Below are 60,948 nucleotides of genomic sequence, written 5' to 3'. Positions count from 1 at the left end.
AAGATTAGTGAGAGAGTGGGGATGATAGAAGGAAAAATCTGTTGAAGAAGAAAGGATGGAATGGGGTCACTTTTACGTGTTAGAGGTGTTTTCTTTGGAAAGAAGGGCCTTCATGTGAGAAAGGGGTGAATGAGGAGATAGTGAATGATGTGAAATGAAGAGGAGAGGAAAAGAGGGAGCTTTGGCAAATGGTATCAAATTTTCAGTGAAATATGAATCTAAGTTCTCAGCCAAGAGGGTGGAGGTGATGATGGTCATAGGAGGCTTAAAGAGAGATGAAAATGTTTGGAATGGCCCCAGTGATGAATGAGATAATGAATAGATTGCCTTGTTGCAGTGAGGACCCAGTTGAGATTATGTAACATAAATTGGTTGCAGGCCCAGTCAGCAAAGTTTTGTGATTTTCCTCTAGGTCCATTTTGCAGCACATGAAACAGAGTGAAAGCAGTGGATGGTGAAAATAATCCAAGGTTAGGTCTTAGCAAGGCACGACCACAATAGGATGAAGGGGTAAGGAACTCAAGAGTAAATGATAAATGGATAAAGCACCGGCCCTGGATTCAAGAGGACCTGAGTTCAAATCCGACCTCAGACACTTATACTTACTAGCTGTGTGACTCTGGACAAATCACTTAACCCTCACTGCCCCACAAAAAAGAGTATAGAGTTGAACTGGTTCTCCAAGGGATTGAGACAGAGGAAGAGTGGAGAAGAAAGGAAGGAAGGGAGAGAGAGAGGGAAGAAAAGAGGGAAGGAGGGAGGGAAGGAGGGAAGGAAGGATTTATTAAGTGCTTACCATGTGCAAGGTACTGTACTAAGCACCAGAAATACAAATACAAGCCAAGAGAAAAACTGTTCCTGCCCTTGAGAAGCTTATATTCTAATGGGGGAAGATATCATACAAGAGAACTCAAAAGCAAGTCGTGTGTGTGTGTGTGTGTGTGTGTGTGTGTGTGTGTGTGTGTGTGTGTGTGTGTGTGTGTGAAGATATCAGGAAGTCAACAACAGGACCAGGAGGGAAATTAAGTCTGGCCCGGCTCCAAGAGGAACTCACCAATGGGAGAAGAGGGGAGGCCTTACAGTGGGATTTTCCATGTTGAAAAGGCAGGTGATGAGCCTGTCCAAGGACCTCCCTCAAGGCCCATCCTCATCACATTTGAGGGCCATAAGGCCAACTTTGCTATAGCAGGTGGAGGTATGACTGGAAATGTCTGCTCAGGATGCAGAAGGTATCAATCCAAGGTGGGGGCCTCTTGAAGAAGTCCTGGGCAGGTTGGCCTCTGGAAATTGGAGAAGGTCCAAAGTGAAAATGGAGGCCAGGAGGAGGGTGAAGGTGTGAATAAAAGAAAAGGAAGGAAAGGGAAGGGTGAGCAGGAGGATGCAGTGAAAGACAGGAAGGGGAGAGGAGGAAAAGAGGGTGAATGAGGACATGACTTTGTGTGTGTGTGTGTGTGTGTGTGTGTGTGTCTGTGTCTGTGTCTGTGTTTGTGTGTATGAGTGTGAGTGAGAGAGAGTCAGAGACAGAGACAGACATAGAGGGCAGGGAAGAGGAGAGGAGACAGAGAAAAGAGAGTGCATGAATAGGACCATGGATTTAGGGCTGGAGGGGGTGGGCAGAACCACAGGGGAAAAGGTCTCCCATCCCCCCCCTAGACTTCCCTTTTCCTACCTGCTGCAAATGTTTGCTTATTGACTACCCTGCCATTCCCCCTGGCCGGTCCCTCCTTTCCCTCCCCTTTATTTTCCCTCTCCAGGCCTGGATTTAGGCACCTAGATCTTCTCTCCACTTCTGTCTCCTCTTAGTTGCCTAAGAGTCCCCTCCCTCCCTGTGCCCTCCCATGCAGATGGGGCCTCTACCTCACTGGCCCTCCTCCCTTCTCTGCTCTCCTAGCTCATCTTCCTAGCTCTCAGCTCCAGAACTGCTTCCCCCACCCCACTGGACTCTCTAGGAGCCCATCCTAGAGAGCCCTCCCCCTGCCCCCAGGCCTGGCCTGCCCACCACAAGAGGCCCCAGGAGGCTTGTGCTTCCACGCCTGCTTGGCGGCCTGGGCTTCCCCTCCCTCACAGGCCCCAGGCCCCAGTCTAGGCGCCCCCCTTCTGGGCCTCTCCTCCTGCAGCTGTTGTGCTCGGAATAAGCAGAGCAAGAAAATTACCAGATGGATTAAAGGAAAGCTGGAGTTGGATGAGCGCAGCTTTCCCTGGGCAGGATTTCAGTTTCGTTTTCTCCTCTAGGGCTGGAGTCCTTGCCCAGAGCTGCTGTTGCCCACCCCCAAGGGTCAAATGCCCTTTCCTTCCCAGCCTGGCCTTGAGCTTTCCACTGGGCGTCCCTGTCTGTGGCACTGCCTTTCTGGCCAGTAGAAGGAACCCAGGAAAGTCAGAGGGCACAGAAGAAGCAGCCAAATGGGGCAAGGAGCCCGTGGCTTGGCTTGACTTGGCTTGGCCTGGCAAGAGTGAGCCATTCAGGCAAGGCAGCCCAAGCCCATAGCTGGGAGCTGGGAGTCGGGAGTTGGGATTTGGGATCTGGCATCTAAGAGCCTTGAGCCAAGCCCAGCTTCCAGCCTCCCCCTGCTGTAGCCTCCAGCCTCCCCCTGGCTGTAGCAGTCTTTCAAACAAACATATAAAGTTTCCTAGTTGCTTGGGAAGGGCCTCAGCTGCAATGCCCCTTCCCTAGAGCTCTGCTTAGGGCTTGGGTCCTACCTTGCCTGGGGAGGGGGAGGGCATCCTCAAGGCCCAGCTTCAGTCTGCTTCCAAGAGGAGTCTTCATCCTTTGCCTTCTTCCTTCCCTCACTGCTGCCCTTCTCCTGGGCCTCTTGGCTCCCAGATCTCCAGCTGCTTCTCTTATCCCATGTTCCCTGAGAATATGGGTTTGTCTGCTCCATCCGCTGCTTTCCAGCCTTTGCCCTTTTCTAAGATCCTTCCCCAGCTTGCATCTCTTCTGTTCACAGGCCCCCTATTTCCTCCCCTCCCTCAAAGAAAAGCCATGTTTTGCACTGCATTGGACAGGCCCAGCCTGGGTCCCAATTGCCCTGGCTCAGACTCTTGAAGCTTAGAGGATTGGGCCTGGCTAACAAGAAAGGTCCTTTGAGGTCACCTCTCCTCATTTTCCCCTGAAGCCTGGAGAGGGGAGCTGACTTGCCCAAGGTCACGTAAGGAGGAACTGGAAGAGCCAGAGGTAGACCTGGGGCCTCTGTTTCTATCCACTATACCAGGGGCTCTTGGCCTCCAAGGGATCCCGGGACAGATTTCAGAAGATCCAGGAACATAGATGTACAAAAATGCCACCTTTATTTTCACTAACCTCTTGGCAAAATTGAATGCTTCCTTCAATTATGAATTTTTAAAAGCATAAATCTTGTTCAGAGGAAGGATCCACACTTGCCTTGGGCAGGGATCCAGGACATCCAAAAGGCCAAGACCCTGGGCAAAAAAAGAGTGTCCTCTTCAAAAATGGCAGAAATCCCCTGGAGACAGCACCAGTTGCCGGGGGCAGAGGGATCTAGGTAGGTGCTAGTAGGAGGAAGCTAAGGGCTCTGCTAAGGCTTTGCTCACCACCAGGCTGACTGGGCCAGGTAAGGGCATAGGGCCAGGGCCAGGGGGGCCAGGGGTACTGGGCTTGGAACGTGCCTCCACCACTTCGGGCTGTTACTGGGGGAGTTAGTTACCTAACCCTTTGAGTCTGGCTTGGTTCCTCTGGAGAAACAGGGATGTTAATACCTGTTGTGTGGAGAGCCCTTTGGAACTCTGAAAACACTAAAGACACACAAGCTTGGATACTTTGGGGAATGAGGAGCTGCAAGGAGCATTAAAGTGCTCTGATATCTCTCAGCCTGGCTGGAGAATGTGAAGAATACTCACACTTGGGACGGCCCAGTCCAGTGAGTCCCAAAAGTCTGAATCCAACGAAAAAGGGCAAAAGCAAGAGGAAAACAGAGAAGGAGCCTGGGCAAGAGAGAATGGGAAAGGAGGTGGTGGGCTAAGCCTCAATCCTGACGGAGCCTGTCTGTCTCTGCACTCCCCTTGCTGCCACACATCCAGGCAGAGCCACACAGCATCAGGCCCTGAGGCACCATGGCACTCCTGGCTGGAGCTGGGGTAGAGGTGGGGGTGGGAGGGTTAGGAGAAGCAGAATAAAAGGAAGATAAAGCCCTCAGCACCAGCTCCAACAACCGAGCCAGGAATGGGTGGATCCTTCCATCAATGGGGGATTGCCAACAGCCCTTTCACAGCACACAAGCTCAAGCAGCCAGCAGAGTATGCTCGATTGGGAGACAATTCAAGACTTCAGATCAAAAGACAAAAGCAAGAGAGGGGCTGCTTCAGTCCCTCGAGCTGATGCCCTTCCTTACAGAAGGCGTTCAGGTCAATGCCACAAACATTTAGCATGTGTTCACCATGAAGAGAGTTGTGCTCCATACTGGGAAGAGACAGACTGAGAGAAGACACTGCCCATACTCTCATGGGACTTACACAAACACAAACCTCAATTAAGCCTTCAAGCTCCAAGTGTCACATCCTATGAATAGCAATACTCTGGAATGTGTCTCCCAAGCCCTGCTCCCTCCCTCCACCCCCTTCAGTTCTCTAGAATTGTGCTGGATACTTCTCCCCCTCTGGGTTCTAGGAGCCCCTCTGAGGGGGGGGGGGATGTCTTTCTTTAGGCTATTGACTCAAGACTCAATTCCAATGTGTTCTCCACCCTCTGGTAGCCACTAGTGCTTAAGGACCCAGTTCTATTTAACTACTGAACATCAATTAGCTTTAACAAGGGGACATTTACTGAAAAGGTCCAGTGAGCCCAGAAGTGCACGCATTCCTCCCCACACCTGCTGATCCGCTAGCCCTCCCCCAAGCTGTCTCTTGGTTGCCTTTGATCTCTGCTGAGTCAAAGAGGCTGCTAGGGACTTTGCTTCTCACCATCTGGCTTCTGCCAAATCTCTGGCTCCCAGACCTTTGAGGGTTTGCCATTTTGACCTTTCGAGGCTCACAAGGGTGTAGCCATCTCCAAGACTCCTTCACCTAAAAGCAGAGACAGCAGCAAGAGCAGGGCCAGGTGTTACTGGGCCACAGGGCCCTGAGGGGGTGGGGGAGGAGATAAAGGCCTCTCTCTCTCTCTCTCTCTCTCTCTCTCTCTCTCTCTCTCTCTCTCTCTCTCTCTCTCTCTCTCTCTCTCTCTCTCTCTCCCTCCCTCTCTCCCTCTCTCTCCCTCCCTCTCTCCCTCTCCCGTTCCCCCCTCTTCCCTCCTCCCCCTTTTCCCTCTCTCCCTCTCCCTCTCCCTCTCCACCCCCACTCTCCTCCTCTCCCTCCCTCTCTCCCTCCCCCTCTCTCTCCCTTTCCCTCTCTCCCTCCCTCTCCCTCTCTCTCCCTTTCCCTCTCTCCCTCCCTCTCTCCCCCACCCTCTCTCCCTCTCCTTCTCTCTCTCTTCCAAGGGCTTAGTTCTTGCCTCCCCCTTGAACATTGCCAGTTAAGAATGAAGACTGAACTTTCTTTGGCCACTTAGTGCTTTTGGAATGGCCCGGATCTACTTTGGCCTCTGTTTCCAATGGCCAGGCCATCTCTCCATCTCGGAACTAGTTAAAGAGTAGCTGCTTGGGGGCAGCTAGATGGCGCAGTGGATAAAGCACCGGCCCTGGATTCAGGAGTACCTGAGTTCAAATCCGGCCTCAGACACTTGACACTAGCTGTGTGACCTTGGGCAAGTCACTTAACCCCCATTGCCCCACAAAATTAAAAAAAAATTAAAAAAAAAAAAGAGTAGCTGCTCATGTTCCTTCCATTATCCATCATCATACCCTCCATGTGGAAGCCTGCTCATCAGACAATTGGGGCCAGAAGGGACCTTTGAGCTTATCTAGTCCAACAGCTTCATTTGACAGAAGAGGAAACTGAGGCCTCAAGTCCTTGGTCTCCCCGCCTTGAATCATGCTCCTGCTGCTCCCAGGTTGTGGAGGACCTTGAATCCCAACGAGGATTTTGGAGCAGGGGTGTGACTGGAAGATGGTCCAGCTCCACAGATTGCTCCACTGACCTCTGAGCCCCTCCCCTCCCCCTGAAAGAGAAGGAAGGGCTGCAAGTGGGCATCCTGTCACAAGGCAAAGAGTAAACAGGGAAGAGAAGTGGAACAGGGAGGAGGGAGGGAGAGAACAGGGCAGTTGACATCCAACAGACCTGACTGACATCAGAAATTTGGTCCTTAAGAGCCCCCAGTAGGGCCGATGAAGAGCCAGAAGGAGAAGGAGAGGAAGTGCTGAGGCCCCTCGGTGGGGAGTCCACCGGAATGGTTGGGGAGAGAATGCCTGCCCTTGTGGACCCCACAGCTTCAGGCTTCCTGGGGAATTTTCAACCTCCCCAATTGGCTCCCAGAGCCTGGCAGTCCAGGAATACTGGGAGAATGGGAGCTGGATGGGGAATTGGGAGACAAGTAGCAAAATGGAAGTACACATGTTTCACTGGAGAGGAATGTCAGAAATGGTCCCTCTGGGAGACTGACAGAGGAGAAGTAATGCAGAATGGCAACCTCAGGGACTGGGGTTAGTAGTAATTGCTGGGCTTCTTAGAGCACTTCATTGGTGACAAAAGGCTTTATCCTGTGGGGGAGGGGAGGGGAGGGAGAGAAGGAGGGAGGGAGAGAAGGAGGGAGGGAGAGATGATCACCCCCATTTTCCAAAGGATGAATTGATTTGCCCCAAATTCTACGAGTAGTGAGGCTCTTTTGACCTCACGCCTGCAGGATTCTGTGCCCCTTTGACATTCATTTTCTGACTGGTACAGCATGAAGTCCATTTTACAGATAAGAATACCGACAGATGAGGAGGTAACATGAGCAAGGAAGAGACAAGAACTGTAGGCAGGAAGAAGTCAGGGTTATGTGGGATGGGGTCATGTCCAGGCCCCCTTGACTTGGGTACAAAACTATATTCATAAACCCCTCCCTCCATCTTCCTCCAGCCCCAGTCCTAGCTGCTACTTAGGCCAATGCCTCCCATGGACCTTTGTCTTCTGGGAGCAGGATGAAGCCCAGTGTTGTGTGGAGTTCCTCTGTTCACTCAGGAGGTAGAGACAGCTGCCTAGGAGCTCTAGGGAAGTGGGCACCTCAGAGATGTGGGGCAACACGAGGTACCCTGGGGAGACATCAGTCAGTGAGATGGAGTGGGCCCATTGTAGACTGAAGCATGAGTAACTAAGTCAACAAGTCAGCAAGGAGAGGGGCCCAAAGAGGGTGGGACTCTGGATTCTTGCCTCCTGACTCCCCTGAACGGCTGCCTCCCACATCCCTTGGCCCCCAGGCCTGGCCCCTTCCCTTGCTCTGTCTTGTCTTCCCTCCACTTTCCCTGACCTGTCCTGTCTCCCCCTTCCCCTCCCTTGTCCTCCCCCACAGACCTGGCTGCAGTCATTCACTCAGGGCTATACCAGACCTAGAAATTATTGCCCCAGGGACTCCCTAACTTGATCAAGACAGGCCAATTATCTACAATTTATGGGGCTCAATTGGAGCAAGTTCAGAAAAGAGAAATGTGCACAATTAAGGGACGGGAGGGCTCGGCTTCTGGGGAAAGATGAAAGACAGGTAGGTCTTCAGTGGCAGTGAGGGGCAGATCCAGGGCCAGGGCCAAGGAAGGCTGGAACCAGCTCAGAATTGGGAGAGCCAAGCACTCCCTTGTCAGCATACTCAGAACCCCCTCAGAAACCAGGGCTGCAGTGATTATGTTCTTGATTGCTTAGACTTCATAAAGTGACAGAAAATGAGAAGAGGGTAGGCTACTGTGTGTATGTTTTCCTACCACCACCACCCTTCCCTTTCTAAGCTGATTGTTAAACATTTACCAGCACACAGCTGGAGAGAGGGAGAAAGTCTTCCGCCTAGGGAGCAGTGTGAGGGTGGGGAACGATGGATGGACAGAAAGGAGGGAAGGAGGGAGGAGGGAAAGAAGGAAGGAAGGAAAGAAGGAAGGAAGGAAGGAAGGAAGGAAGGAAGGAAGGAAGGAAGGAAGGAAGGAAGGAAGGAAGGAAGGAAGGAAGGAAGGAAGGAAGGGAGGGAGGGAGGGAGAGAGGAAGGAAGGGAGGAAGGGAGGAAGGAAGGAAGGGAAGGAGGGAGGAAGGAAGGGAGGGAGGGAGGGAGGGAGGGAGGGAGGAAGGAAGGAAGGGAGGGAGGGAGAGAGGAAGGGAGGGAGGGAGGAAGGAAGGAAGGGAGGGAGGAATGGAAGGAGAGGAAAAGGAAGGAATTAGCTAGCTTATAACAAGGGTCTGAACCCAAGGAGGGCAGGCAGGACTCTTCAAATGCAGGCCCAACCAACCCCCCAGCCCCACCCCTTAGCTAGCCTCAGCAATCCCTACCCTGGGATCTACTCAGCCCTTGGAGGCAGGGCTGGAAATGTCTGGAAGAACTGGGAAATACAGAATGGCTCCAAAGTTCTTTTATCTGGAAAGAGAACTCAAAAACTTGGCACTCCAGAAAGCTGGGCCCTTGCAGGGTTGGCTGCATGGCTAGAGAGAAGTGAGTTAGAGATGGAGGCGACTGGGTGGGGGATGGGACGAGGGCACTGTGGTCTGGCCCTGCAGCCCTCCTGGGTGGAAGACACCCCGGAGAAGCAGGGGCACTGGGAAAGCTGAGGACCCTGCCTTGGACAGAGCGACCTCCTCCAAGATGGCGAGCACATGATTGTTATGGTTAGAGGGGAAGAGACCTTGGACCACACCCTGTCTGAGTGGGGAGGGGGCCCTCAGAACATAGATGCCAGATTAGCAGAGGCAGAAAGAGCCTTTTGCATTAGGTAGTAATAGGAAAATAGATCTTGAAGGGGAAGGGAAATCAGAAGTCACTTGCGTCTAGGGGACGAAACTGAGGCCCAGAGAGGGTAAAGAAGGAACACAAGTGCGCCACCTCGCCCCAGGGAATTCATCAGGCTGGCCTAGCCGTCTAGATTGAATGATTCAGTCAATCAAACTCAGCCAGGTGGGAATAAGTCCTTAGTCAATCGGAAAGGTTCTCTGAGGCTTTATAGGAGTGCAGATGATGCTATTCACTACTTGAGAACTGTCTTGTGACTGGGTGAAGAAAAATCAGTCATAGCCTGTGGAGGTTCGGGATAAATAGAGCAGAGGAGAAGCACACTCTCCCTTGGCACACTCAGGGTTTGTGGTGAGAGTGGGCAACAGACTAGACAGTGCATGTGGTCAAAGAGCAAACTCCCAGGTCCTGGATCCTGGACAACTGCTTCTCCCTTTGGGGGGAAGCCCCCCTTAGGAGCAGCTGGAGGGGGCAGTGCCTTCCTGAAGCTCCTTTCCCATGGGGTGCCCAGTTTGTCCTCAGCATACATGGGGTCTCTCGGCATGTCCCTGATGCAGATGCTTCTACCATCAGCCACCATTGCTGGAGGGGACACTGCTATCTAGCACTTCGCATGTTCCTAAGTGTTCGAGATGGCTGCCTGATTAAAATGTAGGTAGGAGCTTTGGCGGGGAGGGGGCTTCCTCTTCTTCCCCCACCCCAGTTCCCTTTCTGAAGCACTTTACCCCTGGATTCACTACTTCACCACATAATTCATGGGTGTTGGAATGATCCAAATCCCAGACTGGCTTGCTATTTCTCAAAAAAAAATCACAAGATATTTCTTGGGTAGTGTCATTTGTTTTTATCCAATGACCCAAAGCCCTTATCATCCTTTCAAATTAATTAAGGTCATTCAAACATAGTTGACTTTTGGTGTACTGACTGATTCAATGAGCTCTCTGGCCCTTCTGTGGTCACTGGAATAGGGGTAGCCCATCACCCTAACACAGAGAAGAGCAGGTTACAGTTAACGGCAGAGAGCTAAGACTAGAACCCAGCTCTACCCCATCTTCTGATAATACTGGGCACTTCTCTGTCACTTGACGCACAGGGTGACAAAACCACCAGTCCACGGGGACTGCTTTATAGTTGTATACAGAGGAGGGAACCAGTGTGCTGCTGTGGAAAGAGTTTTGGATACGGAGTCAATTCAATTCAATGGAATGCGCATCTATTCCGTGCGTGTAAAGCCATACAGTGAGAGATTTGATGTAGGCTGCCCTAGCTCTCAAGGAGTTTGCAATCAAACTGGTAGAAAATGGGTATGCAGAGAACAGTGACAGCAAAGAGAATGACATGAGAGATAATGGTGTTGGTGGGGGGGCTCTGTTCTCTCTAATCCCCTTCCAGAGATGACAAGGTATGCGCTTGCTCCAGGGATCTGAAGGGCAATGTCCACGGAGGACACGCTGGTCATTGGGTTTCAGACATGGGGGCTGCCTCCTTTGGATGGACTGGCTGAGGCTGAGGAGGGTGGGCTCTTATGTGAGGATCATCTGTGAAAGGGCTTACCCTCTCCCTGTTGTCTTTTCCCACACTCTCTCCCCCTTGGACTTCCAGACTGGAGTAGCTTAGAGAATAACTGGAGGGAAGGGTAACTTTCTCCTTTCCCCTCCCCCAACAAGGGGCAGGAAATGACAAGATGTAGGAGAAGCTGCCGGCTTCCTTCTCCCGCCTTCCTGTCTCTTTTTGTGAGCACAGACCAGAAATGAGCAACGCCCCAAGTGGATATTTCTAACTCTGGCTCTGGGGATTCGGTTGTGGGCAATCCTAGCGTGAGATTTTCCACATGCAAGAATTCTTACGTGTGGAAGTCAAGCACTGGCATCCGGGAGGGAAAGGCTGTCCTTACCAACTCACTTCCCAGAAGATTCAAGCCAAGCTCTGGGCCAACCAGGAGATCTGAGTCTTGCTAACTCTCCTCCACGATACTGCTGGGAGATGCTTTGACAATGCAGGCCTCGGGGGAATACAATGAACACCTCATGTTTTCATGTTTGTTCTCAGAGCAGGTAAAAGAAAGTCTATCCAATCCCTGATACCCACACGGTTCAATGGCTGTGTGCACAAGGACACTATTACCTGTCTGGGCAAACCTAGATCTTAAAGGAATTTGGCTCTGGGAAGATATGGGCAAGGAGTCCAAAAGAGAAGCTGAGCCATTGGGTGCCAGTGAGCCCAGAGTCCTTGGGTGGGAGATGGACAAGGGTGCAGATGAAAGACGGGCCAAAGTTCTATGATCCATAGGGGGTGGGGGGTAGAGATGCTGCTTTCACCCATCTCACTTCTGAGTTCCAGTCCTGAATCACTTCTCAGGTCTGTTTGCATAGCCCTAAGTTCTTTCCTGACCTTCAGCCTGGCATCTCCAACTGCTTAGCAGCCATCTTGAATTGCATGTCTCATCAACATCTTAAGCTCAAAGCATTCAAAATTGAACTCGGGCTCTTTGCCTCCAAACATTCCCTTCTTCCTAATTTCCTTATTAGTGCCAAGGGCCCTACCAGTGGCTTGCAACCTCGGGTCATCCTGGATTCCTCATTCTCTCTCACCTCCCATTCCCATAGTCAATCATTGGTCAAGAGTTGTCATTTCAACCTTGGTAACATCTCAGTATATGGCTCTTCTCTCCTGTGAGCCTGCCCCAGCCTGGTGCAGGGCCTCATCACCTCGAGCCTGGACTAGTGCCATAGCTGCTGCAAGCCACATCCACAGTCATCCTCCAGCTAGCAATCCACTCCAGAGGCTCTATTGCCCCCAGCATCCAAGAGAAAACCTCTGGCTTTTCAAGCTGGCTTGCTTTCATTTTTGTATTCTCAGTACCTAGCAGAAAGCCCAGATCATAGCAAGAGAAATCTTCCTTGACTATATGGGAGAATGGATGCCTGAGTTGGTGAGTAGTGGTGAGAGAGGAAAGAAGAAACTTCAAGACACATCCTAGATATAGCCGACATTAAGAGCAAAGGCATAGCAATGGGAAGGGAAGAGGGGATAACAAGAGGGGTGGAAAACAGTTCAGTTTTGCAGCAATGTAGCAGCCACCCAAAGGACTGGAACAAGATGCATTGGAGCCAGATCACAAAGGCCCACACATCTGCACCTGAACATCCATTTCACAGGAATGTTGGAACCTGGAACCTCCCTGGGCTTCAGCAGGCCAGCTCTCACCTTCTCTTGCTTGTTTTCCCACAGAACTTTCTGGAAATCTCTCCAGTCACACCGGTAACTTTCCCCCTAGAATGTAAGCTCCCTGAGAGTAAGGACTATCTCTCATGCTTTTGGGGGATAATCTCAGTGCTTAGCACAGTGCCCGGTGAGGCTCATGGGGTCACAGACTCAGAGCTGAAAGGGACTCAAACGTTTGAGGATCCTAGAGATCTTCAGGAGACCTTAAATATCACCCAGTCCAGTCTCCTCAGTTCACAGATGAGGAAAATGAAGCTCAGAAAGAATTGGTGATTTGTGAAATAAAGATCACGCAGAAAGTAACTAGGAGTTTCAAGTGAGCAGAGTAACATGATCATAGTAATGCAATAATCAATCAAGAAACATTATCATGTGAGCTAGGCACTATGCTAAGTCCTAGAAGCACTGTGCAGTGGAGAGAAGAGGACACTGGTGGTAGAGACAGCAGCTAGGGCCCTTTTCCAGTAATCGAGGCAGAAAGAACTAGGGGAGTAGCAGTGAGGATGGAGAGAAGGGACTTGAACCAAGGGCTCTCAGATCAAGCAGAATTGGCAGGATCGATAAGGGGCTGCCTGTAGGGGGCGAGGGAGAGAGAAGAGCCCCAGACGCTACTGAGGTTATGAGCCCTGGTGTCTGGAAGTTAGGGGGATGAGCAGGCTTGGGAGGAGAGGATGAGTTTACTTTGGGAGCTGTTGAGTTTGAGGTATCCAAGGGATACCCAGGTAGAGCTATCTAGAAGAGGATATTTGGGAATTCAGGCCAGGGACTCTGGGGGGAAAGTTGGGAAGTGGGGATTGGAAATATACATATTTGTGATCATTGAAGCCCCAGTGACAGTGTAGCCCAAGAAGAGAGCATAAAAAATGGGCGTTAGGGATCATTCACATTGAGAAAGTGGGAGAAAGATGGGGATCTAGTCAAAGGGACAGAGAAGGAGTAGTCAGATAGTTAAGAGAAAAGCCAGGGGTAAAAGGAAGAAAGGGAAAGTTAGCATAGAGTTTGTCATGTTCAAAGTCACCTGACAAAGACACCTAATAAACCTGGCTTTGCATATACTTGGGGCAGCTAGGTGGCGCTGCAGCAGATAGGCTCATCTCCCTGAATTCAAATCCAACCTCAGAAACTTACTAGCTGTGTGACCCTGGGCAAATCACTTCACCTTGTCTGCCTCAGTTTCCTCACCTGTAAAATGAGCTGGTGAAGGAAATGGCAAACCACTCCAGTATCTCTGCCAAGAAAACCCCAAATGGGATCGCAAAGAGTTGTACGTGACTGAAAATGACTGGCATATTTCATTAGTTGGCATATTTCTTATATGCCCACCTATAGGCATTGGTACATGGAGCCCAAGAAAGCAAATTCAAAAAGCAGGCAGGCAACTGGCCTGGCAACCTTTTCTTGAGGGGGGTTTCCTTTGGATTTTCTTCAAGTCTTATGAGTGAGGGCTAAGTCAACTGTTTAGTGAGAGCTTCCCTGAGTGCTTGTCATCATTCAGAGAGAAGGGGGAGCTCTAATCTGCCCCTGCAGTGCTTCCCACTCCCTCCTTCTTGGGTAGCTCACCCCGATCCAGCAGCTGAACTCCAGAGGGGCTATCTCCAGAACCTCACTGGGTCCCCAGGCAGGAAATGTAGCTTCTCTGCCCCTTCTGTCCCTGGCCCCAGCCAACCTGCCAGCCTTTCAGCCTAGGACAATTGGATCTCCAGTTGTAATGTGAGAAGCATCAGTACCAGCTGGAGGTCCTAGGCTCAGGCGGGGTGGTAGCCCAGAGAAGCCCCAAGACTGGGGTTCTTTGAGATCCATCAAGGAACAGGGAAGAGAGAAGGGAGAAATTGGGGTCCAGAGGATATCAGAGCTGCCCCCTCAAGTTACAGAGAAAGGGATGGGGTCTGCAGGTCAGCTGATACCCCATAGACCATTGAGTTTGATCCCCATTTTCCATATTGGGAATCTGAGGCTCAGAGTAGAGAAGCATCTCACGAGGACAGGTCTTCTTAGTCCAAATGCAATGCCCTGTTCAGCATTCAGCTCAAGCTCTGGTCTCCTTCCCTCCCACCCCACCCTGTGCCAGACCTACCTCCCCAGACCAGTCTTTCCTGGGGGCCCCTCCCTGAAGACTCTGTGGGCAGGAGGGAGCTCCCTCAGACATCTCAGGGGAGCTCTTCCAGAACCACCCCCCCATTGCCCAAGAAGCCCGGGCCAGCAGGGCACAGAGGAGAGCCAAAGTCAGGAGGTTATCATCAAGTCTTACCATTTTATTTTTTATGGGGTTAACAGGGAGCTGAGGAGCCTCTGTTCCCACCCCCCACCCCACCCCACCCCCCATCCCCAGCACAACAGAAACTGAAAGCAGTACACAGGTACGTACACACACACACACACATACACACACACACACGCACAGACTGAACACAGAGTCGAAATATAAGAGTGAGGAGACAAGTGAATTGGAGCGGGGCGGGCAGCGGGTGGGCAGCAGGTGGGCAGCGGGGGCTGGGAGCTCTTAGGAACTGGCTCAGAAAATGAATATCATAGGAACTAGTGCAAAAAAGTTCTCCTCATGAAGCACAGTGTAGAAAATGGCATTAGGGTGTGGCCAGCTTAGGTTAGCAGGGAAGCAGCTGGGGAAGGGACAGACAGACGGAGCTCACAAAGGAGGGGGCAGTAGAAAGAATGACATCAAGGTTGACTTTGGTGCCTCCTGGCCACCCCCAGCCCAAAATGGCCAAGGACCTAGGCTAGGCCCAGCTGGGCATCTCCTGGGCACTTGGGGTGGGGGAGGAGGTGCTATTGGTTTCCACAAGCCTGCTGCCCTGGGCCCTGCCTGCAGAGGGGAGTTTGGAGGGCCTCTCCTCTCCATCTAAATATCTTTAGAAAAGCATCTCTGAGAACTGGGCTACAGAGAGTTTGTGCCCTGGCTGGCTAGAACCCAGGGCTGAACTCTGGGATTTTGGAGCCTATTGGGCTGGGGCTGAACACCTGATAGCAGGGACAGAGTTGGGCCTTCACTCCGAGCCTGTTGCGGCCCGACTGTGCTCTATAGGCTTCCCTGACATCCCCAAGCCTCCCTGAGCCCATTAGCTGAAGCCACTTCCTGACCTGCATCACTCCCATCAGCCCCCCCCCCCACCAGTGGCTCCTAGTATCAGCTCTCAGGGGTCCTGGGCGAGAGGCCTTAACTAGCCCAGAAGCTGCTGAAATCGAACTGGCCCCTAGTCCCTCCCAGGTCATTCACTAGCCAGCCAGAGTCAGCCTCCAGGCTCCAGGGCCTTCCTGTTTCACTCACCATCCTCTGCAGTCCCCTTGAGTGCCTCTTAAATTGGCAGTTAGCACAAAGCCCTCCTGAATCTGGTCTTTGGTAGGTCAGGTGGGAGGCTCACCCAGGCCCTCCCCTCACTGAAGAAAAGCTTGTGGGGCCCCAAGTCCGACCCATTTTCTCCATGGCCCCCCAATGGAGAGGTGAGTCTGAAAGGCCTCGCTTTCTATATGTGCCCAAGTAGGAGAGAGATAGCCTGGAGGGTGGTGCCTCCCAGCCACTGGGCTTCTTCTCCCTCTGTCTCTGCTGGAAGCCAGTGCTGCTGGGTGGGGGGCAGACACTGGCCGCTGTGCAGGCAGGCCCTTGGACGGTCCAGCCTGCCAGCTACCATAGCCTGTTTGCCTTCTGTTCTCTCTTTCTCTGAGAACCACGACTCTCCTGAGCTTTGCTCAGAGGCCCCAAATCTCAGCTGTTCTTAGCGTCCCCCCAAAGCAAACAGCCACCTCCCCCAAACCCCGAGGGTGTCCAATTTCCTGTGTCTGGCCCGGCCCCCACCCGGAGCCCCATGTCTGCTACTCCTCTCCTATCTCCTCAAGCCAAGGGGCTCCCTTTCTAACCTCCCCCCACCTGCCCCAGCTAGGGCAGGCGGATGAAGCTAAGCTGGAGAAGCAGCTCCATCCCTCCTTTGGCTCCAGGCTATGGGATAAAGGTGGGCACTGCCAGCTAACTCCTAGAAGTGGGGGGGAGGGGCGCCAGGGTTTGCACAAGAAATATGGCAGGGGGAACAATTTCTCCCCTCGCCCCCCCCCAGGCCTGCAGATAATGGGGGGGGCGAGGGGAGCAGCTTGCTTGCTGGGGCCAGGTGTGCCGCCCCAGCCCCCTCTTCCCCTCTTTTTGGCTTGGATGTTGGGGAGGGCGCTGGCTGCTGCCCCCTGCTTCCTCCTCCTGGCCTGGCGGAGGCTGGCAGTGCCCGACGCCTCCATTGGCACTGCTCTTGGGATTGGGTGGGTCAAGGGGACAGTGTTTCCCCTCCCTCCCTCGGCAGGGGCGGTGGTGGCGGCTGGAGGTGTGTTGGCCCCCCCCCTCCGGTCATTCTTCTCGGGACACGCCCTCTTCTAGGGCAGGCAGCACCTCTAGGCTCAGGCCCCCCGCACTCTGGCTGTTGGAGAAAGTTGCCACGGTGTGCAGGAGTATGAGCACAAGGACGTACAGGCGGATCCTGCTGGGGCTGAGACAGGAACCCCCGGACACAGGCAGCAGCAGCGAGGAGGGTCTGTGTGCCGAGGGGGCCAGCAGGTGGTGGTGGGAGGGGGGCAGCTGCTGGTGCTGGGAGGGGTCGGGGAATGTTTGCCCCCCCCAGGAAGAGCCCTTGCTGCCCCCCAGGGAGGCACAGGGCTTCAAGTCCACCTCACAGCACTCGGCCTCCTCTGGGCCCCGCGGGCTCTCCATCACCCCTGCCAACAGACAAGCAGGCGGCTTGGGCTTGGCAGCTGAGGGGCGCTGGCCAGGCCTCGCCTGGGCAACTGCTTCCCAAAGCCTTGCCCTTCCCCCAGAAACTGAGCCCTGTCCTCTGCCCTTAGCTCTCCCTTCCTCCCCTAATCTAATGTGGGGATTGGGGCGGGGGCAGGGAAGAGGGGATGGCCACCCAGTGAGGCCCTGGGCCGAGACCCTGGTCCTACTCCCAATCCAAGGATTTCCCTGCCCTGGCCTGACTTCTTTCTTCCCCAGCCCCACCCCTTCGTCCCCTCCTCCGCCTGGCACTTGCCATGCCCTCTGCCCTCCCCTCCCCCCTCTACCTGGTGCCCTCTACCCCCCTCCCCCCTGACCTGCACAGATGAAGCCGGGGAGCCCTCCATAGATGAGCTCATCATTGTCGGGGAGCACAAAGGGGCACCTGGTCTGCACCTCCAGGCAGTATTGCTTGCATGGCACCCGGGGATGGCAGTTGTGTTGGGTCACGTTGAAGTACTCAGAGCACAGCCAGGCCTTGTAGACAGCCTGGGGAGAGAGGAGACAGGGTCACCCTCAGGGGCTGTCCCTCCCCCAGCCTGAGCCTGCCCTGCCCTGCCCGAGACACCCTGAAGCTCCCTGGAGCTGCCCATTGCCAACAGCTTAAGTAAGGGATCCAGGAAGTGTATTTCAGAACAGGGAGAGGGGAGGGACAGGGACAACTGTGCTGCGCCCTGGGTCCTTTTGTCTCTCATTCAGAAGAGAATACGCTGTGGAAGTCTAACATATTAAGGCTGAGAAGGACCCATAGAGCGAAGAACATTGGAGCTGGAAGGATAGGCTTGGTGACCTTGGGCAAGCTACTTCACCTCTCAGCCTCAGTTTCCTTATCTGTAAAATGTAGGTTGAATTAAGTGGTACCAAAGGTCCCTTCCAGCTCCAGATTCCTCAGCTGTAAGGTAAATCGCCCAAGGTCACCCAGCTAGCTAGTGGCAGAGTCGGCACCTGACAATCCTAGATGCACCATGCAACCATACCCCAGAAATGCCTCTGGGACCATTTTCCAGGAGAGCAGAAGTTCCTTGGGAGCAGCCCTTCTTTTTTGACTTGTTGTCTATGTAAACCTGGTGTCTAGCCCAGTACCTGGTACATAGTAGGCACTTTAGTACATCTTTGTTGGGTAGCGTTGAGCTGACATATGCCAAGAGTCTGGGGAGAATGCATCAGGGGAAATGTATTGGCAGGGCCACAAATGGAGAGCTTGGTATGTCACCCCAAGAACCAAGAACAACTAATATCCCAAGTCGGGTCATTGCAAACACTCTCCCAGCCAGAAGAAGCATAGCCAGGGACCCCTGGAGAGCAAAGAAGAAAAGAGGTGAGCAACAGGAAGTCAGAGAAGGGCTGGAGAGGAAGGTTCTCAGCCTTCTAGGAACCAAGGCCTCAGATCCCATGGATCCCACCTGGAGGAGCTCAATGCCACCTGAAGTCACTGAAACAGAGAAAAGGGAGAATCTTCAGGGTTCACTAAGACTAGGAAGCTCTTCTTAGCCATGCTGACTTGGCTATCACCCTCCCCACCCCATCTCCACCCCTGTCCACACTCCTGACACCCAATCAGAGAAGAGGGCCCAGGATAGAGATTTGAGATATGTCCATGTTAGCAGTTGGGATGTGCGCGCGCGCACGCGCGTGTGTGTGTGTGTGTGTGTGTGTGTGTGTGTGTGTGTGTGTGTGTGTGTGTGTGTGAGAGAGAGAGAGAGAGAGAGAGAGAGAGAAAGACAGAGACAGAGAGACAGAGAGACAGAGGCAGAGAGAGAGAGAGAGAGAGAGAGAGAGACAGAAAGAGACAGAGAGACAGAGACTTTTTTTGCTGGAAACAAAAGATGGAATAGTCAGAGAGGTAGGAGGAAAACCAGGAAAAAGAGAACGTTTCCATGCAAAGGCAGAGAGGAGAGAGCATCAGCATCTAAGGCAGCAGAGAGGTCAAGGGTGAGCACTGAGGAAAGCCCATTGGATCAGCAGTGATGAACTCACTGGGGCCTTTAGGGTTGAATGATGAGGTTGGAAGCTGAAGAATAACTGAACGGGAAGGGCAGCTAGGTGGCGCAGTGGATAAAGCACCAGCCCTAGTTTCAGGAGGACCTGAGTTCAAATGTGGCCTCAGACACTTGACACTTAACTAGCTGTGTGACCCTGGGCAAGTCACTTAACCCTCATTGCCCTGAAAAAAAAAGTGAAAGGGGAGAAAATGGGGGCCAAAAGTGGGACTGTTTTTTTTTTCCCTAGGATTCTCTGACCTACCAGGATGCTATGAACATCTACAGATTCTGAGCCAGTCAACCTGAGGCCCATGTAGGAAAATACTCCAGAAAGGACTGATAATGATGGCTGCAAATCTGAGAGATCTGCAGGCCTAGTGTTGTGTTCAGGCCTGGGCTAATAGAGCAAAGGCAGCACTCTCCACTGGTCAGCCCACTGGACCTGGAGAGACCTGCCTCTGAGCTTAGCTGTGCTGGGAGGAATAAATCACAGAGCCTTATCAGTCAGATATGTAAGGGAAACTTTTAAGAGGGTCAGACCTCCACGGGGCTCTGTGAGGATCATATGGAAAGTGCCTTGTGGTGTAGGGGATAAATAGAGAGAAGTACCTCGAATCCAGAAAGGAAGGAAATGTGCTTAATTAGCACCTACTATGTTCCAGGCCCTGTGCTAAGCAATTTTTACAAATATTATCTCACTTGATTCTCACAATAACACTGCGTGCTCTTATATCCCCAAACTGAGACAAAACAAGGTTAAATGAGTTGCCCCCCAGAGTCACACAGCTAGTAAAGTATCTGAGGTCAAATCTGAACTCAGGTCTTCCTGACTCCAGGGACAGCACTCTGTCTACTGCACCATCTAGCTGCCTTCAGGTGGAAGTACAAGATAAGTGGGGCAGGGTTAGACTGAGGAAGATCCAGGGGTCTTAGTGGCCCACAAGATGAGCCACCTTTATGATCTGGCAGCCAAGAAATCAGAAGGAATCTTAGTTTGCATGAAGAGAAGCCTGGTTTCCAGACCTAGTGTGGTTATAAACTGTGGTCAGGACACATCTGGTGTAGCGTGTTCAGTTCTAGGCAGGTGCTGCAGCTGAGAAGGGACATTGGTAAGCCAAGAGAATCAAGAGGAAAGTGACCAGGAGGCTGAAGGACCTTAAGACAATGCCATATGAGGACTCTTAGAAGCAGATGGATGAGCTTAGCTTGGAGAAGGGGAGGCAGTGCCAGGGAATGGCTGGGATCATTGGCTTCAGGTATTTCAAGGGCTGTCATGTGGAAGAGGCCTTAGATGTGCAGAACTGGGAGAAAGTGGCAGCTTCAGGCTTGGGGTCAGGCCTGACTTCCTCATAAGAGTGGCAGCTTCCTCCTCTTGTGCCCACTCATCAGTACATTATAGTGTTGGGGCTGGCTTTGATAGCCTAAGAACCTTGAAGGCCTCCACAGACATGGGCCATTATTCAAAGAGGAAGAATTCAATGGGGCGGCAGTCCTGGGAAGGCACCAACCATCTCATCCACTGTTTGTGACCTGCCCCCCCCATCAGCTATACCTTCCTACCACTTCTCTCAGGAAGGGGAGGAAACTGAAAGCAGCCCCATTCCTGGGGGGCAGGGATAGAAGGGGAAAGAGCGCCCTCCTGTGGAGTTTTGCTAAGGCGAGTGATAATCATTTTTCAGAAACCCAGGAATCTAGGCGGGGAATGATGTGATGCCCCAGGTTGGGAGCCCCCATTTCATCTCCAGCACACACAAACACCCCGCCCCCTTCAGCTGCCTAGTACCAAGGATAATACAAAGAAGTATGTGCCAGGTCCTGGACTAAGTGCTTTACAGATATCATTTCATTTGATCCTCACAACAGCCCTGGGAGGGAGGTGATATTATTAGCCTCGTATTACAGTTGGAAAAATGGATGCAGACAGAGGTTAACTGACTTGCCCAAGGTCACACAGCTAGTCAGTGTCTGAGGCTGGATTTGAACTCAAGTTCAGGCCCAGCGCTCTATCCACTGCACCACCTAGCTGCTCCAAATGATCATAATCATCGTTCAATTTCTCCCCCGAGTATCTCTGGTGATGGAGAATTCACCCTCTCCCAAAGCAGTCCATTCCACTTTGGAATAGCTCAGCTAGTTAGAATCAGAATCAGCCTCTTTGCCACTTTGTTCTGCCCTCTGGGAGCGAGCAGAGGAAATGCCAGTCCTGAAAACACTTGCAATGCTCTAAATGGTGAGGAGACTTGCACTCCCTGCCCATTCGCAGGGCTTCTGTGAGGAAAGAACCCAGCACAAAAACCTAAGTTCTTCTTCTTTTGGAATCGAAGAAAGACATCATGTCTTCTCCCCCTCCCCCAAGTTAAACATTCCCGAGTCCCTTGGGCAGAGTCGTGTGGCTTGGCCACCAGCACTAGCCTGCTCTACTCAGCTCTTCTGAGAGACCAGCGCTTTGCTGGGCATCTCTCTACACCTGACCTTCCAAGTCAGCTGTTTTTGTCTCGGACTTTTCTCCCCACTTAGTCCTCTTTTGCTTTGGTTCTAACATTCCTTGTTCTACTATTTCTTCTCCATTCTTCTTTTCAGGGCATCCGTTGCTTTACTCAAGTTTTCCAGCCACTGTTCACTCCAAGCCACCTATTTCCATTCCAGTTTTTTCTTAAGAATTTGAATTGCACTCCCCTCTCTTCCTTCAGCTCTTTCATCAAGTCTTCTAATCAACCATTTATTGAGCACCTACTATGTGCCAGGTACTTGAGATACAGTGACAAAAACACAACCATCCCTGTCTCCTTGGGAAACTACCGTTCTATCAGAAAGATCCAGGCACAAGCTGATCAGGGCAGAGGACAACTGGCATATCATTTTCCTCATTCCACTAGGCCAGAGTATGCTGGTACTTAACTACAATGCAGGATCCAGCCCACCTTACCTCTTGCCCAATGCCAAGGGTGCCTGCAGGGATACAGACCAGGGTATCCACCTCAGTGAGAAGGCAGAGGAAAGAAGAGAATTGTCCCCACTTAGGTCCCTGCATCTAGAGGGAGCTGACTACCCACTGGAGGCTGGCAGTAGAAGGAGTGGGAGCCATAGCATCTCATCTAGGTCTACGAGCAGCTCAGCTGCTAAGAGGAGCTTGTGCTCAACTGAATTGTGAATTTTCACTCTACCCATTTTCCTCTTTCCTTGGAGGTCCCTGGAGAAGTCAGGTACCATGATAGTCTGAGCTTCTGGTCCATCCTGCAGTGGCAGCTTTGTGATTGGCCAGCAGGTAGCCCAAGACTTGGGAAGAAGGAGGATCCAGTGGGGATTGGGCTTTGGTATATCCTAATGCAGTAATCTCCAGACTTTGGGGACCACACCCTGATCCATTAAAATCAGGTCGAACGCCTGTCTATATGGATATTTGTTCTTGATCAATCATATCAACATGAGCCTATCACATGAGGATTTTTGTACATCATCAAACCTAAGGGAAATCAGACATTTAAAAGGTTCAGATAAAGAGGAAATAACAATATTTTAAAGTTCATTTTTATTTTAACGGTATACAAGCTTCACTAAAAAGGGTCATTATTTTTAGTGAGGTCAGTGTGAATGAATATGTCACATTCTTTTTGAAACTCTTGTTTGGAATTAGCTTTGTGGTTAGGGTCCGTCTCTATCCCTAGCCTTGTGATTCATTGATTAGAAGGGTTGATTGGAAGCTTCATTTTCCCACGTCTTGCTAACCAGGATGGCTACGTGCTAATACCCGCAGGCATGGAACACCCAGCACGAGGTTCATCCCTCCCATTAGCGGATGGAAATCACTCCATCCACATCGACTTTGTGGTGATCGGGATACTCTGGGCTGACTTCTGGTCATATAGTGGGCCACAGTCTTGTTTTTGGCCCTTAAGTGGCTGATCACGAGCTAATAGCAGGAGCCAAAGTACCAGCCCGGACGCTGCCATGTTCCTTGAATGATCTTCCATCCATAGTTTGTTTATTGGCAGGCGTTGGCCCATTTGAGGAAAGTGTTGAGATCAAACCAGATAAAGGCCACAGTGGCTCCTCGGTCCAAGGTTAAATGAACCGGGATTGTCTAGCCTGGAAAAGAGATGACTTCGGGGCTGGAGAGGTGCCTTCCAGTCTTTCTTGCAGAGCAGAATGAGGGTTAGCCGGGTTCTGCTTGGCCCCCCCTCCCCGAGGCAGAATTGTCTCTCTGTGGCCAATGCTTCCGTAGCTTAGCGATGCTGGTGCCAGCACGGAGCTGCTGGCTCATCCTTGTGCCCATGTCCCCAAGAAGTTCTCCAGAGGGGAACCCCACAAGCTCCAGATGTACCCGCCCCTCCTCACATTGGGAGGATCCAGCATCTCTTACCCTCACCATGAGCAGCCTCCCTTGTTTTGCTGAATTCTTTCACCCTGGGGCTCCTTCCGTCCTCTTTCTTTAGACTGTGCTTGCACCCACCAGGCCCCGTCATCCCCTTCCCTCAGCCAAGAGGGAGTTGCTGGGAGACAGACGTGGATGTGAATCGGGAATGACATCCTCCCAAAGTGGTCACTGGACATCTCCAAGCAAAGGCTGCGCGGCCACTTGTGGAGCACGCGCTCAGGTCGGGCCCCTCTGAGCCCTCACCCCATCCCATAAGGGGTCATGTGGAGCCCCAATCTAGCTCCTGGGGGTTCTGGGCTCCCCCAGCCAGTCTCCTGGAGCTCAGGCCCGTCCTTGCCAGATCTCCAGCCGAGGTGCCTCTGCAGAGGGACTCAGCTCCCCCTCCCTCCTGTGGCAGCTGCAATTAAGGCTAATAAGCTTGTTGGGCTGCTAGTGGGTGAGGGGAGGGGGTGGGGTGGGAGAGGGGGTAGTGGTGGCCTGCAGAAGAGGACATAGCCTTTCCCCTTAATTAGGCGACCCTCCCTCCTCTCTCCTCCAATCTCCCCCCACCCCATCCTTGGTCTCCATGGCAACTGGCTGGGTGAGCAGATTGCCTGGGGAGGACACCAGGCCTGTGGGTGGAGAAGCAGGAACAGGCAAGGAGCTAATGAGGGGATTGGAAAAAGCAGGCTGCCTTGGGGCTGGGAGCTGCTCCCATTCCCCAGCTTGCCACTGCCACAGCTGCCCTTCTTTCCTGCTGTGGGCACTGCTGAGAACGTGGGACCAGGGCCAAGTCCTTACTAGAACAGACAGCCGGTTGGGAGAACAGAAAACGCTCCAGTGTACACAGTGCTAGCTAGACTGGGCCATCCCAATCTGAGTGAACATGGGCTAGTCCCTTCCTCGTTACCTGTAAAATGAGTGGGATGGGGGGCAGCTAGGTGGCACAGTGGATAGAGCACCAGCCATGGAGTCAGGAGGACCTGAGTTCAAATTCGGCCTCAGACACTTGACACCTACTAGCTGTGTGACCCTGGGCAAGTCACTTAACCCCAATTGCCCTGCAAAAAAAAAATGAGTGGGCTGGACAAGGTGACCTCTGAGGGTCCTTTTGGCCTTAAGTCTGGGATCCTATGAGAACACTCAGCAAGCACAAGGAAAGTCCCCAGTTGCAGAGGTGGAGGTGTCCTCAACCTTTGTTCCCCTGTTGGCCTTTTTCTCCCTAACACAGGGTGCTGGGCGCTCTAGGCCAAAGCTTCTTAAACTGTGGCTTGAGACCCATAAAGGGTCACATAACTGAATATGAGGGTCACAAAAAATGTGGCAACAGTAAAAGGTTTCTGAATGCGCAATGACCAAAATGTGTGTGTGTGTGTGTGTGTATACCTACATACCTGGGGTTGTGTAAACGTTTCTTGGGTGAAAAGGGGTCACAAGTGGAAAAAAGTTTAAGAAGCCCTGGGCTAGGCAACTACAGGGGATCTTCCATTGTGAGCTGGGACTAGGCCGGGTAAAGTGAGGCCAGGTTGTGGGAGATGCTGGAAGGCAGGCCCAGTGCAGGAAGAACACGCTCAGCCAGCCTGCTCTCCTGAAATTCTATGATAACATATGTCATCATTGGACTTTGATATTATCCCATCCAGCCCTCTCATTTTACAGATGGAGAAACTGAGGCCCGAAGAGAAGGGACTTGGCCAAGGTCATGCAGCTGTGATAGACCTGGGATTCAAACCCAGCTCCCTTAGGCTTTCCAATCACACACAGTTTATGATTTCTGACCCTTCAGAGCAAGAGTCTGGGTGATGGTGAGTGCTGACGGCCAAGGGCAGGCGGTAGGGGAGCCAACTCTCTCTGGGGACTCCCAGAACTTGCCATTGTCCTAGTGGGTGGAGGGAGAACGCTAGGAAGAGGCAGTCTAGGTGAGCCCTGGTCCTGCTGTGGGGCCAGTGCTGGTGTCTCCTGATGTTAACTGTCCCTTCTCTGCAGAGCTCCTTCCCAGTCCATCCCAGGCCCTGGCTCCTACAGCCCTGTTGCTATGGGAACCAGGAAGTGGGAAAGCAGGGAGTAACTGGAAGAAACATCAATTAGCCCCAAAAGAAAGCTGAGAAGGCGGCCGGGGGGGGGGGCTCCCCCCCACTCCTCCCCGCTGTGCTGCTCGACCTCAGTCCCCATGTTCTTCTGAGACAGCCAGGGATGGAGTGAGAATGCCTTCTTTCTGCCCCCCGAACTTCTTCCCCAAAGCTTAGAGCAGAAAGGGACCTCAGGCAGCATGGGATACAACCTGCCCCTCCTATCACATACCTGCCAAGTGCTCATCCAGCTTCTTCCTGAAGACCTCCAGTGCTGGGGAACTCAGAGGTGGCCCCCATGCCTAGAAGGCGCTCCCTCCTCATCGCCGACCCTCCTGGTTCCCAAAGTTCTTGACATTTTACTCGGCCTCTATTTTATATTTACTTATTCAGGTGGTGGTCCCACCCTCAGAGAGAATGGAAGCTTTTTGAGGACAGGGACTGCCCAGAGTCTAGAATGATGCCTGGCACATAATGAGTGCTTAAGAAATGCTCCCATTATTAGAGACAGATTTTTCCCAAGAACAAGGAAAACTCTGCCCTCCTTTGGCGTTTCTTCAACGCTCCAGGCTCTGTCCTCTGGGGCAACACAAAAGAAATCAAATGCCTCTTCCATATGCCTGTCCTACTATGTCAGGCACTGTGCTAAGTGGTGGGGCTACACAAAGAGGCAAAAGACGGAGGCTTTTGCCAGAGGCTCATAGCCTAAAATAAATAGATTGTGAGCAAATAAATATGTACAAACAAGCTTTATACAGGATCGATGGGAAGGAAATGAAGGAGAGAAGGCAAAAAAATTTAGAGGGGCTGGGAAAGGCTTCCTTTTAGAGGATGAGATTTCAATTGGGACTTAAAGGAAGCCAGAGAAACCAAGAAGTGGAGATGAGGAAGGAGCACACGCCAGGCATGGGGGACAGCCAGAGAATATGCCTGGGGTCAGGAGATGGAGTGTCCTGTTTGTGAAACAGACAGGAGGCCAGTGTCACTGGATCTAAGAGGATGTTATGGGGAATAAGGTGGAAAAAGACTGCCAAGGGAGGACGGGCTGGACCTCTCGATGCCAAACGGAGGATTCAGTAGTATTTCACATTAGGTCTTATTTGTTCAAGCCGAACCTCCCCAATTTCTTCCTGTGACCCCCTAAGCCGGGATTTCCTGTCTCCTTCCCATGCCTGTATACCTCCTGTGGACACATCCTGCCTACGCTACAGAAGGATGCATGGAGCGCTCTGGCTGACAGGCCCTGCCACTACTCCCAACATGAACAGCGTGTTTCTTGGGCTGTGGGCACCAAGGCCGGCCTGCAACCCACTACAAGTTTGAACGTGACCTTGTTAGCCTTGAGACCCAGAGGTAGAACTTCTGGAAAGAGCTATTCACGGCGGTGGCAGGAGGAGTTGAAGTCCTGGCCAGTCAAGGAGCCCATGGTTTCCTTGCTGATTTTCCTGACTCCTTTCTCACTGCAAGGCCTCTGTTTCTTTATCTGAAGAATGGGCACAAACACTCTCCTGACAATCTGCAGACCTAAGACTGCTGATTAGCAAGTGAGTGATATGACCACATAACCCTTCTTCGGTTCACCCTCCTCACAGCTCCGACAAGTGACCACGGAAAGGCTCTCCTGGTCTGCCTGGCCAGGCTGGTCACACCCCCTCGCTCCTCCAGCCACACGGGCCTGCTAACTGTGCCCTGCCCATGGCCTCCCACATCCCTCCTCCATGCCCCCGTGTCTTCCTCACCTCTTGAGCTCCATCAGAGGCAATTCCCGGCTCTCCTCTCCCTCCCCACCCCCTGCCAGTCCCCTCCAAGGTCACCTTGACTTCAGTAATTCATGTCTCCTTCCCCGTTGCCTGCTGCACTCAAACAACCAGCCCAGCCCAGCCTCCAAAGCCTCAAAGCCACAGCAGAACCACAAGAGCTCCTTCCGGGTACTGGGCCCCTCTGAGGAGCCCCTTCTTTATCTGCCTCTGTAGAAGCCCCTGCACCTGCCCTCACCTGCCGCTCCCCCATCTCTCAGCATTTTTTACTTTTCCTTCTTTCCTTTAAAAAGCAAGGCAAGCCCTTTGGAGGAAAAACCCACCCCCCGTCCTGGAGTAAGAAAAGGGGCAGGGTGTCTGGGCTGGGGCCCATGATAGCAGAAGATCCAAGCACTGGGGGACAGAAGATAGTGGGCTCAGCTGAGATGGGACTCTCAGGTAGGGGGTTATCTCTGGAAGTGCCAGATCCTGGCATGTGAATGGATGGAAGGATGGATGGGTCTTCAAATAGCCCAGCAAGAATGCAGGTGCAGCCCGCTGTGGCCAACAGCCCTAGGGCCCAGGTCCCCATTGGCAGTGCTCTGGGGTTCTCCATGTGTGCCCTCCCAATTGTGCTTGTGGGGAGCCCTAACTTCCTGCCAGATGTGAGCCAGAGGCAGCAAATGGGGGCCCGAGGGGGGAGACTGTGGAAGGAAAAGGTTAAATAAAAAGGGAGTCAGACCTCAGGTGGGAAAACAGCTGAGCTCCTCCTGCTCACAGTCAGGTTTCCCCACCAAGCTGCTATCTGTCCTCCCTTCTCCGGGCCCTTCCTCCCAGGCAGCAGAGAGCAGTGTGACTGGAAAGCCCAGGGCCCGCTACAGCCCAGCCTGGGTGGGGAGGCCCCAAAGGCCAGGGATGGGAGATGAGGGTGTGGACATATCCTTGCTGTAGAGGGCTGGCCATCTGGCTGATGGGAAATACTGTGGTGGCTGCTCCATGAAAGCCACATTCCCCAGAGCAGGCCACATGGGGCAGGGAGGGATGACAGGGACATAGATTATATGTCACCCGAATGCTGAGACATCTTCAGCCCTTCCCCATTGCTTGCCCAGGAAAGTTCAGAATCCAAGGCCCCTCCCCATCTCCCTGCCCTGCCCTGTCCTGTACTCTTTGCTCCTCCAATCCAAAGGCACCTCCCCTCCTCTGGGGGCTACTGATAATGGCCTCCCCCTTTGGACCTCATAGAATCGTTTGCTCTGTATCTCTTCGATGTCTATCTAACTATGATATGAGTATGGCCTAGCTCCCTACCAAATTGTAAGCTCCCTGAGGGCAGAGACAATGGCTCGTTTGAACTTAAATTCTACCACATCCCCCAGAAATGAATCAATGTTTGCTGAATGAATGAATGAATGAATGAATGAATGAATGAATGAATGAACTTCCAGGAAGGTGATGTTGAATTCAACTTCAAACCCTGATCCTTGCCTTCCTCCTGTGTCATTGGGTGGGTCAGAGAGGGGGCAACAGCCTAATCACATCTGGGTTCTAGTCAAATATCTTATGAGCCAGGATTAAGATGAACCCAACATCCAGGGGCTCATAGCACCCTGCAGTGGATGGGCCTCCTGAACTTCCAAGAGAGCCTCAACCCTAGGGGCCAAAGTCAGCATTTGAAACAGCTGCTCACAGACAGTGCATGCACACATTCACACCCCTACATGCTCTCACACACATATACTCACACACACACTCACACCCCTATGTGCTCTCACACATACACACACACACACCCACACCTCATGTGCTCACACACACACTCACACCCCTGTGTGCTCTCACACACATATACTCACACACACACACTCACACACCCCTACATGCTCACATACACATATACTCACACACACACACTCACACACCCCAACGTGCTCACATACACATATACTCACACACACACACTCACACCCCTATGTGCTCTCACACACACACACACTCACACACCCCTACGTGCTCACATACACATATACTCACACACACACACTCACCCCTATGTGCTCTCACACACACACACTCACACCCCATGTGCTCACACACACACTCACACCCCTAGGTGCTCTCACACACATATACTCACACATACACTCACACCCCTAGGTGCTCACTCTCACATACACAGACACAGACACACACACACATACACACCCTATCCCCATTTGATCTCCATTCTTATGTTGCCAGAGTTAGCCATGGCGCCTTCCGAGGGCTAGGTGAGACTAGGATTATAGATACAATCCAGCAAAACCAAACAGATGATGGCTAGTTACTGAAATGGCGAGAAAATCAAGAGTAGCTGTTAGGCTTTTCAGCTAAGAAGTAAGAGACTCAAGCCCTCTCCAGCTGGAAAGGTGGAGAGCCCACGCCTCTGCCCTGTCTGGGGATGGGGCCAGCCTCCCTCAGCTCCTCCCATTCTATGGTGATCTACCTGATCTTAGCCTAGAAGACAGCAACTGGACTGACTCCAGATGGGATAAAGCACCAGGTCCCAAGTCCCTCCTCAGGTGAGCCATGACATCAAGAGTGGCCCGGGAAGCAAGGATATGAGGAAGTGATGAGGGGAGGCCTGTCACTGCTGAGTGCCACATCAAAGGCTCAGGAGAGATCAAAGCGGCGGCACTGAGCTCTTAGAAATCAGTAAATAGCCTTTCTCTACTTATGATCCAAGCTCGGGCCTGAATACCATTATCGCCCCAGAACTGATTCATTCCCACAATGCACCTTTGCCCCACACGGCCTTGGCTGACATCAGCCCTGGTATGGCCTATTGCAACTTCCTCCTCATTGGACTCCAGACTTCTATTCTATCCCTTCTCCATCCATCTGACACACAACTGCCCAAATCTGCTTCAAGTAAGTCGCTTCCCTGTCCAAGAAGCTTTGGGGGCTCCTGAGAAGGGCCGGCAAAATCAGACACAGACCCCTCCATTGGTCATTTCAATCCCTTCACTTACATCTGGCTTGCACCAAACGAACCTCCTGGCCATTTTCTCCTGCCAATATTCCATCTCCCACCTCAGTGAGCTTGTACAGCTTGTCCCTCATACCCCAAATGCCTGTTGGAATCCCTGACCTCATTCCAGGCTGAGCTCAAGTGTGCGGTACCCTGCCCTGCCCCCCTCCAGGTCACTCTGCCCGAATATAGGATACACGTGATCTTTGCTTCTCTTTGTGAATGGAAGCTCCCTGAGAGCAAGGACTACTCCACTTCTGTCTCTGCTCCAATTCCTAGCACAGCATCTGCACCTAGTAGTGTTTAATAAATGCTTGTAGATACGGTGAGTTGTATGCAGCCAGAGGAAAGATGAAGCTTGGCCAGGGCCCAGAGCAGGGTTGGGCGTTCCTGCTGCCCACTTACCAAGTTGTGCTCTGCCAGTATGAGTTTCCTGAATGGGGGGGGCTCCCTCTCTTTAGGGTATCCATACTTCCCCCATTCCTATGGGAGAGAGTTTCATGATCACATCACACCTTGCTATAACCTGAGCCAGGCAAGACTGAACCTCTCCAGAGGCAGGCCAGTGACTGGTCCAAGGCCTCCGGGCACTCCAGAGCATAGGAAACCTTGGAAAGTTTCTCATCTGAAGTACAAATGTGTTCCTATGAACATGGCACTTGTTTCTTGGTTTGGGGGACTTTGTAGCTCTGTACCACCCCATTTATGACTTCCCTACTTCCCCCTCAGTGGACCTAAGTCTTAGCCTCATTTCCATTTCTGGAGAATAGGGCAGACACAGTATATGTGGAGTTTGGGAAAGTATCCAACAGAGGACCAGATAAAGAAAGCTATGAGGCCTGCATGACAGCCCATGAGGGGTCAGATCCAAAGAGTGCTGAGTCATCTGCCAATGTCCTATTTTGATTAAGTGACATGGAGGAAGCAGGGAAGGAAAGCCTAATGCACTGAGTAACAAATTGGGATGCAAACAAAAATAAAAAACCAAACCTTGACAGGTTGTGATAATGAGGAGGAGCTAGAAAGAGCTGCTTAAACATTAGTGGGCGTGAGTGCAAAGTCCTACACATGGGATAAGGCAGAAAAACCCCACAAATTCAAAAGCATAGTGTGGGGGAGAGCTAGAGAGGAGGCTGCTGTGGGCAGACATGAGTGGGCCACAAGCTCACTATGAGTAAGCGGTATGACATGGCATTGAGAGAAGTCTAGCACCCCAAGAGAGAGGGGTGAGAATCTCTAGCTAGAACCCCACACTCAGTTACCAAAGTGAGGCTCTTAGATGAGCCATGAGACTTAACAGAGCCTTTTGTCCAGGAGGCTCAAGAAAGACCCTGAGGCTGTTGGAAGGGTGGCTGTTTCCATTCGATGTTTTGCAAGACAAAACCACTTAACTAAATGAAAGTGTGAGAATGGGGGCAGCGTACACCCTGATCTCTATTGAATGAGTGACTCTGGCTTGGTGGGGTTTATATCCAAGTCAACATGCTGGGGAACACTCAGGGTATCTCCCCAAGGCTCACCAAATGTAGTTAGCACCCATAGCATCCTGGCTTTGTCAGTAAAAGCCAAGGTCTCAAACCCATCCAAATACCTGAGCCCCCAAATTCCCTGAGGGACACTGGATTCTCTGGGTCACAGCTGCCCCCTTCCCCACCTCCTCACTCCCATGCTCATGTCTGTTGCCTTCCTCCCTAGGAGGATAAAGTCTGCTGAATGTAGTAGTAGTCATAGTAGTAATCATAACAAGGAGGAGGAAGAGAAGAAATATTTCAGCACTCAGCACAGTGTCTGGCACACAGTAGGTACTTAAATGCTTATTGACCAACTGACTGACTATAATAAGTTCGCACAAGTTTTCAAAGTACTTTTTATGAATTTTTATGCATGAAAATCTGTTCCTCACCACAACCTTGTGGAGTTAAGTCCTCCTGGTATTTTTGTCCCTATCTTGTAGATGAGAAAACTGAGGCTTAGATGCATTCAGAGGACTTAGCACATAGCTAGGAAGTGAGATTCAAACTCAGGGCTTCCTGCTCCTAGGCCCCCAAACTCTATTCACTAAGCTACACTGCCAGGTGCACCCTCGCCTGCACTTCATCCTAGACTCTGAGGCCACCTAGTCCAGCCCTGATCTGTGCCTGAATCCTCTATAAAATCCCAGACTCTACTTGAAGGCCCCCATGGAGGGGGCACTTGGCTCTCTCCCAGGGCAGCTTGTTCCATTTGGCTCACTCTGGGTGTAAGGAGCTGAAATGCACTTCTCTGCTCCAGGTTTAAGGAAGCTTGCCCCTATTCCCACCTGCACTTCACTTCTCGGCAGCTCCCTCCCACATGACAGTCCAGCAGATACTTCCCATGTGGCCTGTCATGGAACAGTACGTTTGGAAGGGACGCTAGGACTGCCACCTGCCCTCACCTGCAAGGGGAGGAGTTGGTAGCTTGGGCTTCTCTCCCCTAAGGGCCTTCCCACAGAAATGTGGCATCCCTGCCACTGGTGGCCATCCATTCTTGCAAGTTCGATTCCCTGATCCTTTCCACAAGCCGACAGGTGGGAGGGGGGCCTGGGGCAGGAGGAAGTTGCTAGATCGTACTACTGCCCTGGTCCCATAGAACTTCACTTCCCCACAAAGGGAGCCCCTTGGTCTCCCAACTCCAACAGAAATCCCTGATGTTCAAAGCCTTTACTTCCCTGATCATCCCTTGGGATAGTGGCCAAATCAACACTAGCCAGATGGCCAAGTAAATTGCAGTGAGAGCCCCAGTACAGCCAGCCTGCCACAGCCTAAGAATCTGGAAGGGACGAAGCCTTGACCCTCCTTCCTCTGATCGACTGGCAAGTCTGGCACTGGAAGATGACATCCTGAGCCACTTAAGACCAAGAGAAGGACACCCACAACCAGCTACTCTTACATTTTCCCCTTACCTGAGTGGCCAACATAAGGGATCCCTTTGGATCCTCCAGCAACTGGCTAGTTCATTGGGGGCGACCACCAACTGCCTCGGTGAGGGCACTGGAGGCTTATTCACAAAGGGCACTCCCTCCTTCCATCCAATTATCCATCCATCCACCCACTCAGCCCTCCCTCCCTCCACTCACCCACCCACCCACCCATCCATCCATCCATCCATCCATCCATCCATCCATCCATCTATCCATCCATCCACCCACCCATTCATCCATCCATCCATCCATCCATCCATCCATCCATCCATCCATCCATCCATCCATCCATCCATCCATTCATTCATCCATCCATCCATCCATCCATCCATCCATCCATCCATCCATCCATCCATCCATCCATCCATCCATTCGTTTATTCACTCAAATAGCATTTGATAAATGACTATTGTGGCAGGCCCTGGGGACCCTGAGACAAAGACAAAAATCAAACAGTTCCTGACCTAAAGAATTTTGATATCTAGGGCACTATCATAGATCAACCTGTAAATCACTGCCGAATGAATACAAATTGGAGGGAGCACTAAGGAAAGTGGGGGAGGAGAGGATCTGGGACCTGGGTTAGTGTAGGGTTAGCGGAGCCTTGAGGGAAACTTGAGACTGTCAGAGGTAGAGGTAAGGAGGAAGTGCATTCCAGGCACCAGGAATAATGGGCTGGACAAAAAAACTCAGCACCTCAGTGGGAAATGCACGTGACTTGTCTCCATCCATGTGCATCTTTTAGGATTGTGAGTGTGGGATCCTGGGGCAATTTCTAAATCCTTTAGGATCCACCCAGCTCTCTGCTTCAATTGCAGGCCTCTGACCCAGTGCCTCAGAGGGATCATTTGGCCATGGAAAATCTGGGGAGTTGTCCACTGCTTTCTGGAAGCCCTGCACTCCCGCTGCCCCAGCCCAAGAAGGCACACTCTTTAATCACCATGGAGAGAACTGGAGAAGGCTCAAGTCGGGCTCCCTAGAGCCGAGCCCAGTGACTGTGCCCCGCGTGTCTCCCAGGACAGCTTCTGTGATAATGGTCCCTCCTGTCTAGCCACTTCTCTAGTCAGCCCAGAGACCTCATCACCACAATTCATCTTTTGATGGAGGAACTGACCATTCCTGCTTTCCTCTAGTTGGCCAGGGCCCCACAGACCAGGGGCAGCTTATTGTCTTCAGGCTTTTTGCTTGCTCCTGCTAAGGTCTCTATCATTAGAATGGCCACAGTGGCAACCTCTTGGGAGCCTCTAGGGCTTCAGATGTGCCCATTTTCCTCACCAGTCGCCTGGGCTGGCCTAAGGGGCAGGATCCTTTTGGGGGAAGGTCTCGAGACTGCCCCCCAAAGCCCAGACTTGAACAATGGCTAACCAACTACCTTCAATGCCACAAAAGTGAGCTATGAACTCTCTGGGTCCTGTATACCTCTACTAGCCCCCTATTCAGGTGCCTGAGGAGAAACTGTCTTATATAGTCCAGCCCCCCCCCCCCCCCCCCCCCCCCCCCCCCGCCTCCTCCTAACACAGTCCTTTGTTCATTCAACAATCATTTCTCAAGTTCAGGTTACACTCCAGGCACCCTGCTAGGTGCTGGGGAGAGGGGCAAGGACAAGATGGTCCCTGCCTTCTAGGAGCATGTCCATCTCATTGGCATCACCGGCTGGGTACAGAGGGCTCTAAGTACAGCTCCCATTGTTGCAGATTCCCCCCTTACCCTTCCTCAATGGGATCATGGAAGGAGAAGAGTTGGGCTGTAGGAACAAGCAGATAAAAGGGAGTGGCCCCAAGCCTCCTGAGGGTAGCAGCCTCTTTCTGCCCACTCTGAGGCTGCCTAGCTGGTGTTCCGGAATAGAATAAGGAAAAAGCTCCCCGCTCGCTGCAGAGCTGTTTGTCTGGGCAGAAAGGAAAGAAGAAGGCCTCAGGTGGCAGTGGTGGGACAGTATGGCTGCCGCTGGCCCGGCTGGGCTGGGCTGGAGGAGGCGGAAGGGCCTGCCTTTCCCTGGGAGTGGCTTTCCCTGCTGTGCTCCCCTGGGGAAGTCTCGTGCACCAGAGGAGCCTGGGAGTTTGTGTCCCAGTGCCATGGCTGACACCCCAAGGGAACCTCGGAGTCCCAGGTGGTGGGCAGCTGCCAAGGCCAAGCCTCCATTCAGCACCGTCCTGAGGGAAATGCTCTGTCTCTCTTCTCCCTGGCTGGCTGAATGACCACCCAGCCACCTGGCTACCCTTCCAGGCAGGGTTCTGGCCTCATATTCCCCGTGTCTTACCAGCGCCAGGATTAAGGGTCCAGCTGATCCAACTGTCCACCCTCTGGTTCCTCTGCTCCCTTGGCTGGTTGAAGATCGGGCTGCCTCATGGCTTTCTCCACTGACCATCCAGTGGCTCTCACCTCCCAGGCCCCTCTGCTCCATTGAGAAGTGCTTTCTTCTTTTGGTTTAGACAGAATCTCACAGTGGAAAGAGACTCACCTGGACCTGAACAAGTGACCTGGAACCCTCTGCCACAACACACCCACCATGGGCTCCTCCGACCTCGGTGTGCGGAGCCCACACAACCTCCCAAGTTCCCTTGGGGATGTCCCCAGATCATGTGATCCTTAACCGAGAGAGAGAGAGAGAGAGAGAGAGAGAGAGAGAGAGACAGAGAGAGAGAGAGAGAGAGAGACAGAGACAGAGACAGAGACAGAGAGACAGAGAGACGCCGTGCACAGTGGCGGGGAGGGGGGACTAGGGGCAAAGAGGAGGCTCGGTACTGATTGAGAGACGACTGGAGAATAACAATCATAGCAGTAGCTCATGTTTATATAGCGCTTTCAGATTTGCTCCTCACAACAACCCTGTGAGGTAGGTGCTCCCATTCTCATTTTACAAAGGAGGGATCTGTGACTTGTCACCAAGGTCACATGACCACGGAGTGTCTGCGACATGACGTGAACGCAGCTCTTCTGGCTTCCGAGTCCAATCCTCCATTCACTAAGCTGTGTGGGATGAGCCAAGGGTGCATATCAGGGGACAGGGGGCAGCTGGGCACATCTACTGACAGTCTGCTGGGCTCAGGGATTGACCTGCCTACCCACCTAGCGGTGAGCCTGTCTCACATGCACGGTCGCTCATGCCTCTTCTGGTTCTGGCTGGGACTGTGTGCCTGTCCCTTGTGGGCTAGGCCCTCAGACTCTGTTCTGGGGAGAAATACAGACCCAAAGGGCTCCTAGCCACCGGTGGCACTGCAGAGGGCAAGTCCTACAGTTAGTGGGGCAAGAGGCGACTTTCCCTAGTGCTTCATCTCAGAGGCAGGCTTGCCACTAGGTGGAGGCTGAGGGAGGGGCTCTGTACCCCACTCGGAAGGCGCTCCCTAGTGCCGCTGCCGCCTGGCTCATGCGGTGGGCTGGAGCACTGGGGCAGAACCAGCCGAGCCTCGCCATGCTGAACCCTGCGCTCTGCTCCTCCCCGGTCCCTTACTTCCCTGCCACTGTTTCCTGCCCAGTGAAACCCTTTCAGCAGCCCTGGGCCACTGTTTTGGGATGGGAGGAGCTGCAGGTTGGGAGCATGCCGTGGCCTGGCGTGATGTAGCCCAGCGCCGTGGCCAGCGTGGCCCTTGATGGATTGTCAGTGTGGGCAGGCTTCTCCTGGGGCTGGCTGCCTCCAGCCCTCCTCCAGGCACCCTGCCAATCTTTTTCTCCATGGCCCTTGTGGAGGTACATTTTCTCCCTTATTCATTTTGATGTTCCAGCCCCCGACCCTGCTCTTGTCTCTGGTCCCCACTCATAAGGTTCATGCAATGGAAAAAGCCTTCCAGGGGCAGGCAGGGGACCTGGCTTGGAATGGGCGCATCTGCTCCTCTGTGTGGCCTCAGAGGCACCGAGAAAACGAGGGCCTTCATGCTGGTGACGCTCCCTCAGCTGCTGAGCCTCTGCCAGAAGGCAAGACTTCCATGACTTCCGGGGGAGCCCTAGTGGCTGTGGCAGGGCCTACTCTAAGGAAATCTGCCTTTCCTGCCTTTCAGTCTTTGGGCATTTCCTCTCCCCCCAGGGCATGGCTGACCTGGGCGGGAGAAGCCTCCCTTGGGAACTAAGCTAATACTGGCCTGGGGCAAAACTGGGAAGCACGAGTTGGCTCTGGCTCCCTGCACTTCCTTTGCCATTCATTCAGGCCTAAGCATCCGGCCGAGTAACGAGAGTATCGCTCGCTCCCTTGGTGGGGCGCTTGATCGAGGCTCAGACTTTATCTTTTGTTCGCAAATGGAAGGAACTGGAGAGAACCGGGTCTGAACATGTGTGAGCTGGAGAGCAGAGACCAGCAGCCCTTGTGGCCATAGGCCTGTCCAGGCCCAGGTCAAGTCCATAATACCTTTAGCTCCCTCCACAATCCCATTCAGGTGTGCTGGATTAGAGCCCATTGGCGCTCTGGAGCCCACCTCCTTCCTTCTCCCTTCTGCCTCCTCTCCCCTCCTGCCTCCTCCTCTCTCCTCCTGCCTCCTCTCCCCTCTGACCTTTCCTCAGATCAGTCAAAGTCAGAAAGGCACAGGGTATGGGGAACCATCAGAGAGGCAAAGATGCCCCAGAGGAAAGCTAATCCAAGCCCTACCTCGATTCATTCCAACAAGTATTTCTTGAGCATGTTCATGTGCTGGGCACTAGAGACACTAAGACATCACTGAAGCAGAGGCCCTGTCCTGAAGGATCTTGTAGTCTGCAGGGACCCAGCCGGTAAGGAGATACCTAAAACCCACTCCAACTTGAGGAGAGAAAGCCCCTAACAAGTAGCAGCAACAGCACCAGCTTCCTGTGGAAGGTGCCACAGGAACTGAACCTAAAGCAGTTCAGAATGCGAAAGAGTGCAGGTCATGGGATCGAAATCAAGTTAGCAGCTGTGGGATCACAGGAGACATAGGGCCACATCGGGGAACAGCAAGGAGATCAGTCTGGCAGAAGGCAGAACATAGGAGGGTGCCAGACTATGAATGGATTTCAATGCAGGCTCAGGAGTTTAAAGCATATCCTACATGCAGTAGGGATCCACTCAACATCCTTGAGCAGGGGAGTGACAGTCATACCTTGTGCTTTTGGCAGCTCTGAGAAGGGGAGATTAGGGAAAGGGAAGAAGACCAGAATCAGGGAGACCACTTAGGAGGTCCTTGCAATAGTCCAGGTGACATTATGAGTGCCTGGGCTATGTCAGCTGACTGAAGGCCAGGACCCATGTAGATGTGGAAAGGACAAGACTTGGCAACTGACTGGATATGGGGCAGGGAGGGGTATGGAGGAAAAGCAAGTTCAAAGAGGAAGACACCGAGATCTGTTAGGGACATGTTGAGTTTCAGATGCTCACAGACCACCCAAGTGGAGATATCCAAGAAGAGTTTGCTGACCTGAGACCAGGACTCAGGAAGGAAATTTGAGCTGGATATTACCATCTGGGAGTCATCGACATGAATAGGACCCATCTGAACCCATGTGAGCCGGTGAGACCCCCAAGCACATGTAGAGAGAAGAGAAGCGGATTCAGGGATCTTGGGAGATAGATGCTGCTGATTAGTCAGTGGAGCATGGATGATAATCCAGCAAAAGAGACTAAGGAGCAGCCAGAGAGGTAGGAAGAGGAAGGAAGGAGAGGGGAAGGAGAGATGGAGGGGGAGGGGAGGAGGAAAGATGGGGGAAGGAGAGAGGGGGGAGGGAGGGAGGGAAAGGTAAAGAGGGAGAAGAAAAGGAAGGGAGGAGGAAAGGGGGTGTAAGGAGGGAGAGAGGAGGTGAAAGGAGGGAGAGGGGGAGGGAGGGAGAGAGGGAAGGAGAAAGAGTGGGGAGGGAGGGAGAGTGGGGGGAGAGGAAGAAAGAGGGTGGAGGGAGAGAAAGAAAGGGTAAAGGGAGGGGAGGGAGAGGGGGAAGGGGGAAATCGTAGAGGGAGGGAGGGATAGAGACAAAGAGAGGGGAGAAGGGGGAAGAAAGAGAAAGGAGAGACAGAGAGGAGAGAGACAGAAAGACAGGAGGAGCAGAGAGACAAAGAAGAGAGACAGAGAGACACACAGAAAGGGGAAAAACAGGGGAGAGAGAAAGAGACCGAGAAAGAGAAAGGACAGAGGAGAGGAGAGGGGGGAGAGAGACAGAGAGACAGAGACACAGAGAGAGACGACAGAGAGGGTGCAAAAGAGAGTAAAAGAGAGAAAAGAGAAAGAAGAGAGAGAAAAGAGGCAGACAGAACAAAATAGAGAAGAGAGAAGACAGAAGAGGGAGAGAGGAGAAAGAGAGCAAAAGAGAAAAAAGAAAGAGGAGAGAGTGAGAGAGAAGAGAGAAAAGAAAGGAGAGACAGACTGCTTCTGTGACACTTTTGAAGGGGAGAAAGAGAGAGAGAGGGAGAAAGAGAGAGAAAGAGAGAGAGAGAGAGAGAGAGAGAGAGAGAGAGAGAGAACACACAGAAAGAGGAAAGCAGCAGAGAAAGAGAAAGTGAGAGAAAAAGAGAAGAGACAGAGGGGGAGAGAGAAAGGAGAAAGAGCAAAAGAGAGAGAAAGATGAGGAAAGACAGAGAGAGAAAGAGAGGAGAGAGGAAGAGGAGAGGAAGGAGAGATACACAGAGACACAGAGAGGAAAGAGAGGAAAAGAGAGAGAAAAGAGACAGAGAGAGGAGAGAGACAGGAAGAGGGGGAGAGACAGACAGAAAGGAAAAAAAGGAGGAGAGAGGAGGGAGAAACAGAAATTGGAAGAAGAGATATACAGAGACAGAGACACAGAGAGGGGAGAGGGAGAGCGATAAGGGGAAGGGAGGGGAGAGCAAAAGAGAAAAAAACAGAGTAGAGAAAAGAGACACAGAGGAAGAAAGGAGAAGAGAGAGAAAAAAGAGAGAGAAGGGAGAGAGAAGAGAGCAAAAGAGAGAAGAGAGAGGAGAGACACAGAAAGGAGAGAAAGAAAGAGAGATACACAGAGGAAAGCGACAGAGAAAGGAGAGAGAAAAAAGGAGATTGAGAAAGACAGGAGTGGGGAGGGAGGAGTGAGGAAAGAGAGAGAGGAGAGAGACAGACAGAGAGAAGAGAGAGGGAGAGGGAGAGAGAGACAGAGACAGACAGACGTATAGAGAGACACACATAGAGGAAAGAGACAGAGAAGAGAAAAAAGAGGAGAGAGGAGAGAAGAGGGAGAAAGGGAGGCAAAATGTAGAGACAGAGACACACAGTGAGGAGAGACAGAGACAGAGAGGGAGGAGAGATGCACAGACAGACACAGAGAGAAGGAGAGGAAGGAGAAAAGAGAGAGGAGAGAGATGGAGAGACACAGAGAGAAAAGAGGGGAGAGAGAGGGGAGAGAGAAAGGGAGGAGGGAGGGGAGAGACAGACAGGGAAACACACATAGAGGAAAGAGACAGAGAAAGAGGAGAGAAAAAAAGAGTGGAGAGAGAGGAGGGGGGAAAGAAGAGGGAGAAAGAGGGAGGAGAGATGCACAGACAGAGACAGAGAGACACAGAGAAAGAGACAGAGAGACAGAGAAACAGAGACAGAGAGACAGAGAAACAGTGACACAGAGAGAGAGAGAGAGAGAGAGAGAGAGAGAGAGAGAGAGAGAGAGAGAGAGAGAGAGAGAGAGAGAGAGAGAGAGAGAGAGAGAAAGAGAGAGAGAGAAAGAGAAGGAGAAAAGTGGCACAAATAGAAAGGGAGAAAGGGAGGAAGAGTTTGCAGACAGAGGGAGTCATCGAGTGTCCAAAGCTGGAGAAAGGTCCATAAGGAATGAGGGCTAATAAAGCACCATCAAATTTAGCAGCTAAGCCATGTGCTGCTCACCTTGGGTGAGCTATAAAGGGCTGGGCTCAGAAGTCAGGCAAGGGACTGCCAAGTGAGTGAGGAAGTGAGCAAATGGAGGCAACGAGGACAGAGTTTTGTTTTGTTTTGTTTCGTTCTATTTTCCAGGAGTTTGGCCGTGGAAGGGGGGGACACAAAGGATCATTGAGAGGAGGACATGGCCAAGCGCAGGCTTTTCTCGGGCCTTGGGCCATCCGGGCACATTCTCAGGGGGCAGGGAAGAAGACAGGAGTAGGGCAATGGGGGCAGCTAGGTGGCACTGCAGTGGATAAAGCACCAGCCCTGAACTTCAGGAGGACCTGAGTTCAAATCCGACCTCAGACACTTGACACTTACTAGCTGTGTGACCCTGGGCAAGTCACTTAACCCTCATTGCCCCCTCCCCCTGAAAAAAAAAGAGGAATATGGGCAAGATGGGAGCAACGGGCCTGTACACATAGAGGTTCAGCCTGGTAAAGGAGTTGGGCTCCCAGCGCTGCACGGGAGAGGCAGGGGGAGAGAGGCTCTCCAGATTGTCTCTCCAAATGCTCAGCCGCCTCCTCCCCAGGCAGCCCCTTTTTCTTTGGGACGCTTCGAATTGGTAAGAAGTTTTTCTTTGATCAAATCTAGTTGTCTCCCTGCAGCTTCTAGCTAATTGCTTCCAGTCTTACTTTCTGGGGTCCAGTAGAACACTTCTAAGACCTTAACCTCTCTGAGACTTGGTTTTCAAATCTGCAAAATGGGGATAAAAATACCTGGTCTGCATCCAAGGGCTGTTGTGAGATCATGGCTATGCAAGTGCTTTGTAACCCTCTGGCACTCCAGAAGTGATAAAGACTAATCCATTGTGTCTCTTGCTCTCCTAGCTCCGTAAACAGCTTCTCTTCTTGAGCTTGTAAGTAAAGTACCTCTAGTTCTGGTCCCACATCTCTCCCTGGCTGGCAGTGGGTTCTCATTGCAAGTTCCATCCACCACCTGGAAAATAATAGCTCAGAAGGGAGGGGGCCAAGATGAGCTCCCATTCTGCCCCTACTGGAAAGGTTACCTCTGGGATGGGAGTATGGGGCAGGAAGAGATCCCAGACATGGTCAAACATGGAGAAAAGCTGGCCCCCTGGTGCTAGAGGGAGTTGGAAGCCAGGGAGGTGACAGGAGCAGGTCAACGGTTTGGCTCTACCAGCTTCCCACATGCAGCTTGCTTGTGGAGCCCTGATGCTCAGTGCAAAGGGGAAAAAGGAGCCCCTCATCCCCCCTCCCTTTTCCTGTGATTGGCAGCCTGGGAGGCTGACCAGGTATGGAGGGCAGACTGGAAGCTCTCTGCCAGGGAGGTGGGAAAGAAGTATGCCACTGTCAGCTGGGGCCCACTGGAGCCATCTCACTTCCTATGGTCCAATTTCTCCAAAGCTGGTGCCTTGGACAGGAAGTAAGAATCCCCATTTGCTGGAGGAACCCTGGACAGTAGCTGCATACAGTTTGGGGAAATAGGGTGTCCTCCTAGGCTGGCAAGGGCCCTGGGCTAAGGGAGGCCTACTGCAGAGTTCTGCTCATTGGTGCCTTGAAGCCTGTAGTGCAGCAGGAGGTTGATGGACAAGAGGACAGGGGTTAATCTCTGCAGGAAGCTGGCTTTGAAATTCTAATCAGAACATGCACTCCTGGTACCCAGCAGGCATAGTGCCAGGGCACTGCCACAGAGAAGCCAGTGTTTGAAATCCCCGTCTCTTGATTGGGAGGGACCTCTAGTCCAACCAATACGTGAACAGGAACTTCTCCCTACAGCAGTCCTTACAAGTGGTTATCCAGTCTCTGTTTAAATCTGTGTGGGCATGAAGTAGCCAGTTCCCATTTGGGACACTTCTTGTTGGAAAGTTCTTCTTCCTATCAGGCCAAAATCTTCCTCTCTCCAATCACTACCAATGGCTCCTAGTCCTGGGGCCAAGCAGGACAAAGCTAATTCCTCTTCTCTAGGGCCCCTCTCCTAGCTCCAGGGGTCTCTCCTGGCTTAGGGTTCTCCGTTCCTTCCATAGCTCTTCCTATGGCACGTTCCTAGTCTCTATAAACAGCCTGCTTGCCCTCCTTGGAGCGCCCTCCAGTTTGTCAATGGCCTTCCTCAAAATAGTTCACATTCCAGATGTGCTCTGACCAGGGCTTCCCTTCCTCTGACAGTCTAGCCTAGGCTGGCATCCAGGCTGACTGAGAGCCCCACCTATCTTGCCTCTGCCCATTCCCAGGGGTGTTTGGCTCCAGGCCATGAAATCCTGCTGAAGGGGGGAGGAGGAGGCAGAAGGCATCTCTCTCCTGAGGCACGGGCACTAACAGTGGGCCCAGCTAGCCATCTCGGGGGCACAGGCTGGCAGATCTGCTCTGCTCCTCTTCTGGTCCCAGCCTGGCAGGGAAGGAGTACTGAGGGCTCTTCCCTCCCAGGCTTGCTTCTCATTCCTCTGAATCAAAAGTGTTGAAGCTACCCAGCCTCTCCTGCTCAAATATTCAAGGGTCTGGAGCAGGAATGAGACTGAGGATTTAAGGAAGGACTCGGGACCCAGAGCTACCAGCCAGGGGGCCATATCAGAGCCCCAGACAGAGAGCCCTGAAGCTGCCTCGGAAGTAAGAGTCCAAGGAACATGTAGTGGCCCCAACTGAGGCCAGTTTCCCAGAAACACCAAAGAAGACATCACAGGGCTGAGGACAGAGCTATGGAAGTCAAAGGCCACAGGATGGCTGTGGTAAGGAGGGAGCCAAGGCCCCCAGGGCCTGCCTAAGCTCCTATCTCCTTTCTGTTTTAAGAAAGGAAGCAAGTATCACATTAAGATGTTGCAGTTGGTCCTAAATTAGCAGGTGTCACAGGCAGCAACGAGGACAGGTATGATTGGTGGGGCCTGAAACAAGGGCATAAGGGAGAAGGGAGAAGGGCTTCAGCACCAGGCTTGGCTGGCCTCTCATCCCCTGAAGACCCAAAGGGGGGGTTATGGGATCTCCCAGGGCAACCAGGAGAGGAAGTGCCAGAGGCTGAGTCTGGGGGTGAACAGGAGGACCTGAAAACTTGAAATCAGCCCCAAGGTTGTGACAACCCCCAGGGATTTGTATCTGAGCTCTGGAGTGGGTTAGGTCCTGTGCCCTGGTGTACAGGGATATATCATGTATCATGGGGCGGAGCGGGGAGGAAGAAGCTTTGGCTGAGCATCTCTAATCTCTCTATCTTTAATCGCACTTGCAGAAGAAAGGCAGCAGATAAAGGGGCAGGGACAGTCAAAGAAGAGGAAAGCGAGTGAGCCAGCAGGAACTTGGGGGGGGGGGGCCTGGAAATTTGGAGCTGGACAGTAGATGAGTAGAAGCCTGTAGGGTAGTTATCAGTGACCCATCCATCTCCCATATGGGAGTACAGGTAGGCCTCAATTAGGGTTAATAGTGAATCCCTTGAAATGATTGCATGTAGTTGAATTTGAACTATCTGGAGATAGAATTCTAACAATATGGTCATTGGTTCCAGCCCAGTGGAAATATGCAGTATGAATTCCAGAAATGTGACCAAATTCATGGGATTCTTTACTGGCACCAATAGAGATATACCTGTCCTCAGCACCCTCCCTAAGTGCCCTGCATTGTCCTCCCATCTCCACCTGTTGAAATCCTAGCCATCCTGCAAGGTCCAGCTTCACTGGCTCCTTTTCCGTGAGACCCATGAGCCAGCCCTACAATCTCCCAGCTAGCAGTGAAGCTCTCTCATCGAATCTCACAATTTCTCTCTCTCTTATGAACTCATTACATTTTTATTTGTATTGGAGTTATTTGTATACATGGCTCATCTCCTCTACCAGACTCTAAGCTCCTAGAGACCCTGGGCCCTGTCTCATTCATTCTCCTATGATGCCTTCCACCTCCCTTACTGCCTGCTCATTCTTCTATACATAACAGCTGCTCAATAAATGTTTGTTTATGGAATGAATTCTGGGGTTTGATTTTTTTAAAAAATCAATGCTGTGGGCTTGGGGGCGGGGGACCCATTTCTCTGCCTGGCTAGCCATTCAGCTTTGTCTCCAGGATACATCATCAGTATATGAAGCGCTATGACGTGGTCTGTGGTTGTTTGCCAGTGGTTGACACAAGGATGTGTGCCTTTTCCTCTTTGAGACAAATTTTGCCTCTGCGTGTGTATGTGTGTGTGTGTGACAGTGCTTCTGTCTGTGCCTGTGTGGATGGCACTGTGGGTGTGGGTGTGTCTGTGTCTCTGTGACATTTTGTCTGCTTCTATGACACTTTTGGAGGTGTGTGTGTGCCATTCGCCAGATCTGGAGGTCTTTCTGTGACATTGTGTCTGCTTCTGTAACACTTTTGAAGGTGTGTGTGTGTGTGTGTGTGTGTGTGAGAGAGAGAGAGAGAGAGAGAGAGAGAGAGAGAGAGAGAGAGAGAGAAAAGGAGAGAGATGGAGGTCTCTCTGTGACACTGCCTGGAAGGGGGGGGTCAGTCTCTCTAGGTGACTGTGTGCCTTTAAGGGGTTGCATTTCTCATTTGATAGTGTGAGTGAGGCAGTGAGTCAGCTGAGACTGAAGGAGGAGGGAGGGAGAGTACCGGAGAAAGGGAAGTCAGAAGCAAAGACCTCTCCCCCACCCCAACATGCCATCCATCCTCTTGCCCCAGAACTGTTCGAACATCTATTGGGCAGCACATCGGACCCGCAGGGTCTTTGTCTAGCAACAAATGTGTGCTTGGTAGGAGGCATCCATTCGGCTCCCAGTGCAGTTTCTGGCTTCCAGTGCCTCCAGTCTCCCTGCCCACCCTCAATTACCTAAGCCTGTGACCAACCTGACTGCCCTCCCTCCCCCCTTCTTCCTGCCAAAGATCCCAATTCACTTCCATCCCCATCCCCCATGATCCCCTTGGTGTCCAGGCTCAGCCTGTCACCTGGCTCGCTCTCAGGGTATGTAGTTCTGTTCAGCCTAGAAGAAGCTGGGCTGAGCCCCTTTCTCTGACTCTGGCCTTCCTCTTTCTTCTACTCTCACCGAAGGCCAACTTACGGGGATCTGGGTAAGGGAGCCTTTTCATGCCTAAAGCCAGAGGAGACCAGGTGGGCTCTGGCCCAAGCACTTTCTTCTCCCAGAAGCCAGACAGAAGGAATGGGCTCTGAGGGGTCCTAGAGCATGGTGGGGAAGGACTGAATCTCAGCCTATAACCGAGCCTGCAGGATTTTCTCGGAGCCGCTGAGGAGCCTCACCTGCCCATTTGGGTCCAAGCCAGGCCTCTCAGGTCACCAGGGGCAGTGCCTTCCAAGGTAGCCCGTCCCCATCCCTCCCTGGAGCCCCGCAAGAAAGGGCTGAGAGTCAAAATGCCAAGTGGTCAGTCCCCTTGGCTCTTCCAGGAAGCCCCTAATGAAGTTAGGAGGCCAGAGACAGGGACTAGGAGCCCTCTCGTCCTCCACGCAGATTGGCCACAGCCCCTCTGCCCCTCGATCGCCAGACGCAGCTGCCAAGGATCGGGCTCAGGGATCTGGCTACTCCCTACAGGGTTGTCCCCACATCTCGGAACTCCAAGAACGGGCCAGGTGGGAGCTCTGAAGGAGAAAGCCTACGAGAGAACGCTCTCTCCCGAGAGCTCCGGGAGCCCTGGCAAGGGCGCTGGCCTTGTCAGAGGCCGATCACCCGGCTTCAGATCCTAGCTTTGGCCCTTCCTAGCCGAGTGGCCCTGGCTAAATTACTGTACTTCGAAGCGTCTCGATTTATTGGAGGAGTGGGAGGGGATGCGCAGGCGGGGGGCCTCGAGATCTAACACGGCGGCGGGAGGGAGGGAGGGAGAAAAGGGGATCGACGCCTGCTTGGGGTAGGGGGCAGCGGCGGCGGCGGCGGCGGCGGCAGTGGCGGCGGGAGCGGCGGGGGAGCGGCGGCTGGCTGACACCCTCACTGTGTTGCTGCTGCTGCTGCTGGAGCTGCTGCTGGCTGGCTACGGCAGCCCGCCGTCCATGGGAGGCCGGCAGCTCAGCTCCCGGGGGCCCCGCCCCTCATCCCCTGCCCCTACCTTACAGTCTCCTATGCAGGACCGGACGGAATACTCCTCGGATTGCAAGTATTTCTGCAGCAAGCAGTCAAACTCGTCGTATTTTTCCTGAGCGTGTTCGTCCAGCAGCTGGTACAGCTGGACACAGTTTAAACATGCCTCCCAGGCCCCGGGCCCGGTGGCCAGCAGGTCCACCAGCAGGGCATCCAGGCTGCAATCCAGGCTGTCCTGGTGGGCCATGCCCAGCAGCAAGTCCGCTAGCGAATAGGAGTCACAAAAGGCCAGGGTGTAGTTCCGAAAGTGGCCTTGCAGCAAGTTCTTTTGGGAAGCAGGGGGTCGGCCCGAGGTGGGCGAAGGCGAGATGAGGGGCCTCAGGGGCGCAGCGCCCACGAGTCTCTGCAGAGCCTGAGGCTCCAGGCAGGCCGCCTCGGGCCCGGAGGGGCGCCTGCCGCCGCTGTCGCCCCAACGGCCGCTACCGCGGCCGCTGCTGCCGGCCCCGTCGAAGCTGCTGGCTCGGCCGCCACGGCTGCTGCTGCCGCCTCCGTCGAGGCTGCTGCTCCGGCCGCCGCTGCTCCGGCCGCCGCCGCCGCCGCCGCCGCTGCCTCCGTCGAAGCTGTTGCCGCAGCCTGGGGGCCCGGGGGCCGCCGCGGCCTGGGTCAGATTGCCCAGGGGAGAACCGCAGCTGCCCCCCTGGGGGGGCGGCGGCGGCGGCAGCAGCAGCAGCATGGCTTGGGGAGGCTCAGCCTCAGGTCGGGGCTGGGGCTCTGGGCCGGCGGCCCCCCAGGGTGGCCTCACTGACCCGCTCCTCTCCTTTGCCCGCAGGCGGCCGCCCGCGCACAGCCACAGACGGTCGGAGAGGAGCACCGTAAAGAAAAGCAGCGAAGCCAGTGACAGGCGCCATCGTTGCGCCCGATCTGAGTCAGCCCAAGGCTTGTCGCCGCTCGTGGCCCCCCGAGGGGACCGGGGAGCCCAGCAGCAGCAGCTGCAGCTACAGCAGCAGCAGCAGCAGTTGGAACAGCTGGAGCAGCAGCAGCAGCAGCAGCATCGGCGGTGGCAACAGCAGCAGAGCGTGAGCGCAGCGGCATCTCTCCGGGGCCACGTCCACGCGCCCCTGATCATATTTCAGGGGTTTTAGGGAACCTACAGGCGAGAGGACCGGCGGGCAGACTGACCCGAGGGATGGGACCGGCGGGCGGACCGACGGGCGGGCGGGAGGGCGCTGCGCTGCGCCCGGCTCAGCTCGCCGACCCTCGGCGCTCCTCCTACTGTAGCCGTCCGGGCGGGCTCTACCTGGGCGGCCGCATGGCTGGGAGACACCGGGCTCGACCGGGCCGGGCCCCTTTTGAGCCCGAGTCGTGGGGTGGGTCGCCTGGGCCCCCAAGCCCGGTCCCCGCACCCCTCGCGCCCCGCTAGGCGCTGTCCCCGGCCCGGGCGGGGACCCACGGGGGGTACCCCGGCAACAGCCGCCGCGGCGGCCCCGAGCTCCTCATGCTGTCCGTCTGGCCCCGGCCCTGGCCCCGGCCCCAGCCCCGGCTCCCACTCTGGCCCCGGCTCCGGTTGCTCTCGGGCTCCCGCTCGGGCCCCGACTCCCGTCCGGCCCAGCCCGGCTTAGCACTGTGCGGGCCCGGCCGCGGGCATCGCCAGCTACCTGGCTCAATCTGGCCGTGCCCCTGTCCGAGCCCGGCCCCGGCCCCGGCCGCCCCCCGCGCTCCCGGGCTGCCTGCGCCTCCGGCTCCGGCGGCTGCTCTCCGGCTCCGGCGGCTGTTCTCCGGCTCCGGCGGCTGCTCTCCGGCTCCGGCGGCTCCTCTCCGGCTCCCGCGACTGTTCTCCGGCTCCCCTCCTTACTCCCTCCGGGCCGAGCGCGCGGCTTCAGGGCGCCTTTCCCCACTGCTTGCCGTGCGCGCCGCTCTGGCTCCGGCTCCGGCTCCGGCTCCGGCCGCTGCCGCCGAGCGGGACGGCCCCGTGGCGCGCGCTGGCCATCCCCACTCAGTCTGTCGCCATCTTCCGCTGTGCGGAGAACACCTTGAGAACCCCCGGGAGGGGGGAGGGAAGGGAGGCGGAGAGAGAGAGGGGCAGCAAATCGAGAGAGGGGGGAGGGGGCCCCGAATGCGCCTGCGCCGCTCTCTTTCCACCTCCCCCCCCTTCTCCCCTCCCCCTCCCCCAGTCCCATCCCCACCCCCTCTCCGCTGCAGCCTGTACTCCTTGGTGGCGGGGACACTTCCAGCCCTCCTCTAGCTGCATTCACTTCTGCGCCTCGGTGCATCCTCCCGCCTCCCACACCCCTCCCCCGCTGCCCTAGGAGCTCGGGGCCCCAGCAACACCCCCAGCCTCACCCCACCTCTCCCAGGTCCAAAACCGCGCCCCTGTCCCTTTCCCCAACCCGGGCTCCCGCCCTACTCTTTGGGAGGGGGTGGCGGGAGACCCCCAGAATTCTGATCTTTCCTCCCGGGGCTCGGGCCTTAAGGGACTTTGGAGTCCAGGCTCGGCCCCACCTGCCCCGGGCCCTGTCAGCGCCGCTGCCGCCACCACCGCCACCACAGCCGCCTCCCTCAGTGCCCAGCCCAGCTAGGGCCCGCGTGTGGTGCTGAAGGACAGCTCCCAGCGGGGCTTCGGCCCAGGGCGGGACTTCTGAAAGATCAAGAGGGGGCAGCCCGTGCAGAGTGAGACTGCTTCTGCCCTTGGCTCGCCTCGTTCCGCTCCGCCGCGCCCAGTTTCCTAGCTACCCCCGAAGGACCTTGGGGTGGGAGCTATCCGAGAGAGAGACAGCCGTCTTGTAGGAGGTGGCTCCCGAAGCTCCTCCGAGTGCCCCCTCGCCTCCTCTCCTGTCCTCTCCCCCCGCCCCCACCCCAGCCAGCCCCTCCAGGAAGGCTTCTATTATTGTGGAGACTAAGGGCGGAGGCCGGGGGAGCCACAGAACTTCCCCCCCCGCCCCAAATCATCGGGGACCAGAGCCCAGGGGGCCAGAATGACTCCCCAAAGGTTCTCCAGACCCAAGTTTTGACAAGTCAAATCTACTTTTCCTTGTTCTTTCCCTGGTGCTTCCACATTCTAATTATAAGCATGAACACACTTCCATTAAGTGTCTACTACAGCAACACTATTGTTCGAGATGGTAAGGATTCAAAGAGGAAAAAGACAGAGTCCTTGTTCTTCAGAGCCGCTGTTCCAACTGGGGAAACACAGACAGACAGACGGACAGACAGACAGACGTGTGCGTACATACACGTACACATGAAGCCATCCTGACTGGGGTGGGGTGGGGGGGCTAGGGAAGAGCATTCTGGGTCAGTGTATGGAGAAATAACTGGGCTCCAGAGGGCAAGTTCCACGGAGGAGATATCTTTGAACTTGCTCTTTATTAATGGTAACAGCTTCTATTTAGCTGGGGTCTTAGAGTTGCAAAGCACTTCCCATTCAGTCCCATGGGGTCCTTCCAACAGCTCGGAAAGGTCTGTACGGAAGATACTTTGATCATCCACATGGTAGAGATGAGGAAAGGGAGGTGTCCTATCCCAAGTCACACAGCCAGTAGGTCAGTCAGTCAATAACATTTATTAAGTGCCTAGCATGTGCCAGGAACTGGCCGAGAAAGCCCTGAGGATACAAACAGAAAGACATGGCCTGCCCTCAAGGGATTTAGAATCTAAGACAACACACAAAAAGAAACTGAAAGGGGGGAGAGGGAGGGAGAGAAGGAAGATCCCAGGTGCAGGAGCGGGACAGCCAGGTGGAGGAAGAAGAGAGAGCTGGCCTGGGGGGGTCCTCCTTAAATGGGGGGGTCTCCAAGGAGCTTTACAAGAGCCATTTTGCACCCTCCAAATGAAAGGGAGGGTGGAGCCCCGGGGGCAAGCTGAAATGATCCTCCAGAATGAAGAGCTTCTGCATTTGCTATTGCAGCCTGCTCCAGGAAGGGCAGGACTTAGGTCCAGAGGACAGGAAGGGGGAGTGATTCTAGCAAAGACAGGAGGTTTGGGAATGGAGATGTCAGAGGAATCGGGCAGGGGGCGGGGAGAAAGCAAACCATTAGGCTGGAATTGTCTCAGCCACGGAGAGGATGAGCTTCTTAGTGCCCCAGAGTGCCCCCGAAGCCCCATGTCCAGAATCTGGGTTCTTTGAAAGATCCAGAAACTAGAGGAAAAACTGAGTGTGAGAAGAGACACCCAGACTTTCCTGGGGGTTTCCTGTGCAGGTCCCGGTGATACACTGCCTATTGCTTTGATTCAGCCCACCCTATGGGTGGGAATTGGTCCAGGGAAGGGCCTTTCCTAGTTCAAATTAATTCAGTAAACATTGATTAAGCACCAACTGTGTGCAAAACACTATGCTGGGTTGGAGAATACAAACTTTAGATAAAAAGTAGCTTCTGCCTTGATATTGATGCAGTCTAGTAGAAAGACATGAGACATGTATAGATCAACAGCCAGCAAGCCAAATAGTGCATACATAGTAAGCACATAAGTGAGATAGAAGCCAAGGGCTGTGTGAGCTCCCAAGGATGACAGCCCATTAATTACTGAAGTGGGGGGCAGGAGAAGTCTTTCTGGAAGAGGTGACATTTGAGTTGGGTTTGAAATGATGGGTTGAAGTTATTCAGTAATTGGGCAGAGGCAGGAGGTTCAGGGCAAGGGGAAGAGTATCCCATACTTGGGGGACCACAGGGGTCCACACGAAGGTAGCAAAGTGCAGGCAGGGTATGTATCAGTAACATAAATTACAAATAAATTAGACAATCCCTCCTCCACTAGTTCCATAATCCCTCAAACCATGGGGGGATGGGACCTGGTACTGTGCAGTGATGTAGTCTTCCAATTGGCTGGGAAACCTAATGAACTAACCATCAGGTTGCTGAGGTGCTTGCTGAGCCTGAAGTGAGTTTGAATGCCTGAGCTCCAAGCTGTTCTCCTTCCCTGCAAGCGAAAGGGTGGCCTACCTCACAGATAGCTGCTGTGGCCATGAGCACATGGGGTCTTGCCTTCTATAGGGCAGACCTCGACCAAATGGGTATTTGGAGATAGGAGTGCCCAGGTGACCATGGGAGTCTGGGAGATCGAGCAGAAGTTCCACCACCTTGGAGGCAGTAGCAGTGCCCACCAGAGTAGTAGCAATCAACAACAGAGGAAGTGCTCAAAGATGGATGTGGAAAGACAATCCCCAGAGCAAGGTAGCACCCTCATGACTGAGAGAAGTACTCAAAGGGGCTCTAGAAAGGTCTCAGTCCTTGGAGCCTAGCAAAGAGCTACACCTAGAGGAAGCTTCATGAAGCTTTCACAAAGGAAGAAAAGAACCCCTAGAGCCAGGAATCAGGGACTAGCCCTTGGCCATGTGCATTAGCTCCATGCCAGCTTCACCATTTCTGGATTTGATGTTTGAACCTACTCTCCCCGGGAACCTTGTGTATGAAAGGGAAGAATGCAGGCTTGGTTTAGGGGCATTGATTCAACCATTCTTGTGATATTTTCCCTTTGATAAAAGATAATGGAAGTCAAATGATTGATTAATAATGGGTAGGACACTGGTGGGGGCTAAGGAGTTAGTTTTAGAAGGTAGAAAGCTCAAGTTTAGAAGTTTGGAGTTCAAATTTGGCCTCAGACACTTGACATTTACTAGCTGTGTGACCGTGGGCAAGTCACTTAAGTCTCATTTCGAAGAAGAAGAAGAAGAAGAAGAAGAAGAAGAAGAAGAAGACGAAGAAGAAGAAGACGACGACGAAGAAGAAGAAGAAGAAGAAGAAGAAGACGAAGAAGAAGAAGAAGAAGACGAAGAAGAAGAAGAAGAAGAAGACGACGAAGAAGAAGAAGACGACGAAGAAGAAGAAGACGAAGAAGAAGAAGAAGAAGAAGAAGAAGAAGAAGAAGAAGAAGAAGAAGAAGAAGAAGTTTGGAAACCTCAAGTTTACCTCCCTTTCTGGGAAGGGTGGTGGTGGTGGTGGTAAGAAATTGTAATCCCTTCTGGGGAACCCAGTCTGTGAGTGTGAGTACCCATTTAGGGGAATAAATTTAGAGAGGGTGTTAAATTTCCCTTTTCAGCTTGTACCACCTCTTGGATTAGGAAGTTCCATAAATATTTTAATCATTCTGCAAAGTAAGGAGATCTTTGATTTATCCTAAATTGGCATCTCTGAAGCTGGGGTGGGGGGAAGGGGAGAGGTATTAGGGTCCTCTGTTTTGAATAAGTAGGGTTTGGTGAAGAAGCCAACGTTTTTCGTCTCCATAATTTCCCAATTATTACATTTCAACCATGGCTCTCAATTCATTTGGGAATCTACCTTCCTAGGTCTGCTCCTGCCCTTCTCCATCCCCTTGATCTTAGCTGTCTTTCTCTGAACTGGCTGATTGGAGGCCCTGAGCCACACACTGTAATCCCCAGAGGTTTACACTAGGGGAGAAGGAAAACTTGGAGGCAGGGAGGCCAGGAAGAAGTCTGACCATCTATGCCCTCAGGAACTAGGTTGGTGGCCATAGCAGGGCAAAAGAGAAGATAGGCACAAAAGATGTTGCAGAGGCATAATTGTCAAGAATTCTAAAACATGGGAGAAAATTTTCAAGATTTTTCTAAACCAACATTTTTCTAAAATTAAATTTTCTAAACTAAAAAGTCTGATTTGGGGATCAAATATGAGCTCCTCTGTTTGGAATTGAAGGCCCTTCACAACCTGGCCCCTTCCTGGCTTTCCCGTCTTCTTAGACCTTACTCTCTTCCCTGTCCTGTTCAGTTAAGCTACCTTACCCTACGTACTGCTTCCAGGCAGTTTTCATGCGTTGGCACTGGTGAGCTCCCATGAATAGAAAGTTTTAGAGGAGAAGAGGGGAGGGGAGGAGAAGTGGGAGGGGAGGAGAGGAGTGAGGAGGGGAGGGGAGGGGAAGGTAAGTGGGAGGGGAGGAGAGGGGAGAAGAGGGGAGGGGAGAGGAAGGGGAGGGAAGGAGAAGGGAGGGGAAGGGAGGAGGAGGGGAGGGAAGGGGAAGGGGAGGGAAGGAGAAGGGAGGAGAAGGGAGGAGGAGGGGAGGGGAGGGGAGAAGAGGGGAGGGGAGAGAAAGGGGAGGGAAGGAGAAGGGAGGGGAAGGGAGGAGGAGGGGAGGGGAGGGGAGAAGAGGGAAGGAGAGGAGAGGAGACAGGCTGAGACAAAGAGAGACGACAGAGAGACTCAAGGCTGGTGAATCGATCCACAGAGCAGTTATCTCACAGGCCCATTCTAGCAACAGTGGTAGCATGGTAGTGTGACTTGATTACCGAGCCCAAAGCAAGAGGTGGAAAGTTCAGGGAGGGGCAGAGGCAGATAGATGTCTGGGGTGGGCGTAAAGCACGGTCTGCTCTGCCAATTTGAGGCTGGCTAGATGTGGTTGTTGGGTTTGCCCTACCTCATGCACTTATCAAGTTACTTTAGTCAAAGGTGAGAGTTACAAAGCAGAGTGGATTAAGTGGGGACATTTTTCTGGAATGCCAGTCCAGAAGGACTGGTATAGGTGGGAGGTGGGGCAAACAGCTGGGTGACTGGACAGGATCTAGATCCTCAACCCTAGTCTCTCTCCTGAGCTCCAGGCCCAAGTCCCCAATAGCCTATTGGGTATTTCAAAGTGATTGTACCATAGACATCTCAAACCTAATGTGTCCAAAACCAAACTCAGGATCTTTCATCTCAAACTTTGTCCTTTCTGCCATTTTAAAGCATTATTATCGGGGGCGGCTAGGTGGCGCAGTGGATAAAGCACCGGCCCTGGATTCAGGAGTACCTGAGTTCAAATCCGGCCTCAGACACTTGACACTTACTAGCTGTGTGACCCTGGGCAAGTCACTTAACCCCCATTGCCCAGCAAAAAAAAAAAAAAAAGGCATTATTATCGAAGGTACCACCATGTTGCCCGTTACATAGACTCATAAACTCTGAGTTGCCCAAGACTTATCCCATACATCCAATCGGTTGCCAAATATTGTCATTTTTCTCCCCATCTTTCATGTCTCTACTCACACAACCATTCCCCTAGTCCAGGTCCTTATCAGCTCTCCTCTGAATGATTGAGGTAGTCTCCTAATTGGTCTTCCTACTTCAAGTACCCCGCCATCCTCCACAGAGCTTCCAAATGGCTTTTCAGACCTAACTACAGTGCTCTCCTCCTCAATTGCAGTGACTCCCTATTACCTCTAGGATCAAACATAAACTCTTCCAGCTGGAATTTCAAGCCTATCCCACCCTACTTTTACTGTAACATAAAAGGCTATTACACATCGCTCTCCTTCCAACAAACTGAACTTCTTGTGATTCCTTATATGTGACATCTCATCTCCTTTCTCTGGGCCTTTGTCCTGGCTGTTCCTGAAATACTCTCTGCTTTCTTTTAGGACTCCAAACAAGCAGAAGTAGCTTCTAACGGGGCCTCACCTGGTCCCCCTAGCTGCTAGTGCTTCATCCTTCAAGGTTACCTCATATCTGCCTATATGCATTTTGTATCTATCCACAGACATCCATGTGGTTTCCTCCATTATAATGTAACCTTCTGGAGAGCAAAGACCCTTGGGCTTTCATTGTCATATTCTCAATACTTACCACATGGTCTGGCATATAGCAGAGGCTTAATAAATGCATGCTGACTTGATTGAGTGATGAACAGCCTGGCCCCAAAAAGCCAATCAAACGGTTTTTAGCTTTAAGGAAAACTGGAATGCATCTAGCCTAGCCCTATGCTTTTTTTTTTTTAGTGAGGCAATTGGGGTTAAGTGACTTGCCCAGGGTCACACAGCTAGTGTTAAGTGTCTGAGGCCGGATTTGAACTCAGGTATTCCTGACTCCAGGGCCAGTGCTCTATCCACTGTGACATCTAGCTGCCTGCCCTATGCTTTTTTAAAGTTTCTTTTTTCCCACTTAATGGTATTTTATTTTTCTCAATTACATGTAAAGATAGTTTTCAACATTTATTTTTGTAAGATTTTGAGTTCCACATTTTTCTCCCTTCCTCCCTGCCACAACACCCCCCCCCAAAGCCAGCCAGCAATCGGATATAGGTTGTATATGTACAATCACATTAAACATATTTCCACATTGGTCCTGTTGTGAAAGGAGAATCAGAACAAAAGGGGAAAACCACAAGGAAGAAAAAACAAAGAAAAAAGTGAAAATAGTCTGCTTCAATATGCATTCAGACGCCATAGTTCCCTTTCTGGATGTGGAGAGCATTTTCCATCATGAGTCTTTTGGAATTGCCTTGGATCACTGTGTTGCTGAGAAGAGATAAGTCTATCACAGTTGATCATCACACAATGTTGCTGTTACTGTGTACAATGCTCTCCTGGTTCTGCTCACTTCACTCAGCATCAGTCCACTTAAGTCTTTCCAGGTTTTTCTGAAATCTCCCTGCTCATCATTTCTTTTTTTTAATAAATAGATTTTAAAAATTGATATCTTGCTTTTATATCAGTAGATTTCCTCCTGTATTTCTTCTCCTGCCCTTTTCTTTTCTTTTGTTTTTGGTGAGGCACTTGGGGTTAAGTGACTTGCCCAGGGTCACATAGCTAGTAAGTGTCAAGGGTCTGAGGCCGGATTTGAACTCAGGTCCTCCTGAATCCAGGGTGGGTGCTCTATCCACTGTGCCACCTAGCTGCCCCTGCTCATCATTTCTTTTTTTTTAATGTATGAGGTATTTTATTTTTTCCATTACATGTAAAGATAGTTCTCAACTTTTGTTTATACATGCTTTACAATTTCAGATTTTTCTCCCTCCCCCCTCCCTCCCCCCTCCCCTAGACAGCAGGTAATCTGATATAGGTTATATCTATATATCTCTATACATATACATATAGATATATATATACACATAATAACATTAATCCTATTTCTGCATTAATCCTGTTACAAGAGAAAGAATCAGAGCAGTGATGCAAAACCTCAAAATAGAAAGAAAAAAAAAAGAACAGCACCCAAAACAAAAGAAATAATATGGTTCAATCAGCATCTATACTCCACAGTTCTTTCTTTCTTTTTTTTTCTTGGATTTGAAGATCCTCTTCTATCATGAGTTCCCTGGAACTCTTCTGTACCATTGCATTGGTGAGAAGAATATAGTCCATCACAGTAGGTCAACACTCAATGTTGATGATACTGTGTACAATGTTCTTCTGGTTCTGCTCATCTCACTCATCATCAGCTCACGTAAGACCCTCCAGGTTTCTCTGAACTCTTCCTGCTCGCTCATCATTTCTTACATCACAATAGTATTCCATTACATTCATATACCACAACTTGTTCAGCCATTCCCCAGTTGATAGGCATCTCCTCAATATTCAATTATTTGCCACCACAAAGAGAGCTGCTATAAATATTTTTGTACATATGGGTCCTTTTCCCTTTTTTATGATCTCTTTGGGATTCAGACCTAGTAGTGGTATTGCTGGGACAAAGGTATGCACAGCCCCGTAGTCCTTTGGAAATAGTTCCAAATTGCTCTCCAGAATGGTTGGATTAATTCACAACTTCACCAACAATACATTAGTGTTCCAATTTCTCCACATCTCCAACATTTGTCATTTTCCTTTTTATAGTATTAGTTAATCTGATATGTGTGAGGTAGGACCTCAGAGTTGGTTTAATTTGCATTTCTCCAATCATTATGATTATAGATAGCTTTAATTTCTTCATCTGAAAACTTCCTGTTCATATCCTTTGACCATTTATTAATTGGGGAATGACTTGTATTCTTATAAATTTGATTCATTTCTCTAAATATTTGAGAAATGAGGCCTTTATCAGAAACACTAACTATAAGAATTATCTGGGGCAGCTAGGTGGCGCAGTGGATAGAGCACTGGCCCTGGAGTCAGGAGTACCTCAGTTCAAATCCAGCCTCAGACACTTAACACTTACTAGCTGTGTGACCATGGGCAAGTCACTTAACCCCAATTGCCTCACTAAAAAAACAAAAAAAACCCAAACAAAACAAAACAAGAATTGTCTTCCAGCTTTCTGCTTTCCTTCTAATCTTGATTACATTGATCCCATTTTTTTTATTGACAAGGAAACTTAGTATTCAAGTGAGAAGGGAAGTTGCCCAAAGTTACCCGGGTAGCAATTGTGCAGTTGAGCCCCAACTTCTGGGCTCCAGATCCAGGCCTCATTCCATGAAGACATTTCCGAATGGGTTATGGTACTGCTTTTCCGAGAGAGAGCAGTGGCAACTCCACCATATGTTCCCAAAGTCACTTATTCATTAGTCTTCAGGTATTCTAGTTGTCTCAAGTAGGGTGGTGTTGGAACTACTGCTGCAACATCAACTGGCAAAATTTCAGGGTGAGCACGTACACCTCAAAAATGAGCAAACTCCACAAAAATCAGTGAACTCTCTAAATCAGGACTTGTTTTGTTAAGAAAGTGAGGGCGAGGGGCAGCTAGGTGGTGCAGTGGATAAAGCACCGACCCTGGATTCAGGAGGACCTGAGTTCAAATCTGGCCTCAGACACTTGACACTTACTAGCTGTGTGACCCTGGGCAAGTCACTTAACCCCCATTGCCCCGCAAAAAAAAAAAACCCAAAATAAAAAAGAAAGAAAGTGAGGGCAAAAATGTTAAAAATGCAAATTAAACCTTAAAGTATATCATGTGTACATTTTTCCCTAGAGAGTCAGTTGCTAAACATTTACCAGCACACTCCTGTTTTAAGGGTGATAATCTAACTAAAATATCAAGCTAAAGCCCTCAGAGAAACAAGGTAGCTTTGGGCAAACATAGGTTCCAGGTCTGGAAGGAGTCTCAGCACTCGATGAAGTCAACAAGCTTTCATTATCATGGGCCAGGCACTGTGCTAAGCACTGGGGGTACAAAGAAAAGCAAAAGAGAATCCCTGCTCTGGAGGAGCTCCCAGCATAATGTGGGAAACAACATGCAAAGAACTAGGTACAAACTATATCTACATAGATAAGTAGATAGATAGATAGATAGATAGATAGATAGATAGATAGATAGATAGATAGATAGATAGATAGATAGATGGATGGATGGATGGATGGATGGATGGATGGATGGATGGATGGATGGATGGATGGATGGATGGATGGATGGATGGATGGGTGGGTGGACGGATGGATAAATGGATAGGTGGATGGATAGATGGATGGGTGGACAGATGGACAGACAGATAGATGGATAGATGGATGGATAGATAGATAGATGGATAGATAGATGGATGGATGGATGGATGGATGGATGGGTGGATGGATGGATAAATGGATAGGTGGATGGATAGATGGATGAGTGGACAGATGGACAGACAGATAGATGGATAGATAGATAGATAGATAGATAGATAGATAGATAGATAGATAGATAGATAGATAGATGGATGGATGGATGGGTGGATGGGTGGGTGGGTGGATGGATAAATGGATAGGTGGATGGATAGATGGATGGGTGGACAGATGGACAGACAGATAGATGGATAGATAGATACATAGATGGATGAATGGATGGAGAGATACATTGATATAGATATTGGTATGTATACATATTCAAAAAAGGGAAGGCACTAGAATTAAGGGGGATTGAGAAAGACTTCTTGCAGAAGGTGAGATTTTAGTTGAGATTTGAAGGAAGTCAGGGAAGCCTGGAGGTAGAGACAAGGGAGAAGATAGTTCCAAACATGAGGGCCAGCCAGTAAAAATGCGTGAAGTCAGGAGATAGAGTGTCATATGTGAGGAACAAAACAGAGCCAGTATCACTGGGGGTGCATAAGGAATGAGAAGACTGAAAAAGTTGGAGGAAGTCGGATTAAAATCCAGAGGAGTTTTTGTTAAATCCTCGAAGTACATAAGAAGGAGCCACTGGAGTTTACTGCACAGGGGAATGATGTGATCAGTCGTACACTTTAGGAAGATGAATTTTTCAGCTGAGTGGAAGTTGGACTGAGATGGGGAGAGACTTGAGGCAAAGAGCCCAAGCAGAAAGCTATTATAGTACTCCAAATGTGGGGGATGCACCAGAGTTGTGGCAGGGTCAGAGGGGAGAAGGGGCCTAAACAAAAGGTGGATTTGACAGGACTTAACAGATTGGATATAGGTTGAGAGGAGAGGGGAGGGGAGGGGAGGGAAGAGGAGGGGAAGGGAGGGAGGGAGGGGGAGAGAGAGAGAGAGAGAGAGAGAGAGAGAGAGAGAGAGAGAGAGAAGGATAACATGGGAGTTGTGAATTTGGGTGACTAGAATAGTAGTACCCTCAACAGTAATAAGAAAGTTAAGAAAAGTGCAGGGTTTTAGGGGAAAGATACTGAGTTAATTTTTTGGAGATGCTGAGTTTACATTGTCTATGGAACATACGGTTTGAGAAGTCCAATAGGCAGTTTGAGATGAAAGAATGAAAGACTGGAGGTCAGGAGAGAGGTTAGGGCTGGACAAATAGATCTGAAAATCATCTGCATAAAGATACCAACCATTTGGGACAGCTAGGTGGAGCAGTGGATAGAGCATATACCTTGGAGGCAGGAGGACCCGAGTTCAAATCCAGCCTCAGACACTTGACACTTACTAGCTATGTGACCCTGAGAAAGTCACTTAATCCCAATTGCCTCACAAAAAACATAAACAAAAACAAAAAAAGATACCAATCATTGGTGGGCAAAGAAGACTGAGAAGAGGACAGGCAGGGAGGAGAACCAGAAGGGAGTAGCGACTCAGAAACCTAGAAGGAAGGAGGTAATGGACAGTGTCAAAGATTGCAGAGAGGTAAAGAAGGATTAGGGTGAGGAAATGCCACTAGATTGGGCAACTAAGAGATCAGTAGTAACTTTGGAGAGAGCATTCAGTTGAGTCTGCAGGAAGGTAATAAGAAAGGAAGTCAGTCAATAAACATTTATTAAGTGCCTACATTGTGCTAAGTGCTGAGGATACAAAGAAAGGTAAAGGTCTCTGCCCTCAAGGAGTTCACAATCTAATATCGAGACAATATGCAAATAACTATGTACAAACTAGGAAAGAATTAACCAAGGGAAAGCACTAAAATAAAGAGGGATCAGGAAAGGCTTCTTGTAGAAAGTGGGATTTTAGTTGGGACTTGAAGGAAGTCAGGGAAGCCAGGAAGCAAAGCTGAGGAGGAAAGGAGAGCAGTCCAGGCATGGGGTACAGTTAGTGAAAATACCCTGAGTGGGGGCAGCTAGGTGGTGCTGCAGTGGATAAAGCACTGGCCCTGGAGTCAGGAGGACCCGAGTTCAAATATGGCCTCAGACACTTGACACTTACTAGCTGTGGGACCCTGAGCAAGTCACTCAACCCTCGTTGCCCTGCAAAAAAAAAAAAAATTAAATAAAAAAAGAAGAAAGGAAGTGGTGGGGGGAGATGTGAAGAGAAGAGAGTGTAGCCAGTGCAGGGGTGATGAAGGAAAGATGAGAT

General features: G+C 51.9%; 1 protein-coding gene across 1 annotated transcript; it reads right to left on the bottom strand.

Annotated features, from left to right (window-relative positions):
- Positions 1-14,350: 14,350 nt before the first annotated feature.
- On the bottom strand, positions 14,351-47,712 carry NALF2 (NALCN channel auxiliary factor 2). Its single transcript, XM_043974353.1, is given in 4 exon segments — positions 14,351-16,717; positions 17,090-17,261; positions 26,508-26,654; positions 46,609-47,712. Coding segments are annotated over 4 exon segments (1,788 nt in total). The 3' UTR covers positions 14,351-16,352.
- Between the last annotated feature and the right edge of the window lie 13,236 nt (positions 47,713-60,948).

Source organism: Dromiciops gliroides, chromosome X, assembly GCF_019393635.1.
Source record: "Dromiciops gliroides isolate mDroGli1 chromosome X, mDroGli1.pri, whole genome shotgun sequence".
Lineage (NCBI taxonomy): Eukaryota > Metazoa > Chordata > Mammalia > Microbiotheria > Microbiotheriidae > Dromiciops > Dromiciops gliroides.
The sequence above is the reverse complement of the archived record's forward strand: the minus strand, read 5'-3'. Positions and strand labels throughout refer to the sequence as shown.